The sequence below is a fragment of the Thamnophis sirtalis genome, unplaced genomic scaffold (genome assembly GCF_051295495.1).
Source record: "Thamnophis sirtalis isolate CommonGarterSnake01/CBP01778 unplaced genomic scaffold, rThaSir2_p1.2 scaffold_2, whole genome shotgun sequence".
NCBI lineage: Eukaryota > Metazoa > Chordata > Lepidosauria > Squamata > Natricidae > Thamnophis > Thamnophis sirtalis.
The window spans coordinates 50,635,487-50,704,840 of NW_028261382.1; the positions used below are offsets into that span (position 1 = coordinate 50,635,487).

General features: G+C 48.7%; 4 protein-coding genes across 4 annotated transcripts; 2 read left to right on the plus strand and 2 right to left on the minus strand.

Annotated features, from left to right (window-relative positions):
* Positions 1 to 6,848: 6,848 nt before the first annotated feature.
* Positions 6,849 to 8,037, plus strand: TMEM119 (transmembrane protein 119). Its single transcript, XM_014072127.2, has one exon. It carries the CDS (start codon positions 6,874 to 6,876, stop codon positions 7,795 to 7,797), a length of 924 nt encoding a protein of 307 aa, XP_013927602.2. The 5' UTR covers positions 6,849 to 6,873; the 3' UTR covers positions 7,798 to 8,037.
* A 7,998-nt stretch (positions 8,038 to 16,035) lies between these two features.
* ISCU (iron-sulfur cluster assembly enzyme) lies at positions 16,036 to 19,002 on the minus strand. Its single transcript, XM_014072123.2, has 5 exons — positions 18,863 to 19,002; positions 17,820 to 17,933; positions 17,229 to 17,339; positions 16,942 to 17,020; positions 16,036 to 16,808 (listed from the first exon to the last, which is right to left on the minus strand). Exons 1-5 carry the CDS (start codon positions 18,953 to 18,955, stop codon positions 16,711 to 16,713), a joined length of 495 nt encoding a protein of 164 aa, XP_013927598.1. The 5' UTR covers positions 18,956 to 19,002; the 3' UTR covers positions 16,036 to 16,710.
* Positions 19,003 to 19,085: 83 nt separating this feature from the next.
* SART3 (spliceosome associated factor 3, U4/U6 recycling protein) lies at positions 19,086 to 40,018 on the plus strand. The gene is made up of 20 exons (XM_087705439.1): positions 19,086 to 19,148; positions 19,531 to 19,842; positions 21,794 to 21,920; positions 23,757 to 23,861; positions 24,077 to 24,261; positions 25,242 to 25,347; positions 26,497 to 26,621; positions 27,032 to 27,187; positions 28,001 to 28,139; positions 28,472 to 28,579; positions 30,066 to 30,143; positions 30,240 to 30,298; positions 30,408 to 30,517; positions 31,543 to 31,655; positions 31,766 to 31,842; positions 32,260 to 32,416; positions 33,268 to 33,746; positions 34,744 to 34,896; positions 38,354 to 38,535; positions 38,989 to 40,018. Exons 2-20 carry the CDS (start codon positions 19,654 to 19,656, stop codon positions 39,158 to 39,160), a joined length of 2,820 nt encoding a protein of 939 aa, XP_087561565.1. The 5' UTR covers positions 19,086 to 19,148; positions 19,531 to 19,653; the 3' UTR covers positions 39,161 to 40,018.
* A 1,265-nt stretch (positions 40,019 to 41,283) lies between these two features.
* On the minus strand, positions 41,284 to 45,714 carry FICD (FIC domain protein adenylyltransferase). Its single transcript, XM_087705440.1, has 3 exons — positions 45,655 to 45,714; positions 45,025 to 45,384; positions 41,284 to 43,189 (listed from the first exon to the last, which is right to left on the minus strand). Exons 2-3 carry the CDS (start codon positions 45,332 to 45,334, stop codon positions 42,090 to 42,092), a joined length of 1,410 nt encoding a protein of 469 aa, XP_087561566.1. The 5' UTR covers positions 45,335 to 45,384; positions 45,655 to 45,714; the 3' UTR covers positions 41,284 to 42,089.
* Between the last annotated feature and the right edge of the window lie 23,640 nt (positions 45,715 to 69,354).

Sequence of the window (69,354 nt, forward strand, 5' to 3'; positions counted from 1 at the left end):
GGAAGGAAGGAAGGAAAAGGAAGAAAAGAGAGAGAGAAAGAGAGAGAAAGAAAGAAAGAGAGAAAGAGAGAAAGAGAGAGAGAGAGAGAGAGAGAGAGAAAGAAAGAAAGAAAGAAAGAAAGAAAGAAAGAAAGAAAGAAAGAAAGAAAGAAAGAAAGAAAGAAATTCCCGATGTCTTTGGGAAGATGTGCAGGACATGAATCTCTCCCCCCCCCCTCCCGTTGTGCCTTGCACGGTCCCTCCCAGTGAGGAGGGGGGGGGGCTCTGCCTCCAGAAGAGAAGGGGAGGGAAGGGACGGAGAGGGGAGCTCTTTGGGGCTGTCCTGCCCTTCCCCTCTTCCTACCCTCCCATTCCCACATGAAACCAGATTTAATGCAAACAAGCTGTCCTGGCTCAGAGCTGCCCAGGACGCTGCGGAGAGCAGAGCGGAGCAGAGCGGAGCGGAGCCCATCCAGGCGCCCCGAACTCGGAAAGAAACTTCCCGCGAGGAACCACCGGCTGCCTTCCCACCTCCTCTTCCCCGGGTGAGTCCCTGCCAGGCGCTTCTCCTGCCCAGTTGGGCTCCCTCTGCCATTCTCCCTGGCACTGGGGAATCGTGGTGGGATCCTGTCATCCCTCCCGCCCTGCCAGGCACCCCGGGGCACTTTTAAAGACCACTGCGAGGGGGCCAAGAGCTGGCCTCTGCCCCTGATTTAATTCCAAGGACGAGGAAAGAGCCAGCAGGGCCTGTGAGTGCCAGTCAGAGAATCCCCCCCCTCTCCCGCCGCTGCATCTGGAGGGTTGCCACTGTGAAGAGGCGAGAAGGGTGGGCAGTTGGGGGGATGTCCGGTAGACTTCAGAGGCCAACGGAGGCTCCCTGCTGACCGACTGCCTTAAGCAAAGTTTGGCTTTGATGCCCGCAACCCTTTTGCCGCCGTCTCTTGCCATCGTGTGCCCAGCCCTTCAGAGCTGCAAGACGGGCACCCACCTGCCTCTCTCGAGTCAGGGTAGGCAGGCTTTTGAGGGGAGGTCTGGGGATCCAAGCCCCAACTCTCCTACTCACCTTGACCAGGTCTCTTCTCTCTCCATCCCTTCCCCCGAACGGATAGATTTCCAGGCTGGGATTTCCTTTCTCCTGCACATGGGCAAAGGGCTTCTGCTTGGCTGGCAAGCGGGCCCTGTGGTGCCTCCCCTTCTGCAGGGGGAGCCTGGGGGCTGGAATGGGAGAAGAGCCCCCCCCCCCCCCCGCTCCACCTGAGTACCATCCCCTATGGATAGCCTTTATGGCTGCATCTTCCTCTGAGTTCGCGGACTTTACAATATTAACCAGAAGTAAATTTAAAGGGATTTGCCTGTCTTTTCAAATCAGACATTTATAAATTCTTCTATCATCTCCATCTCTTTCTCTCTTTCTATTTCTTTATCTTTTCTCTTTCTTTCTCTCTCTCTCTCTATTTCTTTCTCTCTCTCTCTCTCTTTCTCTCTATTTCTTTCTCTCTCTCTCTCTTTCTATTTCTCTCTCTCTCTCTCTTTCTATTTCTTTATCTTTTCTCTTTCTTTCTCTCTCTATTTCTTTCTCTCTCTCTCTCTTTCTTTCTCTCTCTCTCTTTCTATTTCTTTCTCTCTCTCTCTTTCTTTCTCTCTCTCTCTCTCTTTCTATTTCTTTCTCTCTCTCTCTTTCTATTTCTTTCTCTCTCTCTTTCTCTCTCTTTCTTTCTCTCTCTCTTTCTATTTCTTTCTCTCTCTTTCTCTCTTTCTACTTCTTTATCTTTTCTCTTTCTCTCTCTATTTCTTTCTCTCTCTTTCTCTCTATTTCTTTCTCTCTCTCTCTTTCTATTTCTTTCTCTCTCTCTCTTTCTATTTCTTTATCTTTTCTCTTTCTTTCTCTCTCTATTTCTTTCTCTCTCTCTTTCTTTCTCTCTCTCTCTCTCTTTCTTTCTCTCTCTCTCTCTCTTTCTATTTCTTTCTCTCTCTCTCTTTCTCTCTCTCTCTTTCTATTTCTTTCTCTCTCTCTCTTTCTATTTCTTTCTCTCTCTCTTTCTCTCTCTTTCTTTCTCTCTCTCTCTTTCTATTTCTTTCTCTCTTTCTCTCTTTCTATTTCTTTATCTTTTCTCTTTCTCTCTCTATTTCTTTCTCTCTCTTTCTTTCTCTCTCTCTCTTTCTATTTCTTTCTCTCTCTCTCTTTCTATTTCTTTATCTTTTCTCTCTCTCTCTCTCTCTTTCTCTCTATTTCTTTCTTTCTCTCTCTCTTTCTATTTCTTTCTCTCTCTTTCTCTCTTTCATTTCTTTATCTTTTCTCTTTCTCTCTCTCTCTCTCTATTTCTTTCTCTCTTTCTCTTTCTCTCTATTTCTTTCTTTCTCTCTTTCTCTCTCTTTCTTTCTCTCTCTCTCTCTTTCTATTTCTTTCTCTCTCTCTCTTTCTATTTCTTTCTCTTTCTCTCTCTTTCTCTCTCTTTCTACTATCTATCTATCTATCTATCTATCTATCTATCTATCTATCTATCTATCTATCGTGCTTTTGACTCAGTGAGTCCAAGTACGGATTAGGTGGACGTGTTCCTGGGGGGCCCAGGGGGCTGGAAAGTACAGAAGCCCCCACCCCTTAAATAAAGTAGAGTTAAATATCCCCTGTTGTGGTCCGGAGTCTGCAGCTGGCTCTTTTGTGGGGGGAGGTTGGGGGGGGGCTGGGATCCCGAGCAGAGTCTGGACTGTTGATTTAATTGCCATTTGATAATTTGTTCCTGCCAAGGAGAGTCAGAGAGATCTCAGATTACAGAAAGCTAAAGAGGGTTTAGAGAATATGTTATGCTTTTGGGGAAGGAAAGAAGGAAGGAGGGAGGGAGGGAGGGAGGGAGGCTGACAATGTATTTAGTCTGAGCAAAGCCACAGGGGTTGGAGACATTCCCAGCAGCCAGGATTGAAGAAGGGAGGACTGCTTTTTTCCCAGATGCTACAGCAGGGGGATAAAAAAAGTTGATTTTTTTTTATTGGGGTGCTCTTAAGTTTGATGTTTACATCAAGTTTTAGACAGTGGAGCCTCCATCCTCAGCAGCAGCCTACCTGGGACTACCAGAAATGGGAATGGTGGTGCCTGAGCTGCTCAGAAACATTTGGTTGGCTCCTATTGAAGGAGGAGATCCTTAAACAGGGGAGGGGGAGTGCAAGGCAGACCTCCCCCCCACTTAACCTACAGTTCTTCCACCCTGGGAACGCAGAGGATTCGGGATGCCAGACAGGACTGGAAGCTAGTTTGGGGAGCCAGAAAGGTGCCTCTTCCGATCATCAAAGAGCTCCAGGCCCCACATCCCCAAAAATGTGGATGCCCCTTTTTTTGGGGGGGGGAGGTATGAAAGAAAAGGAGGAAGTTGGAAGATGAAGGGCGTTTTATCGCAGCATCACAGAAAATCCAATCAAAGAGGATGGAGATCAGGCAAAATTTGGCCCATGGACTGCAGAGAAATCCTCCTTGGTGCCTCCTGGGGGTGGGGGTGGGGGGGCTGGCAAATCTCCCTGCAGCTGCTCTTGGTCTCCTTCGATCCACCAGGATCCCTAAAGTTGTTTTAGGAGAGCTGAAAAGCCGGGAAGCAACTGCTGGAAAGTGGGAGAAGGGGGACCGATCACATCTGGCAGCTTGCCCAGGACCCTCCAGCTGTTCCAACCCCTCCCACCTCCAGATGTCCAGACCACCCACTCTGGGGGCTGCAGGAAGGCTCCAGGCTGGGCAAAGGGGGCGTGGGTGCATGCATTGCCCTCAGCTGGCCAAGAAAGTTTGGCTGCTTTTTGCAAAACATCTGGAGTTTGGAAAAGGTCTCAACGCCTGGGCAGTCTCCAGGGAAGGGCTAGCCTCTGACCATGTGCAGAAGGGCATCCCTGCGCCTCTCCCTGAGGCTTCTAGGCGGGACTTCTCAAGTCGTTTGAGTTTCCAAATTAAGACCAGGATGTGTGTCCTGAGAGAGAGAGAGAAAGGGAGACAGACAAGGAGAGAGAGAGAGAGAAAAGAAGGGACAAACAGAGAGGAGAGGAAGAAGAAGAAGGGAGGAAGAGAGAGAGAGAGAAAAGAAGGGACAGAGGGGAGAGAAAGAAGAAGAAGGGAGGAAGAGAGAAAGAGAGAGAGAAAAGAAGGGAGAGACAGAGAAGAGAGAAAGAAGGAGGGAGAGAGAGGAAAAGAGAGAAAGAGGGAGAGAAAAGGGAGAGAGGAGAGAAATGAGAGAGAGAAAGAGAGAGAGACAGGAAGAGAGAGAGGGAAAAGAAGGGAGCAACAGAGAGGAGAGAAAGAAGGGGAGAGAGAGAGAGAGAGAGAGAAAAAGAGAGAAAGGGGGAGAGAGAGAGAAAGAGAGAGAGAGAGAAGAAGGGAAAGAGAGGAGAGAAAGAAATGGGAAAGTGGGAGAGAGCGAAAGAGAGAGAGAGAGGAAGAGAGAGAGAGAGGAAAAGAGAGAAGAGAGAGAGAAAAGAAGGGAGCAACAGAGAGAAAGAAGGGGGGAGAGAGAAATAGACAGAGAAAGAGAAAAAGAGAGAGTAAAAGGGGAGAGAGAGACAGAGAAAGAGAAAAAAGAGAGAAAAGGGGGAGAGAGAGAGAAAGAGAGAGAGAGAAAAGAAGGGAAAGAGAGGAGAGAAAGAAATTGGAAAGTGGGAGAGAGCGAAAGAGAGAGAGAGAGAGGAAAAGAGAGAAAGAGAGAGAGAAAAGAAGGGAGCAACAGAGAGAAAGAAGGGGGGAGAGAGAAATAGACAGAGAAAGAGAAAAAGAGAGAGAAAAAGGGGAGAGAGAAAGAAGGAGAAGGAATGGAGACATTTCTTCTTGAACTTTCTTTGTTTAGATCTACCGGATAGATTAATGGGGCCTAAAGTAAACCTCACCCAGCAGGGAAGAGCAATGGCGTCCTTGACTGTCTCAGCCCCGGCCAGCCGGCCGTTTCCGTTGAGAAGCTCCATGCTCAGGAATGTCTCCTGCTGCCAGCTGTGCTCCGCTCGGGCCAAAACCGAGATCCTTAAACACCACCGTCCCAAGAATGATTGAGAGCAGCCGAGGCTGCAAACCGACTCTGGGCACGGAGCGATGCCCGGATTCCCAAGTCCTTTGCAGCCCGGATGTTCTCCCTCTCTGAAGGCAGAGCATTGCTCTTCTGAATCCGGACAGACCACAATAACTCCATTGCTCCCCCGCCCCCAATTGCAGAGACACCCCAAATGAACGGACAGATGTGTATGACTGCAGCTGCTTCTGAAGCTGAATCGGACTTTGGGGCTGCATCTCTGTCCCCCGTGGTAGAATCTTAACCCTGGTCAGACCACCAACCCATGGGATGATCCAGGCTCCCTAGCTCAGTGTTTTTCAACCTTGGCAACTTGAAGATGTCCGGACTTCAACTCCCAGAATTCCCCAGCCAGCGAATGCTGGCTGGGGAATTCTGGGAGTTGAAGTCCGGACATCTTCAAGTTGACAAGGTTGAGAAACACTGTCCTAACCACTGCTGGGGAATTCTGGGAGTTGAAGTCCGGACATCTTCAAGTTGCCAAGGTTGAGAAACACTGCCCTAGCTATCTAGCTGCCTTTCTGGAATTGGGGGGAAGAAAGTCAGGGTCTTCAGCTTGGAAACCTCTCCACGCTCCCCTTTTGCCTTCTGCAGATCAGGGGCTCATTCTGAGACTCCCCTTCCAAGCACCCTAAGCTGGTGTGGCGAGGACTTGCTTTGGCCTGAGATTTGAAAATTCAGGGTCCGTTTATTGTTCCAATCCCCGCAGATTTTAGATAGGATAAAGGAATATTTTTTACGACCATCCCAAACCAGGATTTTGCAAACAAACAAATGAGCATTAGAAATCAAGGGAAGGCAAGATCAACTATTACAGTTGGTGGGGGCTCAAAGATTTTATACAAGAACAATGTAAAAATGGGCATTTGGGGCTGGGGGAGGCAGAAAAGAGACTGAGGGGCCCAAATATTTTGATTTTCCTGCCTGGTTGCAGTTCTTCGGAATGGTTTGTTTTAGCAGTAGCAATAGCAGTTAGACTTATCTACCGCTTCATAGGGCTTTCGGCCCTCTCTAAGCAGTTTACAGAGTCAGCATATCGCCCCCACAGTCTGGGTCCTCATTTCACCCAGATAGATAGATAGATGATTGATTGATTGATTGATTGATAGATAGATATACAGGGAGAGATAGATATAGAGAGAGGGAGGGAGGGAGAGGGAGAGATAGATATAGATAGATATAGAATAGATAGATAGATAGATAGATAGATAGATAGATAGATAGATAGATAGATAGATAGATAGATTGCAATAGCAATAGCAGTTAGACTTATATACCGCTTCATGGGGCTTTCAGTCCTCTCTAAGCGGTTTACAGTCAGCATATTGCCCCCACAGTCTGGGTCCTCATTTCACCCAGATAGATAGATAGATGATTGATTGATTGATTGATAGATAGATAGATAGATAGATATAGAGACAGGGAGAGATAGATATAGAGAGAGGGAGGGAGGGAGAGATAGATATAGATAGATATAGAATAGATAGATAGATAGATAGATAGATAGATAGATAGATAGATAGATAGATAGATAGATAGCAATAGCAGTTAGACTTATATACCGCTTCATAGGGCTTTCAGCCCTCTCTAAGCGGTTTACAGAGTCAGCATATCACCCCCACAGTCTGGGTCCTCATTTCACCCACCTCGGAAGGAAGGAAGGCTGAGTCAACCTTGAGCCGGTGAGATTAGAACCGCTGAACTGCAGATAGCAGTCAGCTCTAAACTTATTTTCTCTCTGGAAAGGAGAAATCCTTCCAGAAAAAAGGTTTCTCTGATTCAAAGCCCTCCGAAGAATAACAGGTGTGTCCCTTGTGCTTTTCCCCCCACTCAGAAACTTGTGTGTGTCCCTTCGAGCCTTCCCATGGCGGCCATGAGTGACATCTGCCTGCTTCTTCTCTTGATGCTGCCCTTCTGCGTCTCAAGATCAGTTCAGAACCTGGCCCTGGAAGAGAGCGAGGGGAGCGGAGACAGCGAGGGGGCTCCCCCCGACCCCACTACTGCCAGGGCGGCGCTGAGTGTGACCCCCACCTCGGGGGGCCTGGTGGTCGATTCGGTCAATGGAACCTTGCACTCGTTCAACCTCCTGGACGGCATCGTGAATTTCTTCCAGACCTACATGCTCCTGATCGTGGTGGTGGGCTCCCTTCTCCTCATCTTCCTCTCCATCGTCTGTGCGGCTGTCATCACCCAGCAGAAGCACAAGGCCTCCGCCTACTACCCCTCCTCCTTCCCCAAAAAGAAGTACGTGGACCAGGACGACAAGGCAGGGGGGGCCAAGGCCTTCAGCGAAGTCCCCGAGAAGCCCTCCGATGAGAGCCAAGAGGAGCCGGTAGATTCCACCAAACAGTTGCAGGCGGACATCTTAGCTGCTGCCCAGAACCTCAAGTCTCCCACCAAGGCCGTCATGGTGAATGGGAAAAGTGGCCCCGTAGAAGACCCGCCAGTTGAAGGGAAAGAGGAAGGGGCCCCAAAAACAGAAGAGGCGGAGGAGGGCAGCTCCAAAGAGGAGGAGGAAGAAGAAGAAGAAGAAGAAGAAGGAAAATCACCAACGGAGGCTGAGATGCCTCCAGAGACATCAGCTCCAAACAGTTTGGTGGATGCGGAGACCAGAAAAGAAGAGGTCCCACCTGGGGTGGAGACCCATCCATCTCCACCTGAGGAGTCCAAGGAAGCCCCACCCACCGAGAAACCTGCCGTGCCTGTCTCAGAAGGCCAGAAGGAGCAGCAGAAGGAAGAGCTCAGTGCTCCACTGACTCTTGACCCCACAGAAGAAGCCCAAAACTGAATGGGGTCAGTTCCCATCACTGGCGGGACAGCTTATAATATGAAACCTACGGGGATCTGTTTATCAAACAGAAGGGAAGCAGATCTTCACCTTACCTGTAAAGGAGACACGTTAGCCACCTCCCACCCTCCCAAGAAACACCTGAAAGGTGTTACATTATTGTGATTTTGCTTTAATGGACTTTCTTCAGTTATGACAACTTGCCCAAGTCTTGCGCCCTCCAGGTGTGGAAGACCAAGACTTCCATCATCCCCTGCCAACCTGCCCAGGGAGGTGATGAGAGTCGCTTAACACATCTGGGGGGTGGGTGGGAGGGAAGCTGAGTGACCCCAATGTAGCTACTCAACCAGATATCATTGAGCAGGTAAGGTAGAACTTATTTTAGAAGACCAGTTGAAGACCTCAACGTGCTTCCAGGATTCTTCTGGAGGAACCATCCTAGTTTCGTCCTCCAGGATCTTTCCCACTTTCAGGGAGAACATATCTGCACATACATAATATTTGAGGTGGGCCCTTTGGGTGAGCATTTTAATTCTATTTATATCAATCCTTAATTCTGGACCAAGGTTGTGTGCAGAGATGATTGGTCAACCTTTCTGTCAACCATGAAGTCATCCAGACCTTTATTCCCCGCCCCCCTCTCCACTGCTGATGAGATGGTCTTTGGGCAAAGGTGATTTCATACCTGTCCTTCTTTTAAAGCCAACCTTGGCTCAACTCTGTTTAGTTGTCCCTTATATCAATCATTAGTCCATTTACTTTTCTTAGTATCAGCTCTGAAAGTTGAACCCGGGGCCGTATATAGTTTCAGAATGGCCAACCTGAATTCAGTTTTTTTAAGTACGATTTCCGCCCAAGCGATGATAATGATGTACAATGGATCCACCACTCAGTCCAAGTTTTTATTTTATTTTAAAAATCTGGTTTCTGAGAATCCTTAACTCCCAAATTCTACAGCTGCTTGAGGAGATCTGATTACCCAACCAACTTTGCAAGGAATTTGACGACATTTTTGAAAATTATTCCTCTTTAAGGTCAACAAATATTCAGACTTTTGTGCAGAGGGGAAAAAAGATGGTGAGGACTTTCATGAGCCCAACAAAGGTGGATTTTTATGTATGTTCAATCTGGAAGTTCTTCACTTGTCAAGATCTTCAGAGAAGAGAGATTCAAACTCATTGAAAATGTTTTTTGGGCTTTTCAAAAGTCTGTTATGGGCAGGGAGGGGGGGGGAAAGACTTTTGGTCTTTAAAAAAAAATGTTTTAATACTTTGACGGGGGACATTGGATTTCAGATTCCCAGGTCCTAATATTTCTGGGTCAACTAGAAAAAAAACATTTCAGCAAGCCTTACAGCTGAGCAAGAGAGATTAACCTGGTTTGGGACAAGCCTTGAAGAAGCTGGGTGCCAGGGAGAACATATTTGCAACAACCAAAACACACACACACACAGACACACCGCCCTTCTTAATTTTTCCCAGCCTCTTTGCAAAAGGTTCTGCTGATATTTATGACTTTTCCCTCCCACTGGGGATCTCCCAGGCTGACCCTTGTAATCCTAGTAAAAACATCTATAAATTTAGCTGACCAAGAGATTTATTGTAGTTTTGAGGACTTATCAGGGGTTTTAATAGGTTGACCCTCTCTGGCAGAATCTCTGCGAGTCCTACACTTTCATTTTGGAATGAGAGACTCTAACGAGGCTGTAAAAAAGCCACATTTGCAACCAGCTGAAGTGGGTTAGCATGAAGAGGGGTCTTGTGAACCTCTCGGCAACTTTTTCTAAGGGCTCCCTAAACCTTGAAACGCCAGGAAGGACACAGTGTGGATTAAAAACACAAAATAAAACGTCACCACAGCCCGGATGTTCCAACCCAGCCCATGTGCGGCTAACGTCCAGGTGTGGCAGAAACCAGATGCCCAAACATCTGGAACTGTGTTCCTCTAAGCTTTAAGGCAGTGTTTCTCAACCTTGGCAACTTGAAGATGTCCGGACTTCAACTCCCAGAATTCCCCAGCAGTGGTTAGGACAGTGTTTCTCAACCTTGTCAACTTGAAGATGTCCGGACTTCAACTCCCAGAATTCCCCAGCAGTGGTTAGGACAGTGTTTCTCAACCTTGTCAACTTGAAGATGTCTGGACTTCAACTCCCAGAATTCCCCAGCCAGCATTCGCTGGCTGGGGAATTCTGGGAGTTGAAGTCCGGACATCTTCAAGTTGATTCTGGGAGTTGAAGTCCGGACATCTTCAAGTTGCCAAGGTTGAGAAACACTGCTTTAAGGTGTTGGCACTTCAACTCCCAGAATTCCCCAGCCAGCAGGGTTAAATGGGTTGGCGTGGCCAATGATTTTTTTAAAAAATGGCCCAAATTTAAAGAAATGCCGACGCTGTCATTTTCCTTTCCCTTGCCTTAAGCCTACAATGAGTCCACGTGTATTTTTCTCCATTATAGACGTATGTTTCATTAAAAAGAAATGATAAAGCAGGCTTGTGTGGATATGTGAATGAGGACTGGGTAGTTTTCCTGCCTCTGAATTTTCCAGGCGACGTATCTGAAATAGCAAAAGGCTTCTTGGTTATAGAAATGGAAGGAGGTCTCTCTTCCCCACCCCGCTTCACCAAAAAAAGAGACAGTTCTTGCTTAGTATGCAGCTCATAAAATCTCTGCGTCTTTCTTGGAAAGGGTCCCTCCAAGTCTCGGATTACGCCCAAATCACTCCTCAAAATCCGAATTACTGGATTTGCACAGTTCCTCCTTGACCCACTGGATTATATGCCCTACCTCGTCATGCGGGTTTTTGCTTTAAAAGCATCTCTTGGGATGGTTCTCATGCCTTGGGGCGGGTTAGCTTTTCGGTCTTGGTGGCTAGACTGGAAAAGGGGGAGCAAAGATTGTTGTGAAACGTCTTTCTCTCCTCCTGGGATTAAAAGAGGAAATAGCCGGCATTCTTGGGCCAGAGAGAGAGAGCATCGCAGGGGCCTCCGGATGGAGATTTCCCCCTTCTTCCAATCGGGCGTTCCGGATTCTGCCGTGCTGTGGTATTTTGGGGGGGATTCTGCCTTCTTTGAAGGCTGCAAGAAGCTCAGCCAAGGCAGGGGAGGACTGGGGTGGAGGAAAACAGGCCTTGAGGGTGGTCTGGGGTCTTCTAGCAGGCACCAGGGGTGACGTGATGCTGCTTTCCTGCCCTAATTGGCACTGCCATGCCCTCTCCTTGCCAGCTGTCTTCCCTCTTTTGCTTGCAATGAAACAAGGGCAGGCAGCCCTACTTGGGAAGGGTGGCAAAATATTTGGGCCCCTCTCCTTCAGGATTGTCCCAAAGGCGTTTTTCAAAAGGCTGCTGGTTCTATTTCTATTTCTGTCCCCCACCGTTCAATCAGAACCGAAGAGGCTTCTTGGATGAGAAGCGAAATGCTTCCAAAGAAAACGAAAAGTCTAGTTGTCTTTTGGAAAAGCATCTTTGGGACCCGGATGATTGACAATCTCCGTAGAGATTTATCCTTGGAGATGTTCTCCATCGTGGAGGGGAATCTCCCAGCCCCCCCCTCCATTTCTTGACTGTTGCTAAATTCCCAGGGTTATTTTATTTTATTTTTTGGTCTAAGTGCTCTGTCCAAATGCAAATCACACAGAATAACAAGAGTTGGAGGGGACCTTGGAGGTCATCTAGTACAACCCCATGCTCCAGCAGGAGGCCCTTTCCGTTCTCTAATCTCTTCTTGAAAACCTCCAGTGATGGAGAGCATCCACAACCTCTGGAGGCACATCGTTCCACGGATGAATCGTTCTCACGGTCGGGAAATTTCTTGGTTCGAGGCTGGATCTCTCCTTGTTCAGATGTGGGTATCATATCCACCTAGCCGAAAGCGGAGACGGCCTTCCTTTCTGGGTCCTTTAAGTTTAAGGGAAGCTGCAATCCTTCCTCACACCTTTGGCCCATGACGGGTAACCTGGAGTCCAGTTTGAGCCCCTTTTCATCAGCAAGAGGGCGGAAGACTGGGGGTGCATCTCTCTCCTCTCTGCATGCTTTCAACCCTGAAGGCTCAGCCCTGATTTAAAACCCCACCGAGTCTTGATCTGCTGGCAAAGCCTGTCTCCACTTTACGTCAAGGCCCTCCTGCAGAGAAAGCCTTAACATTTGCAATTTGCGTAATTTCTCAGAAGCAGAAGCAACAACGCCATGGCAAGGTCAGTTGCCCGTGTGCGAAGGAGAGATAGGAGTGTGCAAAACTAAACAACCTTCCCCAATTATTACCCCCCTTCTTTCTCTTTCTCTGAGCACCAAACAGCTGAACTTGGGAGCATTTGGTCAGGCTGTTTTTAAGGAACAAAAACCTTTTTGAGCATCACCGAGCAGGGAAAAACTCTTGTTTCCTAAACGCTTTCTCCCCCTCTGGACTCGGAGAACTTATAAAAGGGGGGGCATGTTTTCTGAGGAGGTGGAGATGTTGGCCAGGTACCGGAGGCACCACCGGCCACTTTTGAGAGTGATTGGGGTGGGGGGGTGGGGGGAAAGACAGCCCGATTCAAACTTCTGCCGTTCAGCAAAGACGGCACGAAATGCTGATCCTGAATTCAGGAGAAACCTCAAGACTAAAAATGGCTGCTGGGAGCACCGAAGGTTTGGGCCGTTCCTGGAACAAAGGGAGGCTTGTAATTTAGCAGTTGCTGTGGGTTGTCTTGTGGCCGGCATGGTCCAGATTTAGAGAAATCTGCCCAATATTTGTGGCGTCGCAGAGAGAGTTTCGAGAACATCCACTCCTTTCATTTCTGACCGCCTTCCTCCAAGGAGAGCTTCAGGCGAAGGCTTCAAGGCCTCCCTCCCTTGCACTGTGGTGGCCCCTTCCCATCCCAGGGCTATTGAAAGCAAAAGTGCCTTGTGGGTCTGCCTTTGAACTGGGCTTGTCATAAACCAGGATCTTGCCCCAACTGACATGCCATGCCGCCGGAACAAACCGTAGGAGAACTTGGGGAAGCAGGGATGTGTGTTGTCGAGCATCCAGGAAGATTGAAGAGATAAAAGCAACGTCGTGACTATCTCGGCATCGTTTCTTGGAGAGATTTTCAAAGGGGAGAAATAGCAATAGCAATAGCAGTTAGACTTATATACCGCTTCATGGGGCTTTCAGCCCTCTCTAAGCGGTTTACAGAGTCAGCATATCGCCCCCAACAATCCGATAGATAGATAGATACATAGATAGATAGATAGATAGATAGATAAGATAGATAAGATAGATAGATAGATAAGATAGATAGATAAGATAGATAGATAGATAAGATAGATAGATAAGATAGATAAGATAGATAGATAGATAAGATAGATATAGATAAGATAGATAGATAGATAGATAAGATAGATAGATAGATAAGATAGATAGAGAAGATAGATAGATAGATAAGATAGATACCGTAGATAGATAGATTGCAATAGCAATAGCAATAGTTAGACTTATATACCGCTTCATAGGGCTTTCAGGCCTCTCTAAGCGGTTTACAGAGTCAGCATATCGCTCCCAACAACAATCTGGGTCCTCATTTCACCCACCTCAGAAGGATGGAAGGCTGAGCCAACCTTGAGCCGGTGAGATTTGAACAGCCAAACTGCAGAACTGCAGTCAGCTGAAGTGGCCTGCAGTGCTGCATTTAACCACTGCGCCACCTCGGCTCCTTGTCATCTGCTTTGGGGGAAGGAAAACTCGATTCTAAAACTCGGGGCAGCCTAGAAATGGGTCGGGTCCATCCCTTTTCGGCCAAATCTTCTCTTCGCCAGAAGGGGCCGTCGGAGGCAAAATATTTCAGGAGGGTTTATTTTTAAGCGTCTCCTTTTTTTTTGCCTTTGGATGGGGGAGGCCTATTGTTGACTGGGGAGTGGATTACCCAGTTGCTGGGTTCGGTGGCTGGCAGGGAGGCGATGCTTCGGCAGCTGAGGACTGTTTTGGTTGGAAACCTGAGCTGCTGATTAAAATGGCCCCAAAATACAGGGTGGCAGCTGGCACTAGGCGGGCAGGAGGGGGTGGAAAACCTTCGCCTGCTTGTCAGCGTGCACTTCTCCCGGGCCCCTCAAGAACGCAGGGGCAGGTTTCCCTGGCTTGGGGAGCCTTTGCAGAAGGGGATTGCCCCATTGGGGGCTGTCTCCATCTCATCACCAGCCTGGACATGTCGATGGATGCCTAATTTAAAAAAAACTCCCTTCTGGTGCCTTCAATAGAGCCTCTTATTCTCATTAGGTAGATTAAAAACGGCAGGTGCATGTGCTGTTTGTGCAGCACTGCAGGCTACTTCAGCTGACTGCAGTTCAGCGGTTCTAATCTCACCGGCTCAAGGTTGACTCAGCCTTCCATCCTTCCGAGGTGGGTGAAATGAGGACCCAGATTGTTGTTGGGGGTGATATGCTGACTCTGTAAACCGCTTAGAGAGGGCTGAAAGCCCTATGAAGCGGAATATAACTGCTATTGCTATTGCTATCTATCTATCATCTATCTATCTATCATCTATCTATCTATCTAACAATCTATGGATTGTTGGGGGCAATATGCTGACTCTGTAAACCACTTAGAGAGGGCTGAAAGCCCTATAAAGCAGAATATAACTGCTATTGCTATTGCTATCTGTCTGTCTATCTATCTATCTATCTATCTATCTATCTATCTATCTATCTATCTATCTATCTATCATCTATCTAATCTATCTATGGATTGTTGGGGGCGACATGCTGACTCTGTAAACCGCTTAGAGAGGGCTGAAAGCCCTATAAAGCGGAATATAACTGCTATTGCTATTGCTATCTATCTATCTATCTATTTATCTATCTATCTATCTATCTATCTATCTATCTATCTATCTATCATCTATCTATCTATCTATCTATGGATTGTTGGGGGCAATATGCTGACTCTGTAAACCACTTAGAGAGGGCTGAAAGCCCTATAAAGCGGAATATAACTGCTATTGCTATTGCTATTGCTATCTATCTATCTATCTATCTATCTATCTATCTATCTATCTATCTATCTATCTATCTATCATCTATCTATCTATCTATCTATCTATCTATCTATCTATCATCATCATCTATCTAATCTATCTATGGATTGTTGGGGGCGACATGCTGACTCTGTAAACCACTTAGAGAGGGCTGAAAGCCCTATAAAGCGGAATATAACTGCTACTGCTATTGCTATCTATCTATCTATCTATCTATCATCTATCTATGGATTGTTGGGGGCAATATGCTGACTCTGTAAACCGCTTAGAGAGGGCTGAAAGCCCTATGAAGCGGTAGATAAGTCTAACTGCTATTGCTATTGCTCTTCTCTCATGCTGGTTTTCCAATCTATCCCAGACAGTCCAGTTCTATCAGATTCTGGGGATGAGCACAAGCTGATAGATACCACCAGGCATCAGGGTGAAAAATGCCAAAAAATGTCATTAGGACTGATTAAAAAAAAAAATGTGGTGCAGTATTTCTCAAGCTTGGGCACCTTGAAGATGTGTGGACTTCAACTCCCAGAATTCCGCAGCCAACAAGCAACTGTTTGCTGGCAGATGGGTAGTTTGGCCTGGTGGTGAAGTCACCAGGCTAGAAGCCAGGAGAGATGTGAATTCTAGTCCTGCTTAGCCCTGAAAGCTGGCTGGATGACTTTGGGTCAGTCCCTATCTCTCAGCCCAGCCCACCTCACAGGGTCCTTGTTATAGGGCAGTGTTTCTCAACCTTGGCCACTTGAAGATGTCCGGACTTCAACTCCCAGAATTCCCCAGCCAGCGAATGCTGGCTGGGGAATTCTGGGAGTTGAAGTCCGGACATCTTCAAGTTGACAAGGTTGAGAAACACTGTCCTAACCACTGCTGGGGAATTCTGGGAGTTGAAGTCCGGACATCTTCAAGTTGACAAGGTTGAGAAACACTGTCCTAACCACTGCTGGGGAATTCTGGGAGTTGAAGTCCGGACATCTTCAAGTTGACAAGGTTGAGAAACACTGTCCTAACCACTGCTGGGGAATTCTGGGAGTTGAAGTCCGGACATCTTCAAGTGGCCAAGGTTGAGAAACACTGTCCTAACCACTGCTGGGGAATTCTGGGAGTTGAAGTCCGGACATCTTCAAGTGGCCAAGGTTGAGAAACACGGTTATAGGGAAACGAGGAGGAAGGAGTATTAGGTATGTTCTCCACCTTGAGTTACTTATGAAAATAGTAACGGTGTGATATAAATAAAGAAAACACAAATTAAAAAAACACTCATCGTTTAGAACAAACATATATTATTATCTCTGCATGTGTTACACAAGCTGAACAACAAACAAATCTGAAATTTGTGTATTAACAATCAGGCGAAATAAAATATATACTCCCTTCTTTATAATTCTAACCTAGAAAATAGCAGAGACACCTTTCCTGTAGTTATCAGGTCTATCCCTCGTGTTAGGGGAATGTAAAGCAGCAACATAAAACCACACTGCTCTTACCTCCCCCCCCCCCAAAAATCAAGGACCAGAATTTTAGTTGTAAGCCCGAAGAGCCTCCATACTGCTCTAAATCTACCCCTGGAGGGAGAACACTGGGGTGTCATACACCATTGCCCGTCCCTGCGGACTCAAGGGTCGTACCTGGGACCTTTCTTTGGAACTAAGAGACCACTTTAACCCCCCGCCCCGCCCTTTTCGGTGGCCATCCCTAAGGCTACAAATCAAATCTCAGACGAAGATCTTTCACACAGATAAAAGGGAAAAAAAAGGCCAAGAGCAAAAAGCTGCGGCAAAGTCAGTCTGTCCTGTTGGCTCTAGTACAGTCTTAACATTGTGCGTATGAGTTGTGCGTCTCTCCAAGTGGCGGATGGGTGAAGCTCCTAAGATATCGTGCTGAGGCTACAAGTGGGATGGAGGGAAGCTGGCTCCCAGGCCTTGAGAGGCAGAGGAGCGCTACATACTGGCTGCGGTCTTCCCAGGCCCAGACGGGTTTGACCCCTGCTTCAACTTGTAATCTGCCAAGGCGGCCTTGATGGCGTCTTCCGCTAGCACTGGAGGGAAGGAGCGGGAGAGAGAGAGAGAGAAACGGTCAAGAGCTTGGAAACATGGGACGCTCTTTGTTTCCCCTTTGTGGGGAAAACAAAGGGTTCCAGGAACGCAATCGACAGTGAAAACCCTACTCACTTGAGCAGTGCAGTTTCACTGGCGGCAGGCAAAGCTCTTTGGCGATATCTGTATTTTTTATCTTCAAGGCTTCGTCAACCTGAAATTGACCCAAATTGAGAGTTTAGCAAGGCCGAGATAACTCTTGCCCAAGGATCTCGGCTTACAAAGCGTTTCTCGCTTTATTTTACATGAGAATATGCCCCACCAAGGATGAAGGTTCAACAAATGTCCTCGAGGAAGATGGGTGACGGGGCCGGGACTCTATAATCAGATATGGCCAAGGATTTGAAATGGACAGCACGTACCGTCTTCCCTTTCACCCACTCCGTCGCCAAAGAACTTGAAGCGATTGCTGACCCGCAGCCAAACGTCTTAAACCTGGCGTCAATGATTTTTCCGTTCTCGTCCACCTCGATCTGAGGGCAGTTACAAAGACCCCCAATTACTTCCACACGACCTATTAGATCTCATCGATTAGGCCTCCTCCGAGTTCCATCTGCTGGTCAATGCCGACTGGCAACCACGCGGAGGAGAGCCTTCTTGGTGGTAGCTCCGACCCTATGGAACGATCTCCCCGTGGAGATTCGTACCCTCACCACCCTCCAGACCTTCCGCACAGCCCTCAGAATCTGGCTATCCCGTCAGGCCTGGGGCTAAAGATTGTAACCCGCCCGAATGGTATGAATGTTGTGTTTTTAATTATGTATTGTCTTATATGTAAAAAGTCCGTTTTCCCCCCTTTCCTTTTGGATTGTAAGCCGCCCTGAGTCCCCCCAGGGAAAAGGGCGGCATATAAATAAACCTTCTAAATCTAAATCAATTACTGGTCTGTTGGCAAGGCTAAACATAAAGGGGGCAGGCTGGGCAGGCCTGAGAAAAGCAGGGATTTTGCTTACTTGCAGCTTCATGACGTCACCGCAGGCTGGAGCCCCCACCAGGCCAGTCCCCACGTTCTTCGCCGCCTTGTCCAGGGATCCGACATTCCTGGGGTTCTCGTAGTGATCTACCACCTGAAAGGGAAAATCCAGGGCGAAAACGGGACAATCCTTCAGGAGGCTGAGAGAATCTTCCTCATAGAAGAGGGGCAAGAGAAGCCTCCCGGGATAACAAGGGATTCCTCTCTTCCCCCTTTCAGCTTGTTTGGAGGTTGTGACAGGTGATTGACAAGCTCCCTATCCTGTTTCCAAGAAAATGAGACAGAGGGGTCTTATTTTCTTTTGAGCCCTGAAATAAGCGCTTGGCTTTACTTTCAGGGAGGTCTTGCTTATTTTTGAGGTGGCGACTGTGGTCACCTCATGGCTGCTGCTGTGGTGCAATATTTTCAGGGAGGGCTTATTTTAGCGCATGGCTTATTATCCGGGGAGGGCTTATTTTCAGGGAAATGGGGTGGAAAGTGAGGTTGGGAGGCTTCTTCGCACCACCAGCGGCTGAAAAGCAAGCCAAGAAGGGATCCCAGGCAATCGGGACTCTTTCTCTCCAGCCCCCCCAAATCAGGATCAGGCCCAGCCAATCTTGGGGCAGTTTTGAGTTTCGCTCAAGGCCCTTTTGCGGCTTTTGAGGGCGAGGCAACCGGAGAGAAGGAAAACTCGGCACCTCCGGCTCCTTCTTTTTCTTCTCCGCCCACAGGAGGCAGAAAGCGCCCGGCCCTTCCCTGCGTCCTCCCTCCCGTCCTTCCTTCTCGAGGCGGGTGGACGGGGATCCTTCCAACTCCCCGCCCCACAAGGCCCGGCCGGCACCCAGCCCATACTCCTTTCCTCCTCGGTACAGACACGTGTCTATTTTGACGGGAACCCGCGTCCTCAAAGCCTTTTGACAGCCTGGGCCGTGAAAGGGGCGGGGCTGCGGCTCCCGTTATCGGGAGCGATGGGAGTTGTAGTCCCTCCAGGAGGGGAGGGGGGGGAGGAACGTCTCACGCCTCCGCTCTCCAAGCCCGGCCCACCTTCTCGTGGTAGCCGGCGGCCGGAGGAAGCCGAGCCAAGCCGGGCCTGAGGAGCGCCGCGGCCCTAAAGCCGCTCGCCCGCAGAACCGCCATCTTGTCCGCTTCGCAGTCGCAGTCGCTGTGGTGGGGGGAGGAGGGACGCACGCAAGGTCAACAACAGAAGGGGCGGGGCGACGCGCGCGTGACGCCATCACGGCCGCGCCAAGGAGGAGAAGGCGCGGAGCCGCCAAGCCACGCCCCCTCTTGGCCTTCGAGGAAGGGAGCTTAACCGCTCGCTGCCTGCCAGGTATTTCTTGCGCCGCTGAGGCCGCGGGGAAAGAAAGCAGCCGAGCCTCCGTGTTCAGGAGACGCAAGCGCTGCCTCCCCCCACTCCTTCCGGGCGTTTTCATTTTATATCGGTTTTATTTCGTTTTCATTCTGCCCCCTCGTGGTGCGTGGGTTAGCCCCGCCCCCTCGTTGCACGGTGTGGGAGGGGCGCTCGCTCCTTCCAGGGGTCTTTGCGAAAGCCAGAGACCGTCCCTGAGGCCCCCTTCCCCAGGGCTGTCCTCCGCGAGTGCCTGTCTGGAGCGGGGCCCAGCACTGGCCTTCCCTTCCCGGAGCTCTTCCCGCGCCCGCTCGGCCTGCAGCGGAAGATCCAGCTTCAGGCCGAAAATCGCCTCTCTTTCAAGGCTCAGGCGCCCGGCTCTCTTCTGGCGGGATTCTCCCCGGGTCAGGCGCCGCTCGGGGCAGCCCGGAGGAGGCTCGTGGCGCGGAGGTCCTTCCAGGGAAGGCGGCGGCCGCCGGCGGGCGCGATGTCGGACGGGGAGGACGCGGACGCGGCCCTGTCAGCAGTCATCGAGCTGTTGGGGGAGGCGAGCGATTCCGACGAGCGCTGCCCCGCCGACGACCACGATGAGGACGAGGAGGACGATGGCTACGACTGCGACCGCCTCTATCAGGAGAGTTTGGAGGACGGCGAGATCGTCCGCCTGGAGGACCAGGTGAGGGGCGGGGCTTCTGGCAGGTGGGCCACGCCCACTCCCCCCTCTTTTCCTGCCCCCTCGGGTGGGGGGGGGCCGCCCGGGGATAGGAATGAATGGGGGGGGGGCGAAGAGGCTGCTGCTCTTCGCTAGGAGCCCCTGCCCTGCCCCGAAGGCCTTTGGAGGGGAAGCACGGGGGAGGGGTCGGCAGGGACCCCCCCTGGTTCCCCAACACGGCTAGTCCTCGACTTGCGACCCCAACGGAGCCCGAAATCTCCGTGGCCGAGCGAGGCAGTTGTTAAAATACTGCTTTGCCCTGCTTTGCGACCTTCTGTGCCGTCATTAAGTTAGCGATGCATTAGTGCAGCGTTTCTCAACCTTGGCGACTTTAAGTCCCGTGGACTTCAACTCCCAGAATTCCCCCAGCCAGCTCTGCTGGCTGGGGGATTCTGGGAGTTGAAGTCCACGAGACTTAAAGTCGCCAAGATTGAGAAACGCTGCATTAGTGTAAATTCACCGTGGTTGCTAAGTTAAGTCACCAGGTTGTTAAGTGAATCTGGGCCTTCCCCGTCGACTTTGCTTGTCGGAAGGTCGCAAAAGGGGATCACGGGAAGCTGCAGCCGTCGTAAATGTGAACCCAAAGTTTTTGCTTGTTTTTTTCCTGTGTATTTTTTTTTTAATTTTTCCATCACCACTTTTCCCTCATTAATCTTACGGTGTGTCATCTGAGTACAATTTTTGTGTCATCACGTTTAACATTTGCATCATTTTTAATATATTCTTATCTTTTCATTTACCTTTACATTTCAATTGCTTTTTAATAGCAATAGCAATAGCAGTTAGACTTATATACCGCTTCATAGGGCTTTCAGCCCTCTCTAAGCGGTTTACAGAGTCAGCATATCGCCCCCAACAACAATCCAGGTCCTCATTTTACCCACCTCGGAAGGATGGAAGGCTGAGTCAACCCTGAGCCGGTGAGATTAGAACTGCCGAACTGCAGATAGCAGTCAGCTGAAGTGGCCTGCAGTACTGCACCCTAACCACTGCGCCACCTTGGCTCTTTAATTCAACTCCTCCCCAATAATTCTCTTTCTCAATTTATTCACTTTCCTGTTTGTCTTTGCCTATGTTCATTTTCTATCCAATGATAAAAAACACTCCCGTATCTTTTAATACGCCAATTCTTCCTTCCCTTTTAATTGCCAATGTTAATCAGTTCATTTCTGCAGAGCCTAATATTTTTTTTAATTACCGCTCCTTCTGAGGGAGTTTTTCCCATTTTCCAATTTTGCACAAATACAATTGGGAGCCTGAAGTTTGATTACGTGACCAAAGGGAGGCTGCAAAGGTTTTAAGTGCAAAAAACCAGCCCCCCAGTGGCTGTTGTAACTTTTGAAGGCTCACTAACAAGCTGTTGTAAGTCGAGGACTGTCACATGCAACGATGATTGATGGCAGAGCAACCTTCACGGATTTTGCCGCCTCTGTAAGTCGGAGCGGAGCTCACCTAAATTTGCTAGTCCTGATATTCTGCATCAGTCGGTGGGAACTTTGAATTTAGCCCTTTTTATCTTGCAGGGACTGAAATTGGAAGTCTAAGGGGGTTAAGACTCCGCTGAGAGTCGCAAGTACAGCCAGGCAGCCCAGAAAAGGATTTCTTTCCTTCTTGGCTCCACTCTAAATAGCCCATAAGCTGCAGACGTTTCTCGGTCTAACACCGGATTAGGGATCTCTGGTGGAATCTGTACCCCATGATCCGCTTTGGGACCTTGGCTATGAGACTTTCCCACGCAGTGGCACATTAAGATAATTAATGTACTGCGTTGGAAACCCCTCGTGGTCTTTGTCCCTGTTTATTCCACGATAAGTAAGATTTTCCAAAATCCCTGGGTGGCCCTCAACAGTAGCTTTTAGCTAGGCTTCTATAGAACCGTGTGAATGAAACGTCTGTTTTGACAATGTTTTTTTAGCTGTCTGTCAATCCCTACGATTACAACTGTAACGTGGATCTGATAAAACTCCTGCGGAAGAAAGAGGACTATTATGGGCTTCACAGAGCCCGCCAAAACATGAGCAAGATTTTCCCTCTCACTGAAGGTAGGAAAAGATTCTCGGTCTTGCAAAAACTCAAATTTTGTATATACTCTTGTTTTGTTTTGTAAAAACATAAATTGAAATCAGATAGTGAGTGATCACCCCCCAAAAAATTACTCCGTAAATGAAATTGTTGTTACTGGTAAAGTTTGCATATAGAGTGTGTTTTCTATTGAAGTGTTTAATAAAAATAAACAGCTGGGCAAACACACACACACACACACAGAGTTATATTTTCCCATCTCCCTATTAAAATGTTTTTATTTTCCATTTTTCATTTTCATACAGTCACATATATACTGTGCATAACCGGGGCCATGCAACATTAAACAATAATCACAGCAATTCCTCTTGTCAACAATACCCCCAAAAATATAAATAAAATAAAACTCAAACTCAAATAGAAACCCAATATACCTCTTCCGCTCTCCATACACCTCTTTCTTCCGCCCCCCCTCCAACTTACTAACTTCCCTCCATCATTCCCCTCTACCCTACTTCCCCTCCCCCTCTACCACTCCTCTCTCCCAGTCCACTCCCTCCCTTCCTTCTCACCCTCCCTCTCGCCCTCTCTACCCCTCTTCCTTCTATCCCACTCCTCCTCCCCTTGGTGTATTTCTACTATATGTCAATGTATTCAGCTTGTCCTATTTTTACGGAGAAATTAAAGAGAAACAGTATACATGTGAAATCGCATTACGTTGAAATCTAACATATAGTATATGTCCCCCCCTCCCCTCCCCCCAAACACCCCACCTCCCTCCCCCCCCCCGACTTCCCAGAGCCCGTACACGGTATGGATTTTTAACAATCACAGTCTAAAATATATTTCCCCATCTCCCTTCATGTTACAGCAGAGTTTTTTTTAAAAAAAATACTGCTCTGTTGGGTCTTAGGGACTCTGTTGAAAATAACCAGACTTTGTATTCCTCCAGAGACTCCAAGAATACTTATGGGGAGATATATACAATCCTCCTGATGTGCTGGGGATGGGGCCATGTTCACTACATTTACTTAAATCAAATTTTGTACTGTACAGGCTAGGTCTGCACCGACACTGAGGTGGAATTGCTTGAAAACCTTAAAAGAAAAGCAGACTTGCATTCACACTGGTCCAGTTTTGACAGCATCAGAGAATACATCCCTGGGTGAAAATGTAGAAGCAATTTGTACTGCTGTGGATCCTGTTAAATGTGCACATGCTGCTGTTTTTTAAACAAAGGTGGTTTCTATGCCATTGCCTTTGCTCGTTCCCCCATATCGGGGGGGGGATTTTTTTGGGGGGGGCAATTTGAAGTGGGGAGTAATATTCAAGATTGGCTCAACCGCCAAACCCCCAGCGAGTAGAAGCTTTCCTGGCAAACATTTTGTGGGGCTTTTAAATGAAAGCTGAGGTTTCTTAATTAAGTCACCCGTTTTATCTTCCGTTTTCTGGGATGCATTAAAAATGGCAGCCTTGCTGTAATTTTAGTTAGAATGACTAGTGATTTACTTGTGGCACCACTTAATTGCCACCAGATGTTTGGCGCCGTCGTGATGGAAACCAAGCAAAACTCCAGAGCATTTACTTTAGAGGATTATTTAGGTTAAATTTGTTTCAGAGAAGATTTGGGTTTCTTGAGATGTAGCTGTGTGAACATCTGTTCAGACGTAAACCCTCTTGAATTTAGTAGAACATGCACGCACATACATAGGTACATATATTCTACTAATAATCGCTATGAATTTTAACCAAAACTGCATATATTTTTGGCCCTGCCTTAGTAATATGTTATTTAGCAGTATCTTTTTCCAGATTAAACTCTGGTAACCCACTTGGGCTTCGTCCCGTGTTCACAGATCTATGGTTGGAATGGCTGAAGGATGAGATTGAGCTGGCTCGTGAAGACTCGGACCGGGAGAAGATTTACGAACTTTTTGAGAGAGCTGTGAAAGACTACATCTGTAAGTTTACTCTTAAATGGATATTCTTTCAGGCAGACTCAAAACAAGCGGAGATAAACGGCACCAAAATAGGCAGATTCAAGGTGCAACAGGTTCTCCGAAGAACTTACTCCGCTGGCGGAAATGAAAAATGCAGGCTCAACTTCAGCTCCTTTCCCCAAAAGCACCCCAAAGTGATTTCCCCCTCCCCTCCCCCTCCTGTGGTTGCTTCCTAGGTCCTAAAATCTGGATGGAGTACGCCCAGTACTCCATTGGGGGCATCGGTCAGGAAGGAGGGATCGCGAAAGTTCGCGCAATCCTGGAACGGGCGCTCATCGCGGTAGGCCTCCACGTAACCAAAGGAGCTGCTATTTGGGAGACCTACCGGGAATTTGAAAACGCCATGTTGGCGACCATGCAGGTAAGCCCTGGCGTGCCGCCCTCCGCTACCGGGAGTTTGGTCAGGTGGTGAATTGAATTTGAATTTGAATTTGTTTATTTATAGGCCGCCCTTTTCCCTGAGGGGACTCAGGGCGGCTTACAGTCACAAAGGGAAAGGAAGTGTGGGACAATAACAAAAAAGAAATGTGCACAAAGTAAAGATTAGATAATAAAACTCAACATTCACTCAGCATTCGGGGGGGGCAAAATCAAATTATCCCCAGGCCTGACGGGCTAGCCAGTTCTTGAGGGCTGTGCGGAAGGCCTGGACGGTGGTGAGGGTGGTGATTTCCCAGAGAGCGTGCGTGTTTTGTAGGAAGCGGCAGAGAAAAGATAGTGGCATTTTAGCCTTTAGGCCAGTGTTTCTCAACCTTGGCCACTTGAAGATGTCTGGACTTCAACTCCCAGAATTCCCCAGCCAGCGAATGCTGGCTGGGGAACTCTGGGAGTTAAAGTCCGGACATCTTCAAGTTGACAAGGTTGAGAAACACTGTCCTAACCACTGCTGGGGAATTCTGGGAGTTGAAGTCCAGACATCTTCAAGTGGCCAAGGTTGAGAAACACTGCTTTAGGCTACAGTTCTCCAGCGCCCTCTGGGCGGTTTACCGTCTTGAAGTATTATTCGCATGTTGCAAAGCCCAACTATCCGGGTCCTCATTTTACCGACCTCGGGAGGATGGAAGGCTGAGTCAACCTTGAGCCCCGTCGGGGCCGAACTCCAGGCTGTGGGCAGAGTTTTGCCTGCAGTACTGCGCTTTAACCAGTGCTCCACCAGAGTCCCTGGACATCTGGGATGGCAAGGGCTCGCTCAGCAGTGCCCGTTCCTGACCCAGGATTGGGAGGTGTCTTTTTAAAATTATTCCTGCATCTTTTAGATGCTTTGGGGGGGACTCAGCTGCTCTTCTCCTGCTGCTGGTTAGGACAGAGACTGATCCGTGTCCTTTTTTCCTCCCCTGGCAGCCACCACCGGGCAGCGTCCCGACCCCTGAGCAGCAGCAGAGCGTCAAGGCGCAGCTGGAGAAGATCCACTCGCTCTATCGTCGGCAGCTGGGGGTTCCCTTGATAGGTAAGGATCATTTATCGCTTGCCTCTCAACCCAAGGCCTTCCCCCAAATCCTTCCGCTTCCTTTTTTTTTTTAAGAAATACATTTAATAGAATTTTTATTAATCACATTTCTTAGTGCTTGGCAATACAGATTCTATTCTTAATCTCCATCCTTTTTTTCCCCCAACCACTGGTAAAATGTTTGTGAATGTTTATTTTATTTATATGCTGCCCTTTTCCCCCGAAGGGGACTCAGGGCAGCTCACAACTCAACCAAGGGAGGGGGATGCAGACAAAAATTAAAACGACACGCAACAATACATAATTTAAAACACACAACAGTCATACCATTCGAGAAGGGGGGCAAAAGCTCTTTAGCCCCAGGCCTGTCGGAACAGCTAGGTTTTAAGGGCTTTGTGGAAGGCTTGGAGGGTGGTGAGGGTTCGAATCTCCACGGGGAGTTCGTTCCAGAGGGTCGGAGCAGCCACAGAGAAGGCCCTCCTCCGGGTAGTCGCCAGTCGACACTGGCCGGCGGATGGAATTCGGAGGAGGCCTAATGTGTGGGATCTAATCGGTCTGGAGGAGGTAATTGGCAGCAGGCGGTCTCTCAAGTACCCAGGTCCAATACCATAAGTTCCATGTTTGATAATAATCTGTGTCTTCTTTCTGTTTGATTTTCAATACAAGTCTATTTACATTTCACAATCTAGTTTCTTTGTCTTGTGGCTTCTTCTTTCTTCCAATATTGTGCAGACAACCCTCGCTGCTGTTAAGGCATGTAATATTAAATACGTACTTCTCTTATCAGGTTTTTTTCTGATATCATCCCTAAAAAAAACCAGTCCAGATTTAAAATCTACATGTTTCCCTATTATCTTTTCTAGCCATCTGTGTATTTTTGCCCAATTTTTTTTGCTTTAACACAAACCCACCACATGTGATAAAATATGCCCATTTTTTTCATTACATTTCCAACATTTGCTAGACATATTTTTAAACATTTTAGCTAAAATCCTTCGGCTTCTTGTTCCTTGAAGGCATGGTTGGCTGAGTTTTGCATAGGGCACCAAAGGCCGAAGCAGCCACAGGGGGAGGCTGAAGGCGAGGGAAGGGCTTGGGGAGTCCGCCTTCCCCTTCTTGGCTGACGCGGGCTTGTCTCTCTCCCTGGAGATATGGAATCGGCATTTTTGGAATACGAAAGCTGGTCCGAGGAGCCGATCCCGCAGACGGCTCTGCAGAACTACGCCAAGGCTTTGAAGCAGTTGCAGAAATACAAGCCTTACGAAGAGGCTCTGGTGAGTGGCTCCCCTCCCAAGCCCTAAGCTTCCCCAGGGCCGTGTCGCCCACCCTCCCTTTCAGGCGCTTCCTTCCAAGCGACAGCGCTTTCCCTTGGTTCTTGGGCTGGGCTTCCAAGTCTCCTTCGGGAGGTATTTTTATAGGGCGACACCGTGGGAAGACTCTGGGAATTGCCCTCCAGCTTGTCAGGGAAGGAGGAACAAAACTGCTTTTAAGTCTGGGTCAGATTGGTGGCATCTAAATGGTCTTCTTTTTCAGAACTTTCTGGGATTGTGTCCCCCCCCCCTTTTTTTTTTTAAAATGAGTTTTACGCTGACTAATGCAGCCTTTTTTGGTCTTGCTTCTTAAAGGTTTCTTTTCCCCTGTTCTACTTTCCCTAAAGAGCTTTCTTCCTCTCTCGTTGTTCCAGCTGGTAGCTGAAGCCCCAAAGCTGTACGAATATGCAGCTTACATCGGCTTCGAAGTAAAGCTGGGGGACCCAACTCGCATCCAGCTGATGTACGAGCGTGCCCTGGCCGAGAACTGCCTCGTGCCTCACCTCTGGGTGCACTACACTCAGTACTTGGTAAGCGCCTCCCATCAGCCAGCTCCCTCCTCCAGCCTCTCCCGTCCTTCTGGGAAAAGAGCTTTCCTGGCCCTAGTCAGCCGTTCGGGTTCGCCAGAGTCATTCTTGCTAAAAGAACTTCAGAACCTCAGGAAATCCGACTCTGTGGGGCACACAAAGCGTAACAGATCTGCACAAATGCTTTTATCCCTGATTGTGTGATACTGCTAGCTCTGCAAATTCAAATTTAATGAATTTATATGCCGCCCAATCCCGAAGGACTCCGGGCGGCTTACAGAATACAGCTCTAAAAAGGATAAAAATTAAAAATAGGGAAAAGAAACAGATTAAAAAAAGAAACACGTCATGCACTCAATCTAGGCGGGGCTGGACCTCAACAGCCCCAGGCCTGCCGGAATAGCCAGGTTTTAGTGGCCTTTCGGAAGGCCGGGAGAGAGGGGAGGGTCCGGATCTCTACGGGTAGGTCGTTCCACAGGGTCGGAGCAGCCACAGAGAAGGCCCTCCTCCGAAGAGTCGCCAGCCGGCGTTGTCCGGTTGACGGCACCCTGAGAAGGCCCATCCTGTGAGATCTTATCGGCCGTTGGGTGGTATGTGGCAGAAGGGACACCTGTCCACTCGATGTAGTCTTCGGCCTTTCCGTGGCTTCTGAGGTTTTAATAGAAGCCCCCTCCCCTCTTTCCGATAGCCTTTCTCTATGAAGCGCTCACGGTGCCTCTGAGCAGGGATCCTCAGCATCCAATGCCCCCTTCTGTGTGGCACAGAACCACAGCTAGCCCGGCTTCCATCCATCTTTAAACCCGATTCCCTTTGTAGGACAAGCAGTTGAAGGTGAAGGAGGTGGTGCTTTCCGCTTACGAGCGAGCGGTGAGAAATTGCCCCTGGGCCGTCAAGCTGTGGAGCCAGTACCTGCTGGCCATGGAGAGGCATCGCATGGAACATCAGGCCATCTCAGGTAGGATCAAAAGAACCGTCACGGCTACGGAAGCCTTCTCGGGCGGGGGCTTCACAGCCTCGGAAGCCACACCACCCTCCTCCCGATCCTGTTTGCAGGAGCTTCTCCGAGCTGCAGGCTTTGTCGGGAGACATTGGCCGGTTTCAATTATTTTCTTCCCCCGGAGCCTCTCTGCCTGCTCCCGGGAAGGGAGAGGGTGTGGGCTGTGTCCCTCTGTCTGTGTGGCCCCCGCCTGTCTCCGACGGGGAATTCAAGGCTGGGGCGAAGGAAGAGCTTGGGCTGCCGAAGCTGCGCTTGCCCTTATTTCTTCTCTCTCCACCTCTCTGCATTAGAAACGTTTGAAAAGGCGTTAAAAGCCGGATTCACCCAGCCCACCGATTACGTGGAGATCTGGCAAGCGTACCTTGACTACCTTCGGAGAAGAGTGGACTTTACCCAAGGTGACAACTGGGGAAGGAAGGTGCTAATCACAGGCACTCTGGGGCAGCCCCACTCTTCCAGGCCCCAGGAAGGAGTGACTTTTGCCCCAGGGCCACATGGTCTGAATGCTCCCCCCCTTTGGAGGGAAAAACACCTTGCTTCTGCATAGGAAGTTTTTATTTTCCATTTTCATAGCATATAATCACATGTATACTATTACATAGTCACTATCATGTTGTATTATTAAGTACTTACATCAATTCATCTTACCATCAACTACTAAAGGGGGGGGGGGACAGTTATTGGCTCTTCTGCTCTCCATACACCATATTTATACCTTATCCAACACTTTCTTCCGCCTCTCTCCTCCCCCTTTCTACATCCTTTCTTCCCTCCATCATTTTCTACTCTACTTCCCCTTCCTTTCTCCTTCTCTCTTCATTCCACTCCTCCTTATTCTCCTCACCTTCCCCCCCTTCACCCTCTCTCCTATCCCTCTCTTCCTATCTTCTTCTCTCCTCTACCTCCGACTCTTCTACATCCTGTCTTCCCTCCATCATTTTTTACTCTACTTCCCCTTCCTTTCTCCTTCTCCTCTCTCTTCATTCCACTCCTCCTTATACACCTCATCTTCCCCCCTTACCTTCTCTCCTATCCCTCTCTTCCTATCTTTCTTCTCTCCTCTGCTTCCCACTCTTCCTCTAATCCACTTGGTGTATTTCAGCTTCTGAGCAAACTCCCTTTTGTGTTGCTGGTATTTATAATTCCATTTCAATATACATAGAAAGGAAAAAAATAGAAGCATACATGTACAATCATACCACCTTTAAATAAACTCCATAGCATATAATCACATGCATGCTATTACATAGTCACTATCACGTTGTATTATTAAGTACTTACATCAATTCATCTTACCATCAACTACCAAAGGAAAAAAAAAGAAAAAGCCAGTTATTGGCTCTTCTGCTCTCCATACACCATATTTATACCTTATCCGACACTTTCTTCCCCCTCTCTCATCCCCCTCTCTACATCCTGTCTTCCCTCCATCCTTTTCTACTCTACTTCCCCTTCCTTTCTCCTTCTCCTTCTCTCTCTTCATTCCACTCCTCCTTATCCTCCTCATCTTCCCCCCTTACCCTCTCTCCTGTCCCTCTCTTCCTATCTTTCTTCTCTCCTCTGCTTCCCACTCTTCCTCTAATTCACTTGGTGTATTTCAGCTTCAGAGCCAACTCCCTTTTGTGTTGATGGTATTTATAATTCCATTTCAATGTACATAGAAAAGAAAAAAATAGCAGTATACATGTACAATCATACCACCTTTAAATAAACTCCATAGCATATAATCACATGTATACTATTACATAGTCAATATCATGTTGTGTTATTAAGCACTTACATCAATTCATCTTTTACAATTGACGTAAAGCACCTTGCCTCTGGAAAGCTAGTACTCCAGGGATGTCTTCTGAACGGCCACACTTTCTCCTCGCTGTTTTTCAGACTCCAGTAAGGAACTGGAAGAGCTCCGGTCGGCCTTTGGCCGTGCCATCAAATATTTAAAGCAAGACGTCGAGGAACGTAGGTTGCCTTTTATTTAGAAAACAAGGGTTTTTCTGCCGCAGGCGTTGGCGTCGCTAGCAGAAATAATCGTGGCTTATTTCTGTTTGCCTGCAGGGTTTAATGTGAGCGGAGACCCTTCCTGTAGTCTCATGCAGGCCTGGGCCAGGATTGAGGTGACCTTAGCTCGTTTTTATTTGCTCACCTCGGGGAGGGGAGGGGGGGTAAGTTTACCCGTGGATATTTTCAGACTGTATTAATCGGGGGGCCCTTCCCCCTCCCTAGGCTCGCTTGTGCAACAACATGCAGAAGGCGCGAGAACTCTGGGACTTCATCATGGTGAAAGGGAACGCGAAATACGCCAACATGTGGCTGGAGTATTACAACCTGGAGCGGTAAGAGGGAGCCTCTCTTCCTTTCCGCCCGTGTGACCAGGGCTCGGTTCTTGCTGGGCTTGTCAGGTGGTTGGAGGCCCCGCCCTCTTGGGGGTCAGAGGCCCCGCTTAAGTCTTCTGGGCTGGAAGGAAGAGCCAGTGGCATCCCCGTTGCCTGGGAGATGCTCAGATGGGCCTCCTTTCATGTCCTCGTCGAGCTGGAGCGAAGGGTGGGCGCTCATTCCGCCGCGCACTCGGGTTTCAGCCGCGGGCTTTGCTGACCTCCAGCCCAGCGTCCTAAGCACGGGGCCCACCATGCTCCAATGTGCTGGGAGAGGGCTGGAAATGCGAGCTTAGTCAGGGCTGGTGTGGGGCTGACGTAGGGAAAACACTCCCACCCCTTGAGGGTACGGAAGAGGAGCCATTGACCCTACACAACCCAGGAAAAAATTCATTCTTCACTCCCAAAGGACGAACAGAAGGTTTTGCTCGGTGGGCCCAGCCGGGAGGTCTTGTGAGTTTGAGCTTATTGGTTTCGTATGCCGCCCACTCCCGAAGGACTCCGGGCGGCTTACAATAAAAGAAGGAAGGGGGATAAATAAGACAATACAAAATATAAAATACCACAACATTCACAGTTAAAATGGGGCTGGGTGCTTTAACAGCCGGAACAGCCAGGACTTGGTAGCTTTACGGAAGGCCGGGAGGGTAGTAAGGGTCCGGATCTCCATGGGGAGATCGTTCCAGAGGGCTGAAGCTGCAACAGAGAAGGCTCTCCTCCGGGGGGTCACCAGCCGACATTGGCTGGCAGATGGAATCCGGAGGAGACCTAACCTGTGAGATCTAATCGGTCTATGGGAGGTAATAGGCAGGAGGCGGTCTCTCAGGTACCCTGGTTATGGGGTGCTGCACACCTGCTGTTTTCCCACCAGGGCCTCCCCAGTTTTCCTTTCTTTGGGGGGGGAGTTTCCCAAGGTTTGGCTCCGCTGTGTCTCCTTGGGTGTTGATGATTGCATCCCTTCTCCTGTCTCTCCTCTCCGGCTGCAGGGCACACGGGGATACCCCCCACTGCAGGAAGGCTTTGTACCGGGCCGTGCAGTGTACCCAGGACTACCCCGAACACGTCTGTGAGGTGCTGCTCACGCTGGAGAGAATCGAAGGTGAGCAAACACAACACCCCCTCCGGTCCTCCACTTCCTGCTCAGGTTGCTATATGGGAGCTTTCTCGAAGGGAGGAGAGTGCCGACCTCCCTTTCCTGTCCTCTCGCAGGCACTTTAGAGCACTGGGACGCGGCGGTGCAGAGGACGGAAACCCGGCTGGCTCGAGTGAAAGAGCAGAGAGAAAAGGTGAAGGGGCCACTGTTGGAAAAAACAGAACCCCCCCCCCCCCCCTTGAAAGCAAAGGGTGTGGGGGGGTCTTACCTGCTCTTTGAAAGCCTCCTGTAGTTATGAGCAGAAAGAGGGGGATAAAGCTGAACCGTGAGGGACGGAAGCTTTGCTGCTTCGGAGTCCTGGGCGTGGTGGAGGAGAACCTCTCCCCGTTGGAAGGATCCAGGGAGGGTTTCACGCTTAATTCTCTTCCCCTCGTGAACGAGCCCCCAAAGGCCTCCCACGTCCCCTTCCTGCATTGCTCCCAAGCGACGCCTCGGAACGGGCATGCTTGGCTTGGCGGCAGCAGCAACAAAGGGGGGCTGCGAGCACCTTTCCGGGGGAAGAAAGGACCGGATTGGAGCCTCTGCTCATGGGGGCCGCTTGTCCTGACAGGCGGCACAGAAGGAGGCTTCCCTGGCTAACCAGGAGGAAGAGAAAGCGGAGCCGCACAAGGAAGCCGAGGCGAAGAAGAAAGCCGACAGAAAGACGGCCAAAGCCGGGCTCAAGCGGAAGGCAGGCGGCTGTGGAGAATGGGGGCAGGAGGAGGAAGGTAGCGGTGGCAGCGTGGCTGGGGTCCTGGGCTCTGCTTCGGGGTTTGGGTGCTTGAAATTCCCCCCCCCCCCCATGGGAAGCTTCTGGGTGAGAAGGAAAGTGGAATCGGGGGGGTGGGAGGGGAGAACCCGAGCGTGGTCTGAGCTGGCCTTTGGGCAAAGCACACGGCATGGGTGAGGCCCTTTCAGAGGGTCTCCTAAGCCAGTGTTTCTCAACCTTGGCAACTTGAAGATGTCTGGACTTCAACTCCCAGAATTCCCCAGCCAGCGAATGCTGGCTGGGGAATTCTGGGAGTTGAAGTCCGGACATCTTCAAGTTGCCAAGGTTGAGAAACACTGTCCTAAGCCATCGTGTCGGGATGCGTCTGAGTGGGCGCAGAAGCAGCCTGGGCGGGAGAGAGGGGCCCTCATGCCTAAAACGCCTGGGAAAGGGCTGGGCCCAGGCAAAGGATGCACCCAGCAGGGCCCCTGCCAGCACTCCTTTTGCACTTGTGGGGCAGTGGCTGGGAGGTGGAGGGGAGCAGCCGTGCCCTTCGCTTGGCCTTCTTCTGGGGCTTTGAAAGGGAGAAGCCGGGTCCGACTTGTGGGAGGCGGTGCTGGGAGAGCCAGTGTTCTCCATTTCTGGGGTCGGGGAACCAGTGGGACTCGATGCCAAAGTGTCACCTTCCCTCTGAAGCCTGGTCCCTGTCTATTGGCACGGGTGTGCTTTCAAATGGGTGCTGGGGAAATAACGGGAGCTCAGCCCGTTGCACGGGTCTCGAACACGGGCTGTCAGCTTTCCAGCTGGCAGGCTCTGGGTCTTTAACTGCTCCTTCGCGACCTCTGAATCGCTTCCTGTCCCCCTGAGCAGTCGAAGTGCCCGTCAAGAGGATGATGGGGACCTCCGAATACCTGCTGTACGAGGAGGAGATGGAGCGGTTGGGCGAGTTGGAGCTGCAGAGGAACACGGAGCTGGAGGTGGAGCTGGGCCTCTTCGGGAGGAAGGGCGACCCCAAGCCAAAGGAAGAGGGAGCAGCGGCCAAGTGGAAGGACACCCCCAAGGTCCCTCATGACAGCACGAAGGAGCCCTTCACCGTCTTCCTCAGCAACCTCTCCTACAAAATGACCGACCCGGAGGTCAAGCTCCGAGCCCTCTTTGCCAGCTGCGGGGAAGTGGCCGAAGTCCGCTCCATCTACAGCAACAAGGGCGCCTTCCGCGGCTACTGTTACGTGGAGTTCAAGGACGAGAAGTCGGCTCTGAAGGCCTTCGAACTGGACCGGACCGTGGTGGAAGGCAGGCCCATGTTCGTCTCCCCCTGCGTGGATAAAAGCAAGAATCCGGATTTCAAGGTTGGATTTTGGATTTGGATTTTATTATATTTATATGCCGCCCTTTTCCCCCGAAGGGGACTCAGGGCGGCTCACAATTCAAATCAGGGAAGGGGGGAGGTACAGACAAAAAATTAAAAAAACGAAACATAACAATGCATAGTTTAAAAACACATGACAGTCATACCATTCGAGACGGGGGCAACAGCTCTTTAGCCCCAGGCCTGTCGGAACAGCCAGGTTTTAAGGGCTTTGCGGAAGGCCTGGAGGGTGGTGAGGGTTCGAATCTCCACGGGGAGCTCGTTCCAGAGGGTCGGAGCAGCCACAGAGAAGGCTCTCCTCCGGGTAGTCGCCAGTCGGCATTGGCCGGCAGATGGAATTCGGAGGAGGCCTAATCTGTGGGATCTAATCGGTCTAGTGGAGGTGATTGGCAGCAGGCGGTCTCTCAAGTACCCAGGTCCAATACCATGAAGGGCTTTATAAGTGATGACTAGCGCCTTGAAGCGTATCCGGAGACCAATAGGCAGCCAGTGCAGCTCGCGGAGGATAGGTGTTACGTGGGTGAACCGAGGTGCACCCACAATCGCTCGCGCGGCTGCGTTCTGGACAAGCTGGAGTCTCCGAATGCTCTTCAAGGGCTGCCCCATGTAGAGCACGGTGCCCCTCCTGCCGTTGCCCAGGGGAGTTGGGGGAGGGTGGGGCAGGGTCAGCCAGTCTGTGGAAGCACCGAGCCAGAGCGGATTGGCAGGGTCACTTCGATGGCCTGGTGTACAGGAAACAGATGTGGGGTTTCCCTTGAGACCGGAGGTCTCCAAATGAGGCAACTTTAAAGACTGGTGGACTTCAACTCCCAGGATTCCCCGCACAGCAGCAGGGGAAACATCCCTTTGCTTTGCTGACTGGGGGATTCTGGGAATTAAAAGTCCACAAGTCTTAAAAGTTGCCAAGTATACACACACACACACACCCCTCCTCTTCAGGCCTGTGCTTGAGTTCCCTTCCTTGGTGTCCTTGCCAGGTCTTCAAGTACAGCACAGCTCTGGAGAAGCACAAGCTCTTCATCTCCGGCCTGCCCTTTTCATGCACGAAACAAGAGCTGGAGAAGATCTGCAAAGCCCACGGGACGGTGAAGGAGCTCCGGCTGGTCACCAACAGAGCTGGCAAGCCCAAGGTGTGCTTTTTGGGGGGGGGGAAGGGGGGCTGCTCTGCCCTTGCTCACCCAGGGTGGGACGTTGGTCTTGCTAAGGTTCAGCGTTGGAGTGCTGCGCTTGGAAAAGGAGGAGTCCCGAGTGTTAGCAATAGCAGTTAGACATATGCCGCTTCATGGGGCTTTCAGCCCTCTCTAAGCGGTTTACAGAGTCAGCATATCGTCCCCAACAATCCGATAGATAGATAGATAGATAGATAGATAGATAGATAGATAGATAGATAGATAGATAGATAGATAGATAGATGATAGATAGATAGATAGCAATAGCAATAGCAGTTAGACTTATATACCGCTTCATAGGGTTTTCAGCCCTCTCTAAGCGGTTTACAGAGTCAGCATATCGCCCCCAACAATCCGATAGATGATAGATAGATAGATAGATAGATAGATAGATAGATAGATAGATAGATAGATAGATAGATAGATAGATGATAGATAGATAGATAGCAATAGCAATAGCAGTTAGACTTATATACCGCTTCATAGGGTTTTCAGCCCTCTCTAAGCGGTTTACAGAGTCAGCATATCGTCCCCAACAATCCGATAGATAGATAGATAGATAGATAGATAGATAGATAGATAGATAGATAGATAGATAGATAGATAGATAGATAGATAGCAATAGCAGTTAGACTTATATACCGCTTCATAGGGTTTTCAGCCCTCTCTAAGCGGTTTACAGAGTCAGCATATCGCCCCCAACAATCCGATAGATGATAGATAGATAGATAGATAGATAGATAGATAGATAGATAGATAGATAGATAGATAGATAGATAGATGATAGATAGATAGATAGCAATAGCAATAGCAGTTAGACTTATATACCGCTTCATAGGGTTTTCAGCCCTCTCTAAGCGGTTTACAGAGTCAGCATATCGTCCCCAACAATCCGATAGATAGATAGATAGATAGATAGATAGATAGATAGATAGATAGATAGATAGATAGATAGATAGATAGATAGCAATAGCAGTTAGACTTATATACCGCTTCATAGGGCTTTCAGCCCTCTCTAAGCGGTTTACAGAGTCAGCATATCGCCCCCAACAATCCGATAGATGATAGATAGATAGATAGATAGATAGATAGATAGATAGATAGATAGATAGATAGATAGATAGATGATAGATAGATAGATAGCAATAGCAATAGCAGTTAGACTTATATACCGCTTCATAGGGTTTTCAGCCCTCTCTAAGCGGTTTACAGAGTCAGCATATCGTCCCCAACAATCCGATAGATAGATAGATAGATAGATAGATAGATAGATAGATAGATAGATAGATAGATAGATAGATAGATGATAGATAGATAGATAGCAATAGCAATAGCAGTTAGACTTATATACCGCTTCATAGGGTTTTCAGCCCTCTCTAAGCGGTTTACAGAGTCAGCATATCGTCCCCAACAATCCGATAGATAGATAGATAGATAGATAGATAGATAGATAGATAGATAGATAGATAGATAGATAGATAGATAGATAGATAGCAATAGCAGTTAGACTTATATACCGCTTCATAGGGTTTTCAGCCCTCTCTAAGCGGTTTACAGAGTCAGCATATCGCCCCCAACAATCCGATAGATGATAGATAGATAGATAGATAGATAGATAGATAGATAGATAGATAGATAGATAGATAGATAGATAGATGATAGATAGATAGATAGCAATAGCAATAGCAGTTAGACTTATATACCGCTTCATAGGGTTTTCAGCCCTCTCTAAGCGGTTTACAGAGTCAGCATATCGCCCCCAACAATCCGATAGATGATAGATAGATAGATAGATAGATAGATAGATAGATAGATAGATAGATAGATAGATAGATGATAGATAGATAGATAGCAATAGCAATAGCAGTTAGACTTATATACCGCTTCATAGGGTTTTCAGCCCTCTCTAAGCGGTTTACAGAGTCAGCATATCGTCCCCAACAATCCGATAGATAGATAGATAGATAGATAGATAGATAGATAGATAGATAGATAGATAGATAGATAGATAGATAGATAGCAATAGCAGTTAGACTTATATACCGCTTCATAGGGTTTTCAGCCCTCTCTAAGCGGTTTACAGAGTCAGCATATCGCCCCCAACAATCCGATAGATAGATAGATAGATAGATAGATAGATAGATAGATAGATAGATAGATAGATAGATAGATAGATGATAGATAGATAGATAGCAATAGCAATAGCAGTTAGACTTATATACCGCTTCATAGGGCTTTCAGCCCTCTCTAAGCGGTTTACAGAGTCAGCATATTGCCCCCAACAATCCGATAGATGATAGATAGATAGATAGATAGATAGATAGATAGATAGATAGATAGATAGATAGATAGATAGATGATAGATAGATAGATAGCAATAGCAATAGCAGTTAGACTTATATACCGCTTCATAGGGTTTTCAGCCCTCTCTAAGCGGTTTACAGAGTCAGCATATCGTCCCCAACAATCCGATAGATAGATAGATAGATAGATAGATAGATAGATAGATAGATAGATAGATAGATAGATAGATAGCAATAGCAGTTAGACTTATATACCGCTTCATAGGGTTTTCAGCCCTCTCTAAGCGGTTTACAGAGTCAGCATATCGCCCCCAACAATCCGATAGATAGATAGATAGATAGATAGATAGATAGATAGACAGACAGACAGACAGACAGAGATATAGAGATAGATAGATAGATAGATTGCAATAGCAATAGCAGTTAGACTTATATACCGCTTCATAGGGCTTTCAGCCCTCTAAGCGGTTTTACAGAGTCAGCATATCGCCCCCACAGTCTGGGTCCTCATTTCACATAGATAGATAGATAGATGATAGATAGATAGATAGATAGATAGATAGATAGATAGATAGATAGATAGATAGATAGATAGATAGCAATAGCAATAGCAATAGCAATAGCAATAGCAATAGCAGTTAGACTTATATACCGCTTCATAGAGCTTTCAGCCCTCTCTAAGCGGTTTACAGAGTCAGCATATCGCCCCCAACAACAATCCGGGTCCTCATTTCACCCACCTCGGAAGGAGGGAAGGCTGAGTCAACCTTGAGCCGGTGAGATTTGAACCGCCGAACTGCAGATAGCAGTCAGCTGAAGTGGCCTGCAGTGCTGCACCCTAACCCAGTGTTTCTCAACCTTGTCAACTTGAAGATGTCCGGACTTCAAGTCCCAGAATTCCCCAGCCAGCGAATGCTGGCTGGGGAATTCTGGGAGTTGAAGTCCGGACATCTTCAAGTTGCTAAGGTTGAGAAACACTGCCCTAACCACTGCTGGGGAATTCTGGGAGTTGAAGTCCGGACATCTTCAAGTTGCTAAGGTTGAGAAACACTGCCCTAACCACTGCGCCACCTCGGCTCTTTGAGTGTTGATGGTCCCCATCTTTCCCCTCTCAGGGCTTGGCCTACGTGGACTTTGAAAACGAAGCGCAGGCCTCCCAGGCGCTTCTGAAAATGGACGGGATGGACATAAAGGGCCACGTCATCAAAGTCGCCATCAGCAACCCTCCATCTCGAAGGTTCCCCGAGAAGCCGGAATCCCAGAGTCAGAATCAGAGTTTCCACACGGCTCAGGGACGGTGAGTGTCTTGAACCCAGGACTCCAGACCCCTCCCCCAAAAAAGGGTTTCTCGAACTTTATTTAACCAAAGGATATTTATTTAACCGGAGCCTCTCGGAAGTTTTCCCATTGTGGAACTTTTCAGGTGGCTGGGAAATCAGTTGGGTTTTTATTTTATTTTATGTATTAATACTTATACTTTATACTTATTTACAACATCGGCTAGATTTTTTTTAAAAGAAAAGATGAATTACGTGGCCCAGGGAGGCAGAAACGTCTCTTTGGAAACTGAGATCTGGATTGCTCAGAAGGAAGCACCTCGCAGCTCAAGGAGTTTAAAAACTAGGGTTGTGGCCTAGTCTTTTTGGGGGAAACGGGTGTTGGGGCAGCCTGGGCTCCGTCACTCCGCAGCGCTGAGGCTTTTATCTTCCGCGCCCCTTTTGCGAGCGCCCTCATCCTGCTCTTTCCACAGCCGCCGCAAGGGGAGAACCCAGCTGGAGATGGTCCCTCGTGCCTTGCAGCGTCACAACAACCCACCAAGCAAGGCAGAGAACGGCGGTGAGCAGAGCCCGTCCGCCCCGCCGGCGGAACTGCCCAAGAAGATGACCAACGCGGACTTCGCCAAGATGCTCCTGAATAAGTGAGCCGCTGCCGAGGGCCCCCCCCCCGGACGTCCTCGGCTGTTTTTTTCCCCCCCCCGTAGCGGCCGCTGCGGCTGATCATGGTTCCCCTCCGATCCCAATTTGGACTTCTTACATCTGCCAAATGCCCGAAGAGGGAGGTGTCGATTCCCCACCTCCCCCGAAGTACCCCAGGGCAAAAGTTATTGAGTTTGGGGAGGGGTTGTTGTGAGGAATTTGTGGAAAAAAATGGCTTTAAATGCTTTCCTCATATTGGGGGTTTAATGTGGCGAGCGCTCACTTTTTGAGGCTGAACACAGTATGTTTTAATAGTTGGGTTTTTTTCAGCTGTTATTCTCCAAATGAAGAGTTTAATGTGAATTGTGTCTCGATCTGGTTTATACAAATCCCACCACGGGCGCTGAGCGAAGCCGGGCAGCGCTGCGACGCTTCCTCCGTCGCGCAGAAAATAAGCCCCGGACGAGCCCAGCGCCTTCTTCTCGTGCGCAAAAAGGGAGCATAGAGAGATGACGTTCACCATAATAGCCTATTTCAGCCTTGGGGTAGAAGGGGAGGCGTTTCCACCGACCCCCTTTGCCGAGTCTGTTTTTTGATATAATCCGTACCTCTCTCTCTCTCTCTGGGTGTGACCAGCACGTTGGCTACTTTTGAGCTTTCTCTGACCTGGCACTGGAGGGACGGGCGCCCTGCTCCGCTCCGATGTTTCTGTTTCCCCGGCTCCTGTAAGGGTCTCTAGCCAGGCCCCCTCTTGGTTCTCGAGGTGTTTGCCTTGCAATGTTTTTGTTTTTTTTATATACAATGTAAAGCGTGAGCCTGTGGCATTCCTCCTCCGGGTTCATTAAAGTTGATCTTGCAAGTTGAGTGTGGTGGCTTATTTGGCCTGCTGAATCAAGCCGAGGGCGGCGGGCATTTTGTTAAACAAGAGTTTGCATTTTGGACCTTTAAGCAGTTCCTAGGGAGACCCTCCCTCACCCTGGGCTCCTCCCGTTCGTTGGACTCCAAGCCTAGCGATCCTGTTTCGTAGCTAGGCAGGCCCTGGATGCCCGAAGGGGTCACCTGGCCTGCTGCCTTCTTTCCCACTTCCGATGTTCCTGCCTCAGCATCTGGACTAAGGCATGGGGAGGGTTGCTGCCAAGAAGGAGCAGGAAGCAGGCAGGCTGGCATGAAAAAGACACCCAATCCTTTGTTCACAAAAGCAACTCACAGAAGAGACACAATTCCGCTCCCTTCCTTGCAAACTAAACAATATCACACATGAAATCCCAGCGCATCTTATTTTGAGAAACTTTTTGGGTGCCTACCTGGGAGCTGTGAGGGAGAAGATGCAGCCCTCTTTATATATATATATATAAATATATATATATATGACGAGCCGATTGACAGATGATGGAAGCAGTTAGCTTCCTCCCATAATTGGGGCTTACCAGGGGTTGTGACACTAAATATATACCTTCTTCCCTGGCTTCAGCTGATAAGGAGGAGACCTGTGGCATAATGGCTAAGACGTCTGCCTAAGATGCAATACAGCACAGGTTCAAATCCCAGCTGATGAGAGCTAAATAGCTTGAAATAGATCTATACTAGTCTCCCTTTATTTATTTATCAGCACAAATAAAAACACATTTTATATATATATATAAAAAGAACCAGAGTCGGGAAATCTCTTTATTGCAACCAACCAAATATGCACAGGCTTTGCAAAACGGTTTGTACAAAAAGCATTTTTGTGAGGCGCTGCTCCTATTTCACACGCTGCCTTATGGGTGCACCTGCCCGGCTTGCCTCCGAAGTCGACTTTTAAGAAGGGCAGAAGTCTGGACCGACTTTTAAGATCGGATCACGCCTGCCCCAAGGCGTGCGGGCTCTTCCCAGGGGCAACCAGGACGGCAAGAGGTTGACTCAAGACTGTGAGCAGAAGAGGGGCTGGGGCGCATCCAGGCGCATCGGTGGTGCGTGGGGCTGTCGTGTTTTCAGCTTAACAAAAAGCACACACACACACACCCATCTCAACCTTTTCTCCTTTTGAAATCTCAGGCAACAACTTTTGTACGTTCCAAGTGGAATTAAAAGTAAAGTGCTATCAGAGGAGGAGTTTAAGAAGCCCTTGGAGGCTGATGGATAGGCTTTTTCCACAATACCACACCAGAACCAACCAGCAAAGATGGTTGATAGGAGGGTAAGACCCCCAGCTTTCAAAGAGCAGGCTCTGCTGTGGCATTGCGTAGTCCGTTCCTTACAGTTGTGCTTCGGTCTCTCTCTAAGGAGCAGCCCAAAGCCCACGAAGTCCACAGGCCTTCTCTTTTAGGTTCTGGCCTGGACGGAGATGCCCTGGAGTGGTTCTGCTGGAAAGGGGGGCTGGGGAAGAACTAAGGCACAATTCAGATGAAAGTCAAGGCACTGGCAGGCAGAGGAAGCTGGTTTAGTTTGAGATGTGAAACTGCCACAAACACAAAGAGGTGGGGGGGGGGTGAAGTTGCAGCTTTGTGGACTTCACTCAAGCTTCCCCCCTTCCTCAAAAGGCTGGGCCCTTTCCAAGCATTAGCAAACTGAACAATACCAAAACTGCATCATTTCACCAAGGACACGGGTGAACTCAACCGGGCTTGGCTGGGCAAAGTTAACAGCCGCATTTTCCATATCTGACCATTTTTAGCCAGAAAGCTGACCGTGGGCTGGATTATTCCAGCTGAAGCAGTCCTGCTTGGTGCTTAACCAGCAAGAGAAGCAGCTTTGTGGTGTTAAGATCTGACCTGTCCCCTTTTGCAATGAAATTAAGACAAGTTACTCGGGGCCTTTTGGGGGGGTAATAAATATGGAGAGGCCGCTGCATTAAACGATTTAACTTAAAAAGACATAAATAAATGAAATGTTTTACAGGAAGTGCTTTTCCAGCTCTCCCACAGGGGGCGTCCTTCGCTACCAGCGTTCGGGTTCAGGTCCGGGTTTTGAGCGAGATGGTCTGCTTGCAGCTGGCGCTGCAGCTGCCGCCCCCGCCCCCATCCTGCGCTTCGGGGAGGCCCACGGAATGCTCCGTGGTGGCAAAGAGGAGCATGTCGAGGGTGGTCTCCGTGCATTTGGCAATCAGGCGGATGAAGGGCCGGATGTCCCCTTCGTTGGCCACCTCCAAGGCGTGGTAGTACTCGGCCCGCTGCTCCTTCCGGATGGTGATGGGTGGGTAGCCGGCCTGCATGAGGATCAGGTTCATCAGGAGCCGGGATGTCCTCCCGTTGCCGTCCACAAACGGGTGGATGTACACCAGCTTGTAGTGAGCCAGAGCGGCGAACTCGACGGGGTGCAACCCCATGGCGTCCTCGGAGTTGATCCACTGCACGAACTCCAGCATCTGCTTCTCCATGTCGCGAGGGTGGGGCGGGACGTGGTGGCCGACAAACACCTGGGTAGTCCTCAATCGGCCCGCTTCGATGGGGTCCACGTAGCCCAGGACTCTCCGATGAATCTCCAGGATGTCCGGCAGGGTGACGGAGCCGATCCGGGAGAGAAGGGTGGTGTTGACGTACTTCATGGCGGCGTGCATGCCGATGACCTCGTTCTGCTCCTCCAGGCTCTTCCCGGGAACAGCGTATCGGGTCTCGATGATGTGCCGGATCTCGGCGAGCGTCAGGGTGTTGCCCTCGATGGCCACCGTGTGGTAGATGTGGTGGTAGTAGGACTCCTCCATCACCCTCCGCAGGGCGGAGTTGCCTTTGGGGATGGAGAGGACCTTCCGGACTTTGCTGTCGATGATGCTGAAGAACCTCTGGTCGATTTCTTCCACAAGGGGCAACGTCCGGTCCCGGCTGACCAGAGCCTTTTTGTTGTGTGGGGAGATGGTCAAGGCTTTGGAGTACAGATAGTCGGCCTGTATGATGTCCTTCTCCTCCTCGGAGAAGAGGCCAAACTCGGTCAAGGCATCCACGTAGTCGGGGTCCATTTTGAGGGCGTGCATGAAGAGCTTCTGAGCTTTCTCGCGCTTTCCTTGCCTCTTCATCTCCAGCGCCTGATGCAAGGCGGCCTTGGCTTCTAACCGGACCTCTGAAACGAAGGAAAACCAGCGTTAAGGAGCTTTTGTTCAAGCCACACGTTCTGCAGAGACACCTCTAGATCAGGGGCGTCCAGCTTGGCAACTTTTAAGACCTGTGGGCTTCAACTCCCAGAATCCCTCCGCCAGCAATGCTCGGACGCCCCTGATGTAGAGGCAAAGAGAGCCGAGGTGGCGCAGTGGTTAGGGTGCAGCACTGCAGGCCACTTCAGCTGACTGTTATCTGCAGTTCAGCGGTTCTAATCTCACCGGCTCAAGGTTGACTCAGCCTTCCATCCTTCCGAGGTGGGTGAAATGAGGACCCGGATTGTTGTTGGGGGCGATATGCTGACTCTGTAAACCGCTTAGAGAGGGCTGAAAGCCCTATGAAGCGGTAGATAAGTCTAACTGCTATTGCTCTATCTATCTATCTATCTATCTATCTATCTATCTATCTATCTATCTATCTATCATCTATCTATCTATCATCTATCTATCTATCTATCTATCTATCTATCTATCTATCTATCTATCTATCTATCTATCTATCTATCTATGGATTGTTGGGGGCAATATGCTGACTCTGTAAACCGCTTAGAGAGGGCTGAAAGCCCTATGAAGCGGTAGATAAGTCTAACTGCTATTGCTCTATCTATCTATCTATCTATCTATCTATCTATCTATCTATCTATCTATCTATCTATCTATCTATCATCTATCTACCTACCTACCTACCTACCTACCTACCTACCTACCTACCTACCTACCTACCTACCTCCATCCATCCATCCATCCATCCATCCATCCATCCATCTATCTATCTATCTATCTATCTATCTATCATCTATCTATCATCTATCTAAGAGCCGAGGTGGCACAGTGGTTAGGGTGCAGTACTGCAGCCACTTCAGCTGACTGTTATCTGCAGTTTGGCAGTTCAAATCTCACCGGCTCAGGGTTGACTCAGCCTTCCATCCTTCCGAGGTGGGTAAAATGAGGACCCGGATTGTTGTTGGGGGCAATATGCTGACTCTGTAAATCGTTTAGAGAGGGCTGAAAGCCCTATGAAGCGGTATATAAGTCTAACTAACTAACTAACTAACTAACTAACTAACTAACTAACTAACTAACTAACTAAGCATTCCTACCCTCCATTGTTAGACCGCTCAACCTAACCTCAACTGGATGCTGAATTTCATGCTCTTTCAGTTAGCTTTGGATATTCTGTGCTTTGTACTGAAGCGTCTCTGGATTCTTTCCTGCACCTTCGCAACCCCAAAGTTAAGGTAAGTTTGAAATCAGCTGGCTAAGAAATCCAGGAACAGCAGCTAAAGGAAACTGCTTCTCAAAATGCAGCCTAAACACAAAAAATAAAGGGGGGGGGGCTCTTGTTAGGTTCAACTTCCCCCCACTGGACGCCTCTGCGTGCAACTGAGGAGGAGCGCCTGACCTTCTCCGTCAGAATTATGGGCTCCGAAGTTCCAACACGTCAGCAGAGAGATAACAAGGAGGGAGAAATCGGTGAGATTGTTTACTTACAACCTAACAGGCACCACACAACCCAACACACTCAAAAGAAAGCATATGCAAAGGAGCACCAGATGCCAGAAGCAACAGAGAGAAGCCTTGTGGGTCGCCCCAGAGGTAAAACTCAATCTTTAAAGATGAGGGCGGGCTCCTTTTACTCCTGAACTTGCTTTTTTGCAGACGTTTCATAACCCAGCTAGGTAACTTCATCAGTGGGAGTAGCGTATCATCACCAAGGACCCCACATTTCCGCCCACAATTATTCCCCTGGATTGGCTTTCTTTTAGGGAGCAAATTGGAGTGGGACACTCCAGGGACAGACCTGGGGAGGCCTTGGGCTTCAGCACCATCAGCTCCAACCCGCCGGAGGTCACACTGAGCTCGGTGGTCTGCCCCGTGTAGGTGGCGATGCCCATGTAGCCCAGGCCCAGCTTGCTCCTCAGGAAGGCCCAGCCCTTCAGGACCGCCTGGCACTGCCCCTCCACCAGCAGCACCGGAAGCAGCACCACCAGGAGAGCCGCCAGCACCGCCGCCAGCACTGCTGCCCAACGGGCCCGGAGCCAGAGGGAGACCCATTTCAGGTCCGGCTCCACCACCGTCACCGCGGCGGCTGCCATGGAGGCCAGCTTCATCTGGGCGCCAGGAACAGCGGGTGCCGCATCGTCCTTCTGGGGGGTCTCACCTGAGGAAGGAAGGAAGGAAAAGGGGGGAGGATTAGCAAGGAGTCCCCCAAGTGGCTCTCCTCGCCCCGTTCACACAACCCGTCTGACCCGGATCTTGGCTGGAGGAGCCACCACTAACTAGGCTCTGGCAGCAGAGGCCGACCTGGCCCCCAGCCTGACCCCCACCTCCCCTCTCCAGGAGCCACCAACTCCCCCTCCTCTCCCCCCCCCCCAGTCTGACCCCTCCCCAGACTCCCCCGCTCCCCATATTCCCTCCCTCCCGCCCTTACCTAGAGCCGGCTCGCTCTGCCCCACATTCCTCCATCACCCACCAAAGTTTCTCTTCCGGCTCCGCCTCTCAACACGCCCTTCCTCATTATCCCGCTTTGCGATTGGCTCACTTCTTCTGCCCCGCCTTCACCGAGGGGCCCCTCTTCACCTCCCATTGGCTGCTCCGGCCTGTCCGTCTCCCTTCGTGTCCCGCCTCCTTTCGGGGAGGGAGGAGGCGAAGACGCAAGGCCCGAGAGGCTTGTCTTCGTGGAGGAACGCGATTGGCTTATTTCCACGCCCATCGGAAAAAGGCGCCTTTGGGCCAATGGGGAGGAGGCGGAGGCGGGGCGCGCGGATTAAAAAAAATAAAGAGGGAAGTGCGTTGTCAAGGAGACGGGCGAGGTGGGAGGAAGCGGAGGGTGCGCCACACTTTGTGGGCGCAAATTGCCCCTTTTCTCTGGCGGGGACGGGACAAAGAAGGGGCGCGGGGCGGCCCGAAAGGCCCCCTGCCTTATCTTCCGAGCACCAATCGCTCCAAACAGGACAACTTCCGCTGCAGAAAGCCGGCGCCGCCATGTTTGCTTTGGGCAGAGAAGCGAAGTGTTTCGTCACATCCGGAAGCCTATGATGCAATTTTCCCCAAACTTGCCAGGGCTAACACGGGATCCGCGTGGCACGTCGGAAGCGGGGAGAGAGAGAGAGACGCGCTTCTTCATGTCAGAGACTCGGCTTTATAATGAAATCCGCGTCTTTGTCGCTTTCTTTTAAGGAGAGCCCTTGGCAGGATTGATTATTGAATGAAACCACTGCAGCAATTAATACACGTTATGTGTGTGATATGATTTGTGGCACGCTTGTATCATACTGAATGCAGATGTTCTGTTTTGTTTCTAAATAAATATATATAGGGGAAAAAATCTGGGTAGTCGCTTGGGGTTGCAAATGGCTTCATCATGGTACCAAGTTATTCTATTTAAGCAGCTAGTGTGAAACAATTCAGAACAGAAGAAGTTGCAACATCTGCAGAGGGGAAAATCAAAATACTGGATATTGGAAGGGCAAAGGAGCAGGTGGCCATGGAAATAAAAACCTCAGGGATTCTCACGCTTGCTGGCTGGCAAAGCTCCCCTCTCCATCTACGGATTAAGCAGAGCGAAATTGGCACCACAAGAAGGGGATTTTCAGATTAACAACGATACAAATGAAGAGCTGATACATCTATGAATTGAATACTTTAGAATTTTTTGCTTTAAAAAGGATAAGGATAATAACGATTTTATGTATACTTGATAGAGGATTGGTGATATAATGTATAACCTTAAGAACATATTACAATGATGTCTTGTTGATAAATAATTTTAATAAGGGGATAATTAAAAATTGGTATATATATGTAGCGTCTATTTAGAATATTTTGTTGAAAAGAAATAAGACTTCTGTTTGAATGTATGAGGTACAAGGATAACAATCAGCATAAGCATACCTGATAGTTGATTGGTGGAATTATGTATAATGGAAAATAGTGATATATAAATATAAATGGTTGGTTAAAAAAATATCTTTTCTTTCACATGGGGATTATATAAAGGTATACTGTTACCAAATAGATAATCAAGAATGTAAGGGAACTATGATTTATTGGGGGAAAAAATAATACTAATTGTAATTGAACATATACTGTACAATGAAAGTGAGGCATTTAGTTATACTAGATGAAAAATCTGAGACGGTAAATGTTATTCGAGAATATGGATGTTAAAACACCTGTAACCAAACGACATGCTGTATGTGATGATGCTTTTTTTATGTATGTGTTGTCTGTGTAATAAAAATAAAAATTTATATAAAAAAAGAAGGGGATTTTCAGGCCAGAGTCCCCTTCCGAGAGAGGGCAGCAGAGACTGGCATTTCTGAGCTGCCTCCTACACCCTCCCTTGACTTAGCCAGTTACGGATCTCAACATTGCCACCAGAGTGAAAATGGTTGGCAAGAACCCAGGAAGCTTCTCTACTTGGCTACAATCAGGAGAGGCAATAAAAACGATGACGTTTATTGACAGGTGGATTAATTGTGGGAAAAGGCTTAGACTGCACGATTCGTTTACCTGCCAGGCTGATCCACGACATATTTCAAACCTGCAAGGTTTTTCTTCCTTAAGGGAAATGAACAAATGGAACCCAGGAAGCTTCGCTTGCCTCCGATTTCTCTCGAGTTCCTCCAATGGAGAGAAGGGAATTCGATAATTGATCTGCTTTATCGCTTGCAGAAATATCTGCTTGCCAAATATCTTTTTGCCAAAGCGTGAGATTTTCTGGTGGGGGTCCCAGTTTCCCCGTTGTTAGTGCTTCTCCGGGTCCCTGGCCAATCAGAGGGGATTTCATTTCAGCTTCTGACACCTCCTCTTCCTTTTTTTAAATTTTTTTATTTTAAACACATGAACACATCAACAAAAACAAACACATGACTTAAAACAACATAGGAACAAGAAGTTCCATCGTATATCATACAGCAGTTCCGTATCGGTTTCTTTACAGTTAGTGTTTTCCCTTCTATAAATTTCTATCTTTCATTCATAATCTCCTTATTCGTTATCCATTTTTATGTACAGTTCTATATTTATTTATACTTAGCTATTTATAACAAAATATTGTTTACCTATATTGTGCTTTATATTCTTACTGTCATTTATTTTCTTACATACAATTACAGGTATACATTCACATGGTTATTCTTTTTCTTTGCCATTCTTATACTTTTGTTATTCCATTTAAAAGGTTATAATATATGCAATTTGAGTTGCTTTGTTTACCATCCCTAGCGCCTGTTATAACACCACCTTATTTTATCTTTCTTTTCTCCCTTCTCTACTTCCTTCCTTCCTCCTCTCCTTCCCCTTCTTTCTTCCCTTACCTCTCCCCTACTCCTAGCCTCTCTCTTCCCCTTCCTGCCCTCTCTCCTTCTCTTTCTCTCCCTTCCACCCTCGACGCCTCCCCTTCCTAAGTACCCTGACTCTGTTTATTGGCTTGTATGTGGAACTGAGGGCCTGGGACCTCAATTTTTTTTTTTTGAGGCCAAATGCAAAAAACGGATGAGGGACGAGATTCGGGGTAGAATATACCCAACAAGGGAACATCATCTGTATTAGGTGGTGATGCTAGCACTGATGCTGTTCACTAGTTGGGTATTGAAACGTCTGCAGGAAAACGACGAAGCTCAGAGGACAATTCAAATAATATCAATAGTAATAGCTAAGGAAAGCAATGATTAGGAGGACAGAAATCCAGTCTTAAGCATCTGGCTAACTGGGGGATCAACCACCATAATATCTCCATCATCTTGGAAGCTGCTGCAGGCCAACTACGAGAGAACCTGATGGATTTAGGATGCTAAATGTGTCACCCATAGCTTCGCCAGCACCAGTGAAGGAAGAAGAAGGAGGAGAAGAAATGGGGGGGGGCGTTAAGGAGCCCCCTCTTTTCCCTTCATTTCGAAGACCATCTGTGGTTCCCAGCATCTCTTGTCACTGTCGTTTCTCTACCAAGTGTCTTCACAGATGCTTTCCTGGAAGGCTCTGTGATGTCCTTCCCATATGGAACCCTTTGGGGGTTCAGCCCCAACACCAGAGCCGAGGTGGCGCAGTGGTTAAATGCAGCACTGCAGGCTACTTCAGCTGACTGCAGTTCTGCAGTTCGGCGGCTCAAATCTCACCGGCTCAGGGTTGACTCAGCCTTCCATCCTTCCGAGGTGGGTGAAATGAGGACCCAGACTGTGGGGGTGATATGCTGACTCTGTAAACCGCTTAGAGAGGGCTGAAAGCCCTATGAAGCGGTATATAAGTCTAACTGCTATTGTTATCTATCTATCTATCTATCTATCTATCTATCTATCTATCTATCTATCTATCTATCTATCTATCTATCTATCTATCTATCTATCTATCTATGGATTGTTGGGGGCAATATGCTGACTCTGTAAACCGCTTAGAGGGGGCTGAAAGCCCTATGAAGCGGTATATAAGTCTAACTGCTATTGCTATCTCCCCTTTTCAACAAAGGAAGCCTTGTGGAGGAGCTTTGGTTCGAGTGACAAGCTAAAGTCTCGTCTCCGCCGCAGGATTGTGCCAGAGGCAGAGAATGAAATTTTCCCCTGGAACTTCTCACTAAAAGTGTGTCCAATGTGGTGTCTTTCAGAGCTCTGGGCTGGGCAACGTGGCTTGCAGAAGGCCACCAAACAAACCATGATTTGTTGAGCTGCGATGAATTTTGCGCAGCCATCCTAGGCTCTAATGAAGGGCGTTCAGTTCTCTTCAGGCCAGTCCTTCCAGCAAGAAGGGGATCAGGGAAAAACCAACTTTCCTGTTATTTCTCTTTGGTATTAAAAGCTTCTGTTTTTCTCACCAAAGTCCGGGAAATGTAGATTTCAGTGCTTCCCCTGGGAGGGTTCACACCAAAAGAACCTGTCTCTTTTCCCAACCAGGCTGGCAAAAACCTGCCCACCCACCCACCCACCTTCCCCTTCCTCTGGTCTGGTTAAAAATAGAAGCAGGCCAGTTTAAAGTGAGTTACCCTATATATTTCTAACTCCCCCTCCCCAGGTTTCCATGGCAGCCAACAGGACTGGATCCTCTGCTTAATACATCAGAGAGAGAGAAGTCTTGGGGGGGGGAGTGAAGGACATTGCCTGATGCTGCCTAATTTTCCCTCTTTTTATGAGTGGGGGGAACAGTTTTTCTGCTTCTGGGGTTAATTCACTGCAGCAAGAGTTTCTCTCCTCTTTTCCTTAAGGTTTCTCCTTTGAGATATCCACATGTGCGGTGGGGAAAATTCCCAGCAGCAAAAGGCTCAGGGGCTTCAGATTTTAAACTTTCCCCTTTAAAAAAAAAAGGCAATCAAGATTCTAGTCCACATTGCGGGTGTCAAGAGATCTGGAGCAGCGCTGGCAAGCCGGCTCAACGGACAGAAATATGTTCTGATATTACGATGCAGCTGGAGGGTGGAGCTTGGAAATATTTTGGCACATCTCCTCTCCTCTCTTAGGAAAATTGGGCTGAGTTGCTGGACAATTCTTGTGTGTGAATTGATGGGAACCCAATTCAGGCCTACGCTAAAACTTGAGAAGGTCTTGCGCTTAATGACGAGATACACAAATTGTACGCAAGGCAGAGCTTCTTGCTGCTGTGGGTGGTCTTCACAGCTTCTGGGGAGGGGAATTTCTTCTTTGCCCACCCCGCAATCACTCTAGTACAGTGTTTCTCAACCTTGTCAACTTGAAGATGTCCGGACTTCAACTCCCAGAATTCCCCAGCAGTGGTTAGGACAGTGTTTCTCAACCTTGTCAACTTGAAGATGTCCGGACTTCAACTCCCAGAATTCCCCAGCCAGCATTCGCTGGCTGGGGAATTCTGGGAGTTGAAGTCCGGACATCTTCAAGTTGCCAAGGTTGAGAAACACTGCTCTAGTATCTCCTGCTTTTCAATCCCTGGCACCTTCTCAAACCGTTGCGGCTTCATCCCATCTGATCTGGACTCTTGAGAGACTCCCATGAGCAAGTGCCGATGAACATCTGGGGGGTTTTGATCCATTGATGAGGCTTCTGAGGAACATCTGGAGAGAGCTGCAGGGGCCCCAGCCCAGATTAACAGATTTATTTATTTCTTTTGCTAGAAGGAGACATCAATGGTTGCGCTTCTCATGTCTAAGCAAGAAAGAAAAAAAGCAATCCCAACATCTGTTTCATCTGAAAGGAAAATCCTGCTGGCTTAATTCAACGCGCAGGAAGACAGGTCAAGCTTGACCAATAGCCAAACTCCCTTTCCTCCTGTCCCGAGTCATTAACGCTGAGTCACGACAGAACCTCCAGTTCCAGGGACAGTCTGACTCAGTGAACGGCCAAGGCTGGAGGAGAGCCGTGCCTTTTACTTGTGGCCTTTTTTGACCTTTCACATGACCAGAAGCATCCAAGGTGCACCCCCAGCTGTGAATATTCCCCCCAAAACCCTTGAAAGTCACACCGAGGAAGGTCTTCCCTGGAAACCCCCAAATCTCATTTCCTTCCAGAAGTGTTTGATTGTTTCTTTGGCCAAACTTGAACACCCAAAAATGGGATGATGATGAACTGTGAGGCGAGGGCTTTCCTCTTGGCTCCGGGTGGCTCCAGAGGAGGGATGTTGCCATCAGGTTCCCACTAATTAACACATTAGCTCATCCCACACCCACAGGCATTATTTATCTCTGATGAAACCCTCCATTAATTACACTGGAGCAGCGCAAGGCATTAATTTGTGGGCTCCGAGATCGCGCCTTGAACTCTGAAAGCCTTCTCCTTTCCACTTCCCCCCCAGCGCTGAAGAATCCGAAGGAAGGGAGATGCCCAAGACGCCTCAAGGAGAGATGGGATTTCCAGATGCTGCCATGTTTTTAATTTCTCAAAACCCAGTTAAACGGTGTGTGGCTTATCACCCTGGCCTTGGAGACTGCAGAAACCGCCAGGGACCGTTCAGAAGACAAGGAAAAGAGTTCCTAGAGAAGCAGGACTCCCATTTTCACGGGGCACAAAGTAGAGGAAATTAAATTACCTAAAATTATTGTCTTTGCTTCTTGCCAGGGGAGACGGGAAAAACACAACAGGAAACAGCTGGTGCGTGTGCGTGCGTGCGTGGTTTTGCGTTTGTCCCTTTTTGTGTGTGCGTATGAGGATCCCTTGGGATCCCGCAGAGATCTGGACCCTTCCCACTCTCCCGGCCTTCCATAAAGCAACCAAGACCTGGCTGTTCCGGCAGGCCTGGGGCTGTTGATTAAAATCCATCCCCACTTGATGGAATGGATGACGTCTTATTTTAAATAACTGTATTTTTAATATTTTATGTTTTTACTTTTGTTGTGAGCCGCCCAGAGTCCCTAGGGAGTGGGCGGCATGCAAATCTTATTAAAGTTGCAAAAAAGACCACGAGACTCCATGTGCAGAAATCAAGTGTACTTTTACTAATTATAAATGATTAAAGGCATAGCGTAGCGAAGTCTGATTATTTAGGCGCGAAAGCGATGGATATATAGAATAGCCCATTCCCCTCCCCTTGGCATCACAGTTACAGTCCAATCATAATTCTCTCAAGTGTCCGGTGTGAGATAACTTCAAAAGGCATCACAAAGATGGAATGTCGGTGCCGTTAGTCCTGGCGGGAAACTCCCACGCATGCGTAGTCCGATCAGCCGGTGAACTCCAGAACCTTCCTCCAGCACAATGAGTAACCCCTCCCAAATACCATGCCCTCCCTCCCCGTTTCATGGCAGCCGAAGCAACAGCAAAGCAGAGGCTGACATCAGCTGGATGGGAATGTGTTTTTAATTGCAGGGGTTATGTGGATGTGAAATCATTTGGCAAGGAACCCTGCCACTCTCGGCTTTAAAGGCAGAGGACCCCCAAAGTTAGACTGAGGGGGCTCTCTGGTCACCCCAACTGGTTACCACAAAATTACTGGAAAAGCACTTGCTGGTTTGAACAATTTTCCTCTGGAGAGAGATTTAGGGGGGGAGATTTCTATCCGTAACCTTAGTCGCAATGATCCTGCTAAAACATTCGCCAAACAATAGTATATGTGTATTTTTCTCTCTCTATTTTTTTAGATGAAAATGGGACTGTCAAACTACATGGCAAAAAATAATTTTATTCTGGTTTATGTAGTTTTAAGTGGAGAGTCAAATTGGCTGATTGTGAAATGCTTAAAATCAGCAAGATTGTTTTACAACGTTCTAAACAAATTCCCTCCCTTCCCTTCTTCCCTCCCTTCTTTTCCTCCCTCCCTTCTCTTCCCTCCCTCCCTCCCCCTCCCCTTTCTTTCTTCCCTTCCTTTCTTTCTTTCCTTCCCTCCCTCCCCCTCCCATTCCCTTCTTTCCTTCCTTCCTTCCTTCCTTCCTTCCTTCCTTCCTTCCTTCCTTCCTTCCTTCCTTCCTTCCTTCCTTCCTTCCTTCCCCCTCCTTATTTCCTCAACCCTCCCCTTTCAATTGCAGCTCCTGGAAGAAACCAGATGTGTCTCTCTGTGTGTGTGTGTGTGGGGGGGGTTTGACATCAATCCCAGGCCCCACCTGGGCAAGGAGGAAAACCAGCCAGCGTGATTTGACTTTGGTGAATGGCCTTTCTGTGGAGTCCCGATGGAGAGTCGTAAATCACACCACTCGGTTTATAGAGACTTTACATATCCTGCTGTAGGCAGGAAAGGGGAGAGGAATTATCTGGAGCCCCCAGGGCAGATGAATCAGAGCTTGCCAGGGAAGTCAAATGAACCCCAGATCTTCCTCCTGTCCCCCCCTCCCCTTCCATCAGGCAGGTTACGTTGGCTGGGGCATTCTGGGAGTTGAAGTCCAGATCTCCTAAAGTTGCTAAGGTGGTACGGTTCGTCTCTTACTGTATATTGGAGATTTTTCCAGATGAGGCCATGAATTTGGACTCGGCTTCTGAGCCTTGCGCATAAATGCACCTGGTTGCAGAAGGAGGGTGCTGTGGAGAACATCAGCAATTAAGAGAGAAAATTGGGGTGCATTTCAGCAGGTGGAAACTCCCCCCTCCCAAGATTGGAGCGAGCAAAAGTTCTAGATTTGCTTCTGAAATTGGAAGGAAATGCCCTGTGCTTCAAGGTGGACCATTAAGTGCGTGAGAGGGAATCCACACCCAGAACTTTTTCAGACCCTCCCTGACCCACCCTGAGGTTATAGATTGCGGGGCTCCTGGGAACTGTAGTCCTGAACCCCACATTCCCTTCCCGAAGGCTCCGAAACAGAATCAGCCCTTGGAATTTCTCCTGCTTTTGCTTTTGCAGGACAGAAGGATGCCTCTAAAAAACCCTTTGAAGGGAGGAGATTTATGGTAATACATTCCAGGAACCCAAAGATAGGACGATATATTTAAAAATCTCTGAATATTTATGGGATGCTGCTCAGGGTGTTTTCTCTTCCGTGCTCATCCTGGTGCCTCGGGTGACAATGCCTTTCCTATCCCCCATCCATCACGATGAGCCCACGGAGGGTGCGGGGGAGGGGAGGCACCTGGGAGTTGAGAGTAATTGATTGCAGCATTCAGAAATGGGGATGTTTTAATTTGGTAGGGAGAAAACAGAACATCCATCCATCCATCCATCCATCCCATCCATCCATCCATCCCATCCATCCATCCATCCCATCCATCCATCCCATCCCATCCCTCCATCCATCCATCCCATCCATCCATCCCATCCCATCCATCCATCCATCCATCCCATCCCATCCCATCCCATCCATCCATCCATCCATCCATCAATCCATCCATCCATCCCATCCCATCCATCCATCCATCCATCCATCCATCCCATCCATCCATCCCATCCATCCATCCATCCATCCATCCATCCATCCATCCATCCCATCCCATCCCATCCATCCATCCATCCACGTAGGGGCTTCAGAGACTCAGTTGGCTGTTGCAGTTCAATGTTTCATGCGCAGCCTCCTCCACCTGTCAACCTGAGAAAGCTGAGCGATGCGCTTGTTATTTCAGTGGCTTCACCCAGCCTCTGCCTCGCACGTCCCAACTTGATTCCTAGCTCGTTTTGCCGGTTGAGCCTCTTTTTCTAGGTCAGCCATTGCAACAGTTCTTCTGTCTCCGTTCTCCTATCCTTCCTCGTTCCCCGGCTCTGTCAGATCAACAAAAGCTCCTTCTCGATTCTGCCAAGTGGACTGTCTGCTGGTTAGGTAAATTTCTTCTAGGGAGAGCAATTCTAGGGCCTTTCCCTGAGGTAGCCTCAGATGTGGGCTTGGCACCAACAGGCACCTGGAAGAAATCCTTGGTTAGGAATTTGCAAGAAGAACTTGGCGGAATCACAAAAGCTTCCAGATCCACCTGGGCCAGTTTTGGTCTTTAGGAAGTAGATGAGGGAGCAACCTTGAACACCCTTTCATGCGGCCAATTCACAAACGTCTCTCCCCCAGGCAGGAATGCCCTCGAGGCAACCTTTCTCCCTACCATCTTCAGAAGGAGGAGGAAGAGGACTCAACTGAAGTCAGGAAGAACGGCTTCATTCCACGGAGAATTTCTTCCAGAGGTCAACTTGAAATTGGCCCTGATTGCCCAGTGAAGATGGAGGTGGGGTTTTCACTGAAGTCTTAAGGTTAGTCCTCTGATTGAGTCTTTCGACAATGTTTCTCAACCCAGGCAACTTTCAGAGAGTGGATTTCAACTCCCAGAATTCCCCAGCCCAATCACGGGGGAAAATGATTTCGCAAAGTTCAGGACTTGGCCATATGGCCTGGAGTCCAACGGAGGAGAAGACCATACAATGACTCAGAAGACCATACAATGAGGTTTCAAATTGGCTGCGGATTAGCACTTCCTGTTCTGGGTGTCTTTGGAGAAAGATGGATGCTTAGTGCTGCCTCCAGGGTTTTTTTTGCCTTAAATCGGAGTTCTCCAAAGTTGGCAACTTTAAGACTTGTGGACTTCAACTCCCAGAAGCAACACCGGCTGGGGAATTCTGGGAGCTGAAGTCCACAAGTCAAGTTGCCAACTTTGGAGAGCCGTGAATGAATGACGCTAGTAAAAAAAACCCCGCAAACTCCTGGCCCATAAGCCAGCAATGTGCGTCTCCTTCAGCGTTGGGAGGACACCAGGGCTGGAGGCCACTTGGTGTCGTTCCAGAGCAACCCACGGAGGACCACCTGATTGTGAAACCTTGGAGTGAAGAGAGAGATGTGCCGGTCTTGCGGTGCGTGGGCGAGAACCTTGTGCAAAGGCGTTTTGCATGGGAGAGCCAGCTGTCCATGGCTGGACGTGTCAAGATTTCCCAGCCGAGGGTTTGCAAAGGAAATCAGGAGTTGGGGAAGAGAGTATTTAACCATCAGGAATAGAGGCCTTCCAAGAAATTGGCTTGAAGGTGGCCTAGATTTATTTCTCTACCTGTAGATAGAGACGCACCTGCCTTGTCCAGGGCAGCCTTCCTCCAAAAACTCTCTTCCCCGGCTACCCTCTTTCTGCTTCTGATGAATGAGCAGCATCTCCAACGGCTTTGAAACCTTGTCAGGTGACACCAGATGCCTTCCAAGGCGGCGCCTCGAGTGTGATTCTTTTGCATGGAAAAAAATATCTGGCAGAGAAGGGCCTGGGATGAGGCAACTGCTACTCAGCCCTTCAGCCTTGGCTGGCGGAGGAGGAGGAGAAGGAGGAGACGACCACACCTTCTCCTCTTCCAGCTGCAGAGTTCAAACGTGGTGGGGAACGCCTGGGGTGGCTCCTCTTCTTTCCCTCGGCTGTGTCTGTCGATGTTCCGAGGGCTGCTTGTCTCTTGAAGGACCCCGGCCCTCGCGGCCCACCTGCACTTCCAGAAGATCCGGGGGGGGGTCCTTCCCGTTCCTCCAGGCTGCCCCTTCCGAGGAAGGATGGTGGTGCCCCCTCCTGACTTCCTGACGAGACCCTGCATGCCTCACCCAGACTGAAAGACCTCCAGCAGTTGGAGGGATTCGCCTTTCGGTGACGAGAGAGAGAACGGTGACTTGTCTGAGCGAAAGGTATTTTCTCCTTTGGGGGAAGGAAAAAACAGCCTCCTATTTTGCATCGGTCAGCTTTTCTATCTAGACTTGCAGAACCTGAAACTGGGAGGAGAAATGTGGGTGGCCTGCAAAATTGAGGCTGCCTGCTATTTGGCAAGGCTAAAGAAATGCTTGGCGTGTTTGGTCACTTTAGGAGCTGAGCATCCTTAGGATAGCTCCAAAAACTCTTCTCAATCTCTGAATGAGTGCGGGAGTCTCACAGAGGAGGATCTGAATACGTGCTAGAGCTCACAGGGTGCTAAGGAGGAGGAGAATCTCCTGGGTTGCAGACAAATTGCTTGACCTCAAGTAGACAATCCTTGAGCATCTCAACCTTTCACTTGAAGCCCTGCTTCCCCTTTTTCTCCTTTTCCCAGAATTGAACCCTAAGACAGAAGCCTCGTAAGCACATTTACCTCCTCTTTGAAAGTTCAGGATGATTGTGAAACAGTTGGGCAAGAAAGGGATGGAGACACTGAAAAACCTCCACTGGTAGATTTTCCTCCTGTACTAATAGTTCTCTCTCTCTCTCTCTCTCTCTCTCTCTCTCTCCCTCCCTCTCTCTCTCTCTCTCTCTCTCCCTCCCTCCCTCCCTCCCCCCTCTCTCTCTTGTATCTGTCTGTCTTCTATCTAATCTGTCTATCTATCTATAGCTAATATCTTGTGTGTGTCTGTCTTCTATCTATCTATCTATCTATCTATCTATCTATCTATCTATCTATCTATCTATCTATCCATCCATCCATCCATCCGGACCTCTCCATTAGATAATCAGGAAAGAAGACCACGAGACTCCATAGGTAGAAATCAAGTGTACTTTTACTAATTATAAATGATTAAAGGCATAGCGTAGCGAAGTCTGATTATTTAGGCGCGAAAGCGATGGATATATAGAATAGCCCATTCCCCACCCCTTGGCATCACAGTTACAGTCCAATCATAATTCTCCCAAGTGTCAGGTGTGAGATAACTTCAAAAGGCATCACGAAGATGGAATGTCGGTGCCGTTAGTCCTGGCGGGAATCTCCCACAAATGCGTAGTCCGATAGGCAGCTGAACTCCAGAACCTTCCTCCAGCACAATGAGTAACCCCTCCCAAATACCATGCCCTCCCTCCACGTTTCATGGCAGCCGAAGCAACAGCAAAGCAGAGTCTGACACCATCCATCCATCCATCCATCCATCCATCCATCCATCCATCCATCTAATTTCTTGTATCTAATCTGTCTATATCTATCTATCTATCTATCTATCTATCTATCTATCTATCTATCTATCTATCTATCTATCTATCTATCTATCATCTATCTATCTATCTATCTATCTATCTATCTATCTATCTATCTATCTATCTATCTACCTACCTACCTACCTACCTACCTACCTATCTATCTCTAAATTCTTGTGTCTGTCTGTCTTCTATCTATCTATATCTAATCTCTTGTGTCTCTCTCTGTCTGTCTGTCTGTCTATCCTGCCTTCCTTCTTGCCTAGAGAGCAGCGCAGCTGGGGAAAGGGAGGCCAAAGTCGAATTAAACCAGCAATGCAATTAAACCAACCAGCCAAGCCTTCAGTATTTAAGTACAGTTAAATAGCAGCCCCTCTTCCTGACCCAGCTCAGCTGAGAATCTCCATTAGATATGATGGCAATGGCAAAAAAACCCACCAACTTTCAGTTTCTCCTTGGTGAATGTGGTTGCTGGCTTCTCTTTTGTGGACTTCCTGCATAGGTCAAATTAGGAGGATTTGGGCCCAGTTGAGGCCAGAGAACCTCGGGATAGTCTGACCTTGAGGGACACTGCTTGATGGACGCCTTGTTTTATCATCTGCTTCCTGCCAGCTTGGTGGTTTTGTTCAGATCTCCTCCCTGACCAAGTCAGTGGAGGGAATTAATTTTCTCTTTAGCAACAACAGGTGTCCCGTTTGGGCCCTGAGAGGACGGTGGATGTGGTCATGCTTAATTCTTCCAAGAATTCCAAATTGGCTTCACATCCTGGTCAGATTTCTGGCCAAACAGATGTTGATGTTAGACTACCAATGGGGGTCTTAATGGGGTCTGAAAGAGCTAGAGATGGAAAAAAAACTGGGGTGAATTCCTGTCTCTTTCCAACTCTTATGTGTCTGTAAGGAGGTTAAAAGCAAAAAGGAACCGTGAATCCTATTTGTGTTCTGCTTTGTGAATGTTAATTGTGTTAACATTAACCAGAGAATTCATAGGTTAACAAAGGAAGCTATTTGCATAGCATGTTAACTTTCCCCTGACCCTACTAAGTATGTCCTGTGAACTGGAAAAAAAAACCCCGTTTCAAAATAACAGCAAGAGGTTTTAAGTTTTCAAAAAAAAAATCTAGCATGTTCTAGTAGTTTTACAATTGGTTCCTTCGTTCCCCTTTCATGGGTGAGTTGGTAGTGACAGGTTTTGTCTGAACCTGGGAGAATTCCACTCCTTGAGAATTGGACAGAGCGAATGGGGCTGTTTTGTCTTGTTTTGGGAAATCATGGCTTATTCGTGGACCAGGAACCGTCTCCATCACGCCTCACTCTTCCGACAGGAGAAATCGGGCCTGTCCATTTTGGCTGGCCTGTTCCAAACCAGAGTTTTGAAAAACCAGACTTGAATGGCTGTTGACGCGGAGAATGGAAGGTCCTGAGGAGGCTGAGATCTCCACCCACAGAGGAACTGGCTGAACTCCCACCAGGCACTTAAATAAACCACCTTGGAGATTTGCACTGCTTCTAGCACCTCAGACTAGCTCAGGTTAGGCTGTGATGCAGAAGATAAGCCATGGTTTCAAACCAGCCACGTTTTGCAGAGTCTTCTGCTTTTATGCAACCGGTTCAAAAGAGCTGTATGAATTCTGTCCCTCCCCACACCAATAATGGAGTGAAACCAATTTTGCCCGAAGAAACCACACATTCTTTCATTAATTCATGGTGGGCAACACAACAGAAGGTTGCTGTGTGTACCATTAGATTGAAAAGGATCCGTTTTATGGGCTAAGGACAAACAAAGGCTCAAACATTTCCTTCCTGCTTATCAGTTGTAATCTCCTTTCCTACAACATTCTCATTCTCTCTCTCTCTCTCTCTCTCTCTCTCTCTCTCTCTCTCTCTCTCTCTCTCTCTCTCTCTCTCTCTCACACACACACACACACACACACACACACACACACACACACAAAATAAAAGATGGAATAACTAGAGGAAAATAATTTGGTTTTCTTAGGAGGTTTGCTGATGTGGGGGCCCCTTTTGCAAAATCGAAAATTTCTTTGCTCACTTCTGGCCAAACGGCAAATAATTTTGCAGCAAAATGGGCTCCCCCCCCCCCCCTTTTCATCTTGGCTTCAGGGATTTGCAGCCCGTGAAAAAGGTTGCAAACAATCAGAGGCTATATCAAGAGCCGGCGTTTTGAGACAATCACAACACTGTTAAGGCAACACTTTGTAGTCACAGCTTTTCCAGCAGCTCCGGGTCGTGATGTGAGCGCTCCAGGAATTTATCTAGTGAAGATAAGGAAGGAAGGCCAAGAAGGAGCGGTGATTAAGTTCACACATTGCTCAAATCACCACTTAACCACTACAGGGTTTGAAGAAGTCACAACGGAACCACAAAACTATAATCCTCAAGCCACAGTGCTGGGTTAGTCAGGATGGACCGGACCTCAACCCAGCCCAGCTTGATAGGAATTTAGGGCGATGGGCAGCAGAGCCAGTGAAATATTGATCTCAATATGGCTGTTTTCCAGATGACATTCGGTGATTGTATAAACAGCTCTCTGGATTGCTTCACGTTCCTCCCAGCTCAATATGAATGGTCAGCACAACGAAAACAAGAAGGGGTGGTGGGGAATTTCCTCTGCAGAAGTGATCTTTTTAAAAATTTTATTTTTGCAATGGAAACGGAAGTGCCAAGATGTGAGCAAGCCGGCTGAGAGCGTGATTTTTTTTTGTTCTCTCCGCTGATGTCACGAAATGGACATCTGCTCCTTGCCTCCTCTTACTGGTTCCTTGAAGGGAGCGTCCACCATGGCTTTGGCACCATGGCCAAAGTAAAGATTCCAGAGTGAACATGAACAGGCTGTCCTCAGATTTCAGCCGAAAGACACCGGGGGAGTTAGGCACACATGAAGGGCGAAACCGAGAGAGTGGAAAACGCATCGCTGACCTCCATATGTTCTTTATACAAATAAATACAATAGCAGAGTTGGGAGGGACCTTGGAGGTCTTCTAGTCCAACCTAGGCAGGAAACCTTATACCGTTTCAGATAAATGACTATCCAACATCTTCTTAAAGACTTCTAGTGTTGGGGCATTCACAACTTCTGGAGGCAACTTCTCTTCCACTTTTTGAAGGATGTTGCCAGGCAGACCTGCCAGAGAAGAAGGGGCGTCTTCTCCAGGGGTGTCAGATGCTGCTTCATTTAATAATCAGGAAAGAATCCACTCAACTCCATTTGTTTGAAATTAAGTGTACTTTTACTAATTACAAACGAATAGTAGCGAAGCTAAGCTGAATCTGGTTAATTAGGCGCGAAAGCAAAGAATATCATGTATAGTTCAACCCCCTCCCCTTGACACCCCAGTCCATAGTCCAATTATAATTCACCCAACTGTCAGGTGGGAGATATCTTCAAAAAGCATCATCAGGGTGAAATGCTGGACAGTTAACCTTGGCGGGAAACTCCCTCCCTCCACATGCGCAATGAGATGGTCAGGACAGCGTCTAGAATATTCCTCCAGCACATCATGATTCCCCTCCCAAATACCATGCCCCCTCCCTCCCCGTTTCAATGGCAGCCGAAGCAGCAGCAAAGCAGAAGCTGACAAGGGGGCTGAAGGGCCAAGGAAGATCTGGCGGTTCCTTGGGCTTCCAATATCCTCCCCAAACTTCTCTGTCAGATTTTGGGAGCCCTGAAGGTGAACAAGCCTTGAGGAGAGAAATGTGTGGCTGGAGAAGATTAGTGTTTTGGGGTCTTCCTAACTCTGGAAATTAAGAGACGACCGACCAGGGCTTCTGCAGTCCAAAAATCCAGGATGATAACCATCATGGTCAAATTTAAGCTTTGATTGGTTTCATGTCCTTATGAGAACCTCCTCCTCCATCTGGGATTGAGATAATAGCAATAGCAATAGCAGTAGACTTATATACCGCTTCATAGGCCTTTCAGCCCTCTCTAAGCGGTTTACAGAGAGTCAACATATTGCCCCCAACAATTTGGGTCCTCATTTTACCCACCTCGGAAGGATGGAAGGCTGAGTCAACCCTGAGCCGGTGAGATTTGAACCGCTGAACTGCTGATCTAGCAGTAGCCTGCAGTGCTGCATTTAACCACTGCGCCACCTTGGCTCAGTGATCAAAGCTCATCGGATCAAATCCAGACCAATATGTTGAATACGATGCTCCGCAGGATTTGCCCTCTTCCAAAGGGCCTTGTTGGACCCATAGCCCCAGCCCCCCTCTCCCTTGCCCCATGCAGGCAAAGTGCCCCTTTGGGAGGTGGGTCAACTCAGAGGCCTCTTCCTACCAGCCCTTCCCTACGTGGAGCTACTTAAGAGCCGAGGTGGCGCAGTGGTTAAAATGCAGCACTGCAGTTCAGCAGTTTGGCTGTTCAAATCCCACCAGGCTCAAGGTTGACTCAGCCTTCCATCCTTCCGAGGTGGGTAAAATGAGGACCCAGATTGTTGTTGGGGGCGATATGCTGACTCTGTAAACCGCTTAGAGAGGGCTGAAAGCCCTAGGAAGCGGTATATAAGCCTAACTATTGCTATTTAAGAGCCTTGTGGACTTCTAAAAAACCAGCTTGCAACCATTTATGCGTCGTTTCTCACAGCTCCCCACTTGAGAGACCCCTCCGAACCCCAGTGGGGGATGTCTGTGGCTCGAGCATCGTCAGAATAGCGTGCCAACGCTTTTGCTGACTCAGCACAGGGTGCCCCAGTGGGAGAAAGGAGAAGGCTGAGAAAAAAAGGAAGCCAGTGCTGAGATGGGTGACGTTTCGTGGTCAACAACATCGCAGTGGCGATGGGAAAATTCACACCCTGCTCATCCGCCCACCACCCCTTTATGCGCTGATTCCCGTCATGGGTTCGTTTTCTTAAAATGATTGCTGAGGAAGGAACCCCACAAACCAAACCAAGGGAAGGAACTTCATAGGCTGTGAATCCCAGGTCCAACCTGCAGCCCCAGAGGGGAGAAACGGTGGGAGGAAAGGCTAAATAAATCCTGCTCAAAGGATTTATAGCAAGCAACGGCAATTAAAAGTCTGCAATCCTTTACTCCAGTGGTTCCCAAACTTGGCAACTTTAAGACTTGTGGACTTCAACTCCCAGAATTCTCCAGCCAGCTCTGCTGGCTGGAGAATTCTGGGAGTTGAAGTCCACAAGTCTTAAAGTTGCCAAGTTTGGGAACCACTGCTTTTCTTGGAGCAGAGGGCCAGAATGAAACCGTGCAGGATGAGTTGGGAGCAGATTCTCAACCAGATTTGCCTGTTTAGTTCTGCATTTTTTGGACATCTGCACGGACAGCTGCTGGGTGGGCCCATTCGTTTTCTGGTTCAGCTCTAGGGTTGAGATCTCCAGCTAAGCGTCCTGTGCTCCTAGGTGACTTCAGGAGCCCAAAGATGCAGGTGGGATAACAGCATCTTCTGTCCTTCAACCTGGACCTCTCAGTAGACAAAGACACCCGTAAACCAACGCACAAGCACAACGTGGATGGTTTTTTTTAAAAAATAGGGTGGGATGTGATGGTGTCAGGGGCTGCTGACCCGACACAGGCCTTGATTCCTCTGGAATTGAAGGAGGTGTTTCCTCAACCCCAGCCCCAACCTCCTCTTCATCTCAGGGGGCTTCGGGCAGTCTGCCAGCTGAGCTGTGCCCTTGGCCCGATCCATCTTCTAGTTCAGTGGTCTCCAACCTTGGCAACTTTAAGACCTGTGGACTTCAACTCCCAGAGTTCCTCAGCCAGCAAAGCTGAGGAAAGCTGGCTGAGGAACTCTGGGAGTTGAAGTCCACAAGTCTTAAAGTTGCCAAGGTTGGAGATCACTGTAAATCTAGTTCTCTTTGGAGACCTTCCATGGGGTGCCCAAGAACCCCTTAACCCCAATGAAGCCTGAATGAATGGATTTTCTTAGGACGTTGAGGGCATGTGTAAGAGCCAAGGTGGCGCAGTGGTTAAATGCAGCACTGCAGGCTACTGCTAGATCAGCAGTTCAGCGGTTCAAATCTCACCGGCTCAGGGGTTGACTCAGCCTTCCATCCTTCCGAGGTGGGTAAAATGAGGACCCAGATTGTTGGGGGCAATATGCTGACTCTCTGTAAACCACTTAGAGAGGCCTGAAAGGCCTATGAAGCGGTATATAAGTCTACTGCTATTGCTATATGTTCTACCGTGATCTCTATCACCCATGGCCCCAGCTTGATCTCCTGGTAAGCTTTCTTCTTCCCTTGTCCCTGGGGAAGCAGCTAAACCCAGAATTGTCCAAGAGTTAAGTCTGTTTGCAATGCAACCAGGGCTAGAGATAAGCAGGGGGAGCTTTCTTAGATCAAAGCAACAGAGAGCCTGGGAAAACCTCTCCCCATCTGGCTGTGCAAAGCCACGCCTGGGAGGCTGTTGCTCTGAGCCGGAGCGTGAAACAATATTTGGTCTCCCTGCCTCTCTGCAGCTGGCATCTGGGCTCAACCGGTGCCAAGAGAGCATCGCAGGAGGATCTGAAAATCTTTCAGAGGGCAACATTGAAAACCATTTCACCCCGATCGGAGCCCAGAGGCTCATCCTGAGGCAGGTGGTCATTTCATCGTTTAAATTCTTCCTGTTGACCCTGAAGGAATCCCCCGGAGACCCGCCCCTCTTCAGTTTCGCCCTGCTTCTGGACAGAGCCCAACTACCAAGAGCCAAGGTGGCGCAGTGGTTAAATCAGCGGTTCAAATCTCACTGGCTCAGGGTTGACTCAGCCTTCCATCCTTCCGAGGTGGGTAAAATGAGGACCCGGATTGTTGGGGGCAATATGCTGACTCTGTAAACCGCTTAGAGAGGGCTGAAAGCCCTAGGAAGCGGTATATAAGTCTACTGCTATTGCTATCTATCTATCTATCTATCATCTATCTATCTATCTATCTATCTATCTATCTATCTATCTATCTATCTATCATCTATCTATCTATCTATCATCTATCTATCTATCTATCTATCTATCTCTATCATCTATCTATCTATCTATCTATCTATCTATCTATCTATCTATCTATCTATCTATCTATCTATCTATCTATCTATCTATCTATTGGATTGTGGGGGCAATATGCTGACTCTGTAAACCGCTTTAGAGAGGGCTGAAAGCCCTATGAAGCGGTATATAAGTCTACTGCTATTTTACCAGGACTTCCAATGCTTGTCTTCCCCAGATTTCACTTGGGGGGGTCCATCTCCTGAAGGTAGACTGCTAAGAGAAGTGAAGAAGAGGCTCCTGCGCTAACCCAACGGAGCAGAAGTGGAAGAGGCTGAATCTTCTGAGTGTCCTGAACTTGTCCATCTCTTCCAGCCTCAGGACAACTTCGTGCACTTTGGAGTCTCCAGTCGGGCAGCTCCTCAACAGCCCTTGTCCACGGTCCCCTTGAGTGAGTAGGAATCCTCCCTAAGCAAATAGACCGAGGAAAACCTTCTGCTGCTTGGACGAGATGTTCTGAAGCTGCTTGGCTCCTCGGCTGTAGGCCCTCAAGATGGGAGTTGGGCATTGTCTCAAGGGAGAGGTGGCCATTAGGCCCTCAAAATCAGTGGCCACCTTTGCTTGAGACAATGCCCAAGTCTTATCTTGTGGCCTGGATCATGAGATAGCAGAAGGTGAAGGTGGTGGTGGGGGTTGCACCAGAAATGACAAATACAGGAAGGATAAAGGAGCTAATAATATCTTATCACACTTGCTCCACCTTCTCTTCCTTTCTTTCTGCACGCCGCTTCTTCTTTTCCTTCTGATTGTCTTCTGATTTGTGCAGGTGGGCATCCAGATTGCTGGTCTTGAAGGCTTCCTTGAGCCAAAACACCTTCTGAAAGGGACGTTTCCTCACCAGCAAAGACCGTCTTTTCACAAGGTGAGGAGTGCCGGGAGTCCCGCTATGTTGGTTGGTGTGTGTGTGTGTGTGCATATGTGTTGTGGAATGATAGGCAGCCCTATCACCTCCTGGGTCAAGTTAGAGTAGCAAGGAAGTTGGAGTGCAGAGCCGAAGACCTTCTGAGAAGAGGCACCAACTGGTCGAGGGGGGAGAACAATTTTCTCTCAATCCATTCCAAGGGACACAGCCACTAAGACTCAAAATTGGGGGCAACCCAATTTGTTGGTGGGTGGGGGATGAGTGGGTGGTGGGTGGGAGGGCACGGGAGATGCTTTGCAAGCTCAGCACACCTGGCTTATTTCTCATGGAACCAAACTGGTGTGATGATGGGTCACCACATTGGAAGCTCTACCACCTTCTGCCCTTGTTGATCCAAGGGGGGGGGCAGGTGAAATCAGTCACTCTCCTTGGATAAGCCAAACGTGGCCAAGGATCTGTTCTCCGGGGGGGTCCATCAAGAAAAGAGGTGGAACTTGGTTATGGGTTATGGGAAGTTGGGGGAGGGAAGGCTGGGGGGGGTTGGGGAGGAGGGGGGGAGGGAGGGATGAATATTAGGCTTGACGAGGGGTGTTAGATTTTAATGTAATATGATTGCACATGTATACTGTCTTCTCTTATTTTTCCTTTAAAACTAAGATATGTTAAGTATATTGATATGGAAGCATAAATACCATCAACATAGAATGGAGTTTGCTCAGAAGCGGAAATACACCAAGGAGAGGAAGAGTGGGAAGCAGAAGGGAGAAGAAAGATAGGAAGAGAGGGATAGGAGAGAGGAAGAGTGGGAAGCAGAGAAGAGAAGAAAGATAGGAAGAGAGGGATAGGAGAGAGGAAGAGTGGGAAACAGAGGAGAGAAGAAAGATGGGAAGAGAGGGATAGGAGAGAGGAAGAGTGGGAAACAGAGGAGAGAAGAAAGATAGGAAGAGAGGGATAGGAGAGAGGAAGAGTGGGAAGCAGAGAAGAGAAGAAAGATAGGAAGAGAGGGATAGGAGAGAGGAAGAGTGGGAAGCAGAGAAGAGAAGAAAGATAGGAAGAGAGGGATAGGAGAGAGGGTGAAGGGGGAAGATGAGGAGGATAAGGAGGAGTGGAATGAAGAGAGAGGAGAAGGAGAAAGGAAGGGGGAGTAGGAAAGGATGATGGAGGGAAGAAAGGAGATAGGAAAGAGGCAGAAGAAAGAGGTGTATGGAGAGCAGAAGAGCTAATAATGGGTTTTTATCTTTCTGGGCGTTGATGACAAGAGGAACTGATGTGATTACTACTTAATACAATAGGATATTGGCTATATAATAGTATACATGTGGATTATACATTATGAAAATGGAAAATAAAAATGTATATTCATAAAAAAAAAAGGAAAAGAAAAGAAAAGAGGTGGAACTTCTGTGGCCACCATTCTCTTGACCATTTTGGCTCTGGTCTGCAGACACCTCTGGCGGTTTGCATCAGAAGGGAAAGACACGAGTCGCCATTCAGGCCTGGCTCAAGTCCTCCTTGAAAACACAGCCCTGGCTTGGAAGGCAGGCAGGCATTCCAGGGTATCAGCCACTCTGGACAGAGAGCAGAGGGAGCCGGTGGCTGCAGGGCTAAACCAGGGGTCTTTAGCAGGGGGGGGGTGGGGGGAGAGGGAGCAGGCAGCCTTTGTCCTGTGGTTTGTGTAGCCTTGTTGCATCTTGACCTCCCTCCAAGGCAGAGATTCCCTTTGTTTTGCCTTGCGGGGGTTGTGTTTCCAAACACCTGATAGCCTTGTTTCGCACGAAGGCTGAGCCGATAATTCTACAGGCATCCTTATCTCCTTCCTAGACAGCAACAACCGGCTGGCCTGGAGCCTGCCAGGCATAACAGAGCTCGGCAGGTTGCCCATCCTCGGTGGGGCAGAGATAGAGAGACTAGGGGAAAGGCAGCCCTGTAGCCTTTTTTTTGGGGGGGGGGGGAAATGGCGGTTGCTGACTGTGTTGGTAGTCGGGGCTGCCTGAGTCAGGAGGCTTCTAAATCAGGACATCCTGTTTGGGTTTTGAGAAAGTGCTGAGTTGGTTGCTGGCCTTGCTTGGCGGATCGAGGACAGAAATCAGACTCTGAATGTCCCCGTCAGAAGTAGAGCCACCCCCTGTCATCCCGAGGCTTAACCTCCGGCAGTGCCTTATGGGCCATCTGTGGGCATTCTGACCACACACATGTGAATGTGAAGAATCGGCCTCACCAGCCCAAGGAGGACGTGCTTAGAAAGTCTGGTACTTATTCGTGAGTCCTGGTTGGGTTCCTCCTCCGCTCTGTTCCACCTTCGGAGACGTTCTGCTCCATCCTCAGAAATCCTTAGTTGGAGAGGTCAATCCTGAGGTCAAAAGCAGAGGAGGGCCATTCATTGGGGCCACTCCAGGGGACACGGTTGGTCCCAGGACACGAAAAGTATTGGGTGGCCAGGACATACTTCCATTTACTTGAGAGACCGCCTGCTGCCAATTACCTCCCACAGACCCATTAGATCTCACAGGGTCGGCCTCCTCCGGCTTCCGTCCACCAGCCAATGCCACCTGGCTACTACCCGGGGGAGGGCCTTCTCTGTGGCAGCTCCGGCCCTCTGGAACGAACTCCCCGCAGGGATTCGGACCCTCACCTCTCTCCAGGCCTTCCGAAAAACCGTCAAAACCTGGCTGTGCCGGCAGGCCTGGGGGTGATGAGTTCCCTCCCCTCTCGACTTGTATGGTTGTGTGACTCTTGCTTATTTTAATTATCTGTATTTCGTTTTATGTTCCCCTTTTTCCCCTTTTGAATTGTTCGCCGCCTTGAGTCCTCCCGGAGAAGGGCGGCATATAAATAATAAAATTCAATTCAATTCAATTTATTCAGAGCCATTGCCTGCCCCAAAGCATTTATGCCATGAATCCGACCTAGTAGGTTACATTCAGACATGCATCCAATCACCTTCTTGGCAGAGCGCTTCCCTTTGCACACATCCTGCTCCTTGAAGTAACCACCAGAGTAGGAGGGCTACTCCAGGGGTCCACGGTCTCCCCAAAGCTTGTGTTGAAAGGCACAATGGGCAGCCAGGGGAGAAAATCTGAGCAGT

Bases quoted from the DNA above. Each gene is read 5' to 3' on its own strand.
- TMEM119 (XM_014072127.2), top strand. From the start codon at position 6,874: ATGGCGGCCATGAGTGACATCTGCCTGCTTCTTCTCTTGATGCTGCCC.
- ISCU (XM_014072123.2), bottom strand. From the start codon at position 18,955: ATGGCGGTTCTGCGGGCGAGCGGCTTTAGGGCCGCGGCGCTCCTCAGG. The intron at 17,340-17,819 runs GTAAGCAAAATC...AACTGCCCTCAG, and splicing joins GTGACGTCATGAAGCTGCAA to ATCGAGGTGGACGAGAACGG. The intron at 16,809-16,941 runs GTGAGTAGGGTT...CCTTCCCTCCAG, and splicing joins AGTGAAACTGCACTGCTCAA to TGCTAGCGGAAGACGCCATC.
- SART3 (XM_087705439.1), top strand. From the start codon at position 19,654: ATGTCGGACGGGGAGGACGCGGACGCGGCCCTGTCAGCAGTCATCGAG. The intron at 19,843-21,793 runs GTGAGGGGCGGG...ATGTTTTTTTAG, and splicing joins TCGTCCGCCTGGAGGACCAG to CTGTCTGTCAATCCCTACGA. The intron at 27,188-28,000 runs GTAAGCGCCTCC...TTCCCTTTGTAG, and splicing joins TGCACTACACTCAGTACTTG to GACAAGCAGTTGAAGGTGAA.
- FICD (XM_087705440.1), bottom strand. From the start codon at position 45,334: ATGAAGCTGGCCTCCATGGCAGCCGCCGCGGTGACGGTGGTGGAGCCG. The intron at 43,190-45,024 runs GTCTGTCCCTGG...CCTTCGTTTCAG, and splicing joins GAAGCCCAAGGCCTCCCCAG to AGGTCCGGTTAGAAGCCAAG.